The sequence below is a fragment of the Hordeum vulgare genome, chromosome 6H (genome assembly GCF_904849725.1).
Source record: "Hordeum vulgare subsp. vulgare chromosome 6H, MorexV3_pseudomolecules_assembly, whole genome shotgun sequence".
Taxonomy (NCBI): Eukaryota; Viridiplantae; Streptophyta; class Magnoliopsida; order Poales; family Poaceae; genus Hordeum; species Hordeum vulgare.
The window spans coordinates 480,492,782-480,564,870 of NC_058523.1; the positions used below are offsets into that span (position 1 = coordinate 480,492,782).

At 44.1% G+C, this 72,089-nt stretch overlaps 3 protein-coding genes across 3 annotated transcripts; all 3 read right to left on the reverse strand.

The window, feature by feature from the left end:
* Positions 1-2,504: 2,504 nt before the first annotated feature.
* Positions 2,505-4,804, reverse strand: LOC123403408 (aspartyl protease family protein At5g10770-like). Its single transcript, XM_045097343.1, has 2 exons — positions 4,621-4,804; positions 2,505-3,885 (listed from the first exon to the last, which is right to left on the reverse strand). Exons 1-2 carry the CDS (start codon positions 4,781-4,783, stop codon positions 2,678-2,680), a joined length of 1,371 nt encoding a protein of 456 aa, XP_044953278.1. The 5' UTR covers positions 4,784-4,804; the 3' UTR covers positions 2,505-2,677.
* Positions 4,805-22,603: 17,799 nt separating this feature from the next.
* Positions 22,604-24,516, reverse strand: LOC123404165 (aspartyl protease family protein At5g10770-like). Its single transcript, XM_045098082.1, has 2 exons — positions 24,227-24,516; positions 22,604-24,136 (listed from the first exon to the last, which is right to left on the reverse strand). The coding sequence occupies exons 1-2, from the start codon at positions 24,369-24,371 to the stop codon at positions 22,917-22,919; spliced, it is 1,365 nt and encodes a 454-aa protein (XP_044954017.1). The 5' UTR covers positions 24,372-24,516; the 3' UTR covers positions 22,604-22,916.
* A 6,767-nt stretch (positions 24,517-31,283) lies between these two features.
* On the reverse strand, positions 31,284-36,660 carry LOC123402245 (chloride channel protein CLC-f-like). Its single transcript, XM_045096137.1, has 9 exons — positions 36,038-36,660; positions 34,889-35,291; positions 34,358-34,552; positions 33,511-33,965; positions 33,331-33,435; positions 32,944-33,177; positions 32,610-32,825; positions 32,113-32,345; positions 31,284-31,612 (listed from the first exon to the last, which is right to left on the reverse strand). The coding sequence occupies exons 1-9, from the start codon at positions 36,458-36,460 to the stop codon at positions 31,531-31,533; spliced, it is 2,346 nt and encodes a 781-aa protein (XP_044952072.1). The 5' UTR covers positions 36,461-36,660; the 3' UTR covers positions 31,284-31,530.
* Positions 36,661-72,089: the final 35,429 nt, after the last annotated feature.

The window sequence follows — 72,089 nt, forward strand, 5'->3', positions numbered from 1 at the left end:
AAACCCGGGTCCATCTTTTACATAAGGATCGTCTTATTCACCATTGTATCTTTTAATTACATTGTTCAACTAGAAAGACTAGCAAGGTTGACATCCTTGTTAGTATTGACGGGGACTTAAGGGAAGTTTTATTTGTGTTACATAGTATTCAAGTGTTGTAGAGTACTAACGGTTTCACGGATTAATAGATTGGTTTATCACTGAGAAGAACTTCCTACATGCTACAAACTCCTACACTCACTAGTCCAGCAAGCTACGTAAGGTTGGTTCGAAGCAATATGCAACTATTGTTATGATAGAATGGGCAAATCGAGGCATCGTTTGGGTTTGGAAGGTTACTCGTGGCGGATGGATTTGACCACCACTGCTACTTGACTACCCGTGGCGGATGCAATACGATGACCATCATTACTAACTTATGACCAACGACGAGCTTTGTGCCACGTATGCAGTGGTAGGCACCCATCACCGCCTAGACTTCTACGTCATTACTACTAATCTAGCGTGGAGTAGTGATAAAGTGAGTTGTGGTGTCTTGTGTGTGATCGCCAAAACGATTTTGATGAAATGGAAACTCAAACTGCTAGAGCATGTTTCTTTTGCCCAATTCACCCTATACAAAGAATATATCTGTTTGGTAAAATAAAGGGGACATGGCTAGCCAGCGCCCATGCGGTCGTTGGGGCGCGCGAGCATATGCACATATATGAAAAGTCAGCTTGCCACTCTCCCAAAAAAGCAAACCAGTGTCCCCACCACTCCCCCTTGCCCGTGTGATTCAAAAACCAATAGAACCGAGAAGGAAAAGTACTCGACATCTTCACGCTACAAGGAAATAGACTACGATATTTTTACACAAGCATTTATTCAGGTTTGAAAATATTTAAAAAACTATAACTTTTGTTTCGCATGTTAGAATTCAGATCAGTTTTCACCGTTGGGTTTATCACTACAAGTTATTCAAAACTAGATCCCATACGAGTAGGTTTCAACAAAAAAATGCAAGCAGCTTTTGATGGTATTTAGGCAACTTTTGTGTTGTAGGAAAGCAACTTCATTTTTTCCTAGTATGGTTTCCTAACTACAAAAAATCCTATGAATGCAACTTTGGATGTTATGGAGGCAACTTTAATGCTATAGAAAAACAATTTCTTCTTAGTTTGCCTAGCATTATCTACAATAGGAAGTCCTTATATTGTTAGTTACCATGACTATCAAGACCAATAGATTCACCATAACTAGCAATAGTAGTTAACATAGCATCAACTGTAGACGACTTCATAGTATTATAGCCAACTTAGAAATAGTAGTGGTGAGCAAGTTAGGAGAATGTTACACAAAATTAACTAGGACACGAAATGTTGGGAAGTTGCCTATTTTAGGCAATAAAAATGCCTTTAGTAGAAGGAAAGTTACATATGAAGGTGATGTGATATTACATACATATGTTCTAAGGTTGTTCACTGTTACTAGCTAGTTGCTTATACTTAATATTTAGTTGCTTTTAATAGAGTGAAGTTGCTTCTCTTAAGCACTACAGTTGCCTCATCTAACATCAAAGTTTCTTCTGAATGTTCTTTAAACATATAGGTTCAAGTTTTTAAGAGCCCATCATGACTTGACTAGCCATCCCTGCATGCTCAGTACCGTTGACGTGCAAACAATCCTCCCCTACCTCAAAATGGAAAGCACAAGGCTCTCATATAATCTGTCTCCGCGTAGTTTCCAAATTTGGAATCATGGTAGGCAACTAGACGCCATATGTTTTTTATGTCGTAGCCAACTTAGGTCCCTTGATGGACAACTTTCATAGTATTGTAGAAAATTGAGGATCACCGGTACGGTACTACGTAGTGATTTAGGCAATTTGGTTTTTACGGTCGACAACTTAGGAGCCATCTTAGACAACTTTCCACTCTATGGTAAGCAACTTTCATAGTGTGGTAGGCAACCAAACTATCTACAACTTACCTTTGCTATATGCAACTTAGCAACCATGGAAACCATTTATAACACTACTGCACGCAGCTAATTAGAAGTCTACTAGACGAAATCACTAATATATGCGGTGCAATGTAGTTGCTTCTTTGTAGCGCCAAAGTTGCGTGATGTAGCATTAAAGTTGTTTTAAAAAAATCGTCGAAACATACTCATGTGGGATCTAGTTTTGAAGAATTCATCGCGAGAAACGGTGAAAACAAATCTGAATTGCAATGCTCAAATCAAAAGTTATAGCTTTTAAAATTTTACAAAATCGAAATAAATGCATGTATTTTTTCTTTCTTCATTGATTTGTGTAAAATAGGGAGCATTCGAAGGGATGAGGCGTGGATACTTTTTTTTAGTGTGATGATGAAACGAAATGTCATTTATAGCATCGTGTGAGTTTTTTGTCGCGTACCACGTGCAAAGCCTAATTAGTACAGTTACACTAATAAGTATTTGGAAAATAAAGGGGGTCTTCCCAAGATGCTCTTAGAGCTTGTTTGGATCCACTACAGTGTGACTCAATTTCGTAGGATTGGACATATTTTTGTTCATTGCAATCTGTAAGATCTTTGCCAACCCGAAAGCATCAAGCCAGTTATTCTGTATCCGAAATCTGAACGAGCCCTTCATCTTAGTGTCCCATACATGGCAAGCACAAACAAGTAGGCGTGGCTGTGGCCGAAAACGATCAGCACGCGCCTGACCGGAAGCCGAAGACGCCCTGACCAACGTCGTGCAGCACCTCGAACGTCCGTTGCTGGACGTTGCCGATGATGCTATCGCCGCTGGTGGCAGCGAACGCGAGGCAGTCTTGGATCATTATCCCATTACCGTCGAGGTCGACGACCGCCCCGCCGTCCAACACCAGCGAGACGGCCGGTATAGAGACGTTGACCAGGCCAGTGAAGTCGTAGCAGGTGTCCAGGATGCCAAGGGGCGCCGCCCGCTGGTGCCGTAGCCGCGTCATGCTGGACCTGAACGCCGACGAGAGCGCCGAGTAGGCCCTCCTTGGTAGCCACGTGATGACAGTGCCGGAGTCCATCACCGAGCCGTTGGAGAGGACGGAGGGCTGTATTCCGAGCGGAGTTCCGCCCACGGATATGTCCTGGAGAAGCACGCCATACAGCGTCGGCGCCTTTGGCCATCTGAGCATCGGCGTCGTCACGAAGCCGCCGGACGTCCCGTTCGGCGCGCCGAACGTGAGAAACCCCGATGTGCGATTGGTCGGCGGCAGGCAGTACGAGAAGGAATTGCCGTACGTCGCCGCCGTCTGCGACACGAGCGACTGCGCGTCGCCGCCGAGCCCCATGAGCCCGTCGAATTTCTCGCCGTCGAAGTCCTCCTCGTGATGGCTGCAACCGAAGTGGAAGTCCGTGACCGTGTCGGAGGCGCTTAGCGCCAGCGTGTCGGAGCCGTAGGTGCCGGTGGTGTTGGAGCCGTCGCCGTACTGGACCCTGTACTGGCACCCTGAGTTTGAGCAGCCGTCGCCATTGTTTCCGAGCTGTGCGCACGCCGCGGAGCTGCAGGAGAAGGGGGCGTACGTGGTCGACTTGCTGGGGTCGAAGAGCGTCAGCCCGTCCGTGGAGTTGCAGCGCACCCACGACACGTCGCTACCGGTGTCGATCATCATGGTCTGGGTCACTGCAGGGGAGCCGATGCCGACGGTGATCACATACTCCATCGTGTCAAGGGCAGACCCCAGGGTGGTCGGCACGGTAAGGTCCAACGGCTGCAGCCCGTCGGTTCCAGACAATTTCCGTTGGATATACTTGGCTCGGAGTTGGTCGTGCTGGAGCAGCTCCAAGATGGTTGGCACCTTTGCGGATGGCGCCGGCGAGCACGGGCCATACCGGTGGTTTAGCGGCACCGTAGTTCCACTGGACGACGCTGGAGTTACTGCAAAATGACCAAACGGTATATAAATAAACGATAAAACTGCACAGGATCCATAGCCAATTGTACTGCCGGGACCGCATCTGAGTGTGCATGCATAGAACATACTCCTTCCGTTTCAAAGTACTTCAAGGTTTTAGATTTGTCCACAGAAAAACATACGGCCACCTAGGCATCAGCTGTCTGATTTTATTTTATTTCAAAATCAGTCAAATTTTTCAGCCGTTGAACCTCAATCCAACGGCCAACACAGGCTTGTGTCTTCCACTTTCAACCCTTCTTCCTTTTTGTTTGTTCCTACTCGCGACCGACGGCCGAACCGCGTGCTCCCTCCCTGTCTACAATGCCGTGCCCGGCCTCCTTCTAAACCCCGTCATGGTTTCATCTCCGGCGACCTCCCCGCATCATCCCCGGGCTCCGGCCCAACACCTGAACCTTCAATGTCAGACTCCCCTCCAATGACGATGGCGATGCTACCACGTCGACCGCGGCTCCGAATCGTTCCTAACTGCCACCTCAGGGCCTCGCGCAAAATTGATCGACTTGAATTGGATTTCAAGCAACTGATGAATAGAAAATGCGAAAAATATGCTCACATCCACAACATCAAATTAGTTTAATTAGACTCGGTATAGACATTATCTTTCTTTTTTCTGGAGGCAGGATAAAAAAATGAAGAAATTTGACTAGGACAAACCTAAAACTTCAAATAATTCAAAATGAAGGAAGTGTACGTACCTGAGCAGACGACTTCAGCCTTCAGTGAGCCGACGGCGAGAACCTTATAGGTACGTGCATCATCGGCTGCAAAAGCAACGCCGGAATAGTAGCCGCACAGCAGGACAAGCAGCAGCTTCCTACCAGATCGGTCCTTGCTCCCCTCTCTATGAGAGCCGGCCATTGTTGGAGCTGGTTAGTTTTCATCTCTGCAATCCTTGCAAACCTTACTTATAGAGTCCCGGGACACAGCCACGCAACTTGTAACGAGCCTCCTAGACGACTTCACACACCGGCATATATATACTGATATATGTATGTCATGTTGACAACTTGGAAAGCGTGCGTACCTGCACAGAGTGCACGAAAATGCTAGACCTACTAAATCCTATTTATGTTCATTAAACCTTTTAATTAATCTAAACATGCTCCCTTCCTAATTTTTAAGGATGGGCTCATCCTCTTCTTAATTTAATCATTTATTGTTAAATTAAACTATCACGTAAACGTATGTAAATATTTACGTAGATATAGCATTGCTGCAGAATACATGGTACATACATGGGACGAAAAAATGGCGTGCATGCGTAGGGCGAGTAACCAGTTCGTCACACTGCTTCCTCTCTGCGTAGGTAACACTGTGGCACGTACGTAGGTGCTGGCCAATCATCGATGGGTTTTCTCCAACGCTGATCTTTGGTGGTACCGACGGGTTAGTTGACATGATATTTTTAGATCTTAGTGGCACAATCTGACGCTGTAAATTAGTAGCTCAACGAAAGACCAAGTCCTCACACGTTGTCCATGGAGACACGGTTCATGAATCTTGTCTTTTAACCAAACAATAGCACAAAACAAAGGTATTATATAGAGTGTCAAAATGGATCGCTGTCTTGCTATATTATGTCCTCAAGATGGAGAGCCGCGTTTCGGCTCTCGGGTGCATCTGCACCCGCACCGATGAAAAAAATCAAAACAAATATTAAAAAAATTAAAAAATTCCAAAAAAATATTTATGTGGTAGATATTCTGATGTGTGAGATCTATTTTAAATTTTATCTTATTTAAACATCTTAGCAGATCTCGGCCAAAAATACAAAATCTGGAGTTGTGAAAAAGGTTGACTCTCCATGAATTTTCTGACCCGGTTTATCTTTTTTGCTGAGAGCTATTCAGATGTTCAAAGAAGATGAAATTTGGATCAAACCTCATGCATCAAATTATCTATCACATAAAAAAATTGGATTTTTTGAATTTTTTAGCATTTGTCTTGATTTTTTTCGTGAGCGGGAGCTTTTGAGCCCGTGCTCAGAAGAGGATTTCCGCTCAAGATGTTCTATATCTTAGTTTATAGGAATATCTTAGTTTATAGGAGTGTATGCCTGGCTTTGATATAACTATATCGGTCTTATAGTCTAGTAAATGTATATGTTATTAATTCATGTTAGGAAATCTCCAACGGCGATCCACAAATCGTTCGCATATGTTCGGATCACATAATCTGGACATATTGCGCCATCCAACACGTGCATGTATCTGTCCGTCCGGATACACTTTCTCCCGTGTACCGGAGACACACATGGTGGGGGTGGGGGAGCTTTGCACGCCACACATCACCCAAGCCCACGTATGACTGCCCTGGCCCATCAAAACCCCTCCACCCTCACCCGCGTGCGTTCCTGCCCGGTGACAACTACACGCATTCATGCTGTTGTAGAGTATGTCGCATGGTGCCGCTCCACGTTGAAGTCGGTCCAGAACGGACATGACCACTCAACCGGTTGAGGGCGCCGCCAGCTAAACGTCCCCGGTGTCCATGTCTGCTCACTTCGGGCGACGCGTTACACGAAGGGATGAGATGGATATCTACGACGCCCGTTCAATTTCCCATTTGTCTATATGTCGCCATTAAATAGGCTCGCTGGTCGAGAAGCCCACTCCGGCGCCGCGCATTGACGCTCTCGGACGCATAGCCTCATCAGAATCCGCTATTTAAAGACAGCCACACCTGGCCAACCCCACGCCAAAACACAAATCGCACCCCATCCTCGTCCATTGCACCGCATCCGCCATGACTGGAGGCGGCGAAGCTATTTGGGAGAGCCTTTTCCACAGAGATGAAGCACGAGGTGGCCGCCCTTTCCGCCACTCGGCAGTGTTGGGGAACGTCGCATGGTAAACAAAAAAATTCCTACGCGCACGAAGACCTATCATGGTGATGTCCATCTATGAGAGGGGATTTCAGATCTACGTACCCTTGTAGATCGCACAGCAGAAGCGTTAAGAAACGCGGTTGATGTACTGGAATCTCCTCACGTCCCTCGATCCGCCCCGCGAACCGTCCCACGAACCGTCCCGCGATCCGTCCCATGATCCGCTCCGATCTAGTGCCGAACGGACGGCACCTCCGCGTTCAGCACACGTACAGCTCGACGATGATCTCGGCCTTCTTGATCCAGCAAGAGAGACGGAGAGATAGATGAGTTCTCCGGCAGCGTGACGGCGCTCCGGAGGTTGGTGGTGATCTAATCTCAGCAGGGCTCCGCCCGAGCTCCGCGGAAACGCGATCTAGAGGTAAAACCGTGGAGGTATGTGGTCGGGCTGCCGTGGCAAAAGTTGTCTCAAATCAGCCCTAAAACCCCACTATATATAGGAGGGAGGGAGGGGATGAGGCAGCCTCAAACCGTCAAGGTTTGGCCGAAATTTGAGGTGGAGGAGTCCTACTCCAATCCTACTTGGAGTAGGATTCCACCTTCCCACTTGGAAACTCTTTCCACCTTGTGTTTTTCCCTTCTCAAACCTTATGGGCCTTAGTGGGAACTTATTCCAGCCCACTAGGGGCTGGTTTATCTCTTCCCGTAGCCCATGAGACCCCTTGGGGCGTGACACCCCTCTCGATGGTCCCCGTTACCCCTCCCGGCACTCCCGGTACACTACCGATGAGCCCGAAACTTTTCCGGTAATGCCCGAAAACTTTCCGGTAACCAAATGAGGTCATCCTATATATCAATATTCGTCTCCGGACCATTCCGGAAACCCTCGTGATGTCCGTGATCCCATCCGGGACTCCGAACAACATTCGGTAACCAATCATATAACTCAAATACGCATAAAACATCGTCGAACCTTAAGTGTGCAGACCCTGCGGGTTCGAGAACTATGTAGACATGACCCGAGGGACTCCTCGGTCAATATCCAATAGCAGGACCTAGATGCCCATATTGGATCCTACATATTCCGAAGATCTTTATCGGTTGAACCTCAGTGCCAAGGATTCATATAATCCCGTATGTCATTCCCTTTGTCCTTCGGTATGTTACTTGCCCGAGATTCGATCGTTGGTATCCGCATACCTATTTCAATCTCGTTTACCAGCAAGTATCTTTACTCGTTTTGTAATACAAGATCCCATGACTTACACTAAGTCACATTGCTTGCAAGGCTTGTGTGTGATGTTGTATTACCGAGTGGGCCCCGAGATACCTCTCCGTCACACGGAGTGACAAAACCCAGTCTCGATCCATACTAACTCAACGAACACCTTCGGAGATACCTGTAGAGCATCTTTATAGTCACCCAGTTACGTTGCGACGTTTGATACACACAAAGCATTCCTCCGGTGTCAGTGAGTTATATGATCTCATGGTCATAGGAACAAATACTTGACACGCAGAAAATAGTAGCAACAAAATGACACGATCAAGATGCTACGTCTATTAGTTTGGGTCTAGTCCATCACATGATTCTCCTAATGATGTGATCCCGTTATCAAGTGACAACACTTGCCTATGGTCAGGAAACCTTGACCATCTTTGATCAACGAGCTAGTCAACTAGAGGCTTACTAGGGACAGTGTTTTGTCTATGTATCCACACATGCACTGTGTTTTCAATCAATACAATTATAGAATGGATAATAAACGATTATCATGAACAAAGAAATATAATAATAACTAATTTATTATTGCCTCTAGGGCATATTTGCAACAGTCTCCCACTTGCACTAGAGTCAATAATCTAGTTCACATCACCATGTGATTCCAACGAATCCAACACCCATATAGTTATGGGGTCTGATCACGTCTTGCTCGTGAGAGAGGTTTTAGTCAACGGTTCTGAAACTTTCAGATCCGTGTGTTCTTTACAAATCTTTATGTCATCTTATAGATGCTGCTACTATGTGCTATTCAGAAATACTCCAAACATCTACTCTACTATACGAATCCGTTTCACTACTCATAGTTATTCGGATTAGTGTCAAAGCTTGCATCGACGTAACCCTTTACGACGAACTCTTTAACCACCTCCATAATCGAGAAAAATTCCTTAGTCCATCAGTTACTAAGGATAAATTTTGACCGCTGCTAGTGATTCAATCATGGATCACTCTCTGTACCTCTCAACAGACTTTGAGTCAAGGCACACATCAGGTGCGGTACCCAGCATGGCATACTTTAGAGTCTACGGCTAAGGCATAGAAGACGACCTTCGTCTATTCTCTTTATTCTGCCGTGGTCTGGTTTTGAGTCTTACTCAAATTCACACCTTACAACACAGTCAAGAACTCCTTCTTTGCTGATCTATTTCGAATTCCTTCAAAAACTTGTCAAGGCATGCATCTTGTTGAAACTTCTATTAAGTGTTTTGATCTATCTCCATAGATCTTGATGCTCAATGTTCAAGTAGCTCAATCGAGGTATTCCTTTGAAAAACTCCTTTCAAACAACCTTTTATGCTTCACAAAAATTCTACATTATTTCTGATCAACAATATGTCAACCACATATACTTATCAGAAATTCTATAGTGCTCCCACTCACTTCTTTGGAAATACAAGTTTCTCATAAACCTTGTACAAACCCAAAATCTTTGATCATCTCATCAAAGTGTATATTCCAACTCCGAGATGCTTGCACCAGTCCATTGAAGGATCGCTGGAGCTTGCGTACTTGTTAGTATCTTTAGGATCGACAAAACCTTCTGGTTGTATCACATACAATGTTTGCTCAAGGAAACCGTCGAGGAAACAATGTTTTGACATCCTATGTGCAATATTTCAAAAATAATGCAACAACTACTAACATAATTCTAACAGACTTTTAGCATCGCTACGAGTGAGAAAGTCTCACCATAGTCAACTGTTTGATCATGTCAGAAACATCTTTGCGACAAGTCGAGCTTTTCTTAATGGTGACTTATCACCATCGTCGTCTGTCTTCCTTTTAAAGATCCATCTTTACTCAACAGTCCTATGACCATCAAGTAGTTCTTCCAAAGTCTACACTTTGTTTTCATACATGGATCCTCTCTAGGATTTCATGGCTTCCAGCCATTTGTCGGAAACCGGGCCCACCATTGCTTCCTCCATAACTCGTAGGTTCACTGTTGCTCAACAACATGACCTCCAAGACAGGGTTACCGTACCACTCTGCAGTAGTACGCGACCTTGTCAACCTACAAGGCTTGTAGTAACTTGATCTGATGCTCGATGATCACCATCATCAGCTTTCACTTCAATTGGTGTAGGCGCCACAGGAACAACTTCCTGCGCCCTGCTACACACTGGTCGAAGTGATGGTTCAATAACCTCATCAAGTTCTACCACCCTCCCACTCAATTATTTCGAGAGAAACCTTTCCTCGAGGAAGGATCCGTTTCTAGAAACAAACACTTTGCTTTCGGATCTGAGATAGGAGATGTACCCAACTGTTTTGGATATCCTATGAAGATGCATTTTATCCGCTTTGGGTTCGAGCTTATCAGACTAAAACTTTTTCACATAAGTGTCGAAGCCCCAAACTTTCAAGAAACGACAGTTTAGATTTCTCTAAACCTCAGTCTATACTGTGTCATCTCAACGGAAATACGCGGTGCCCTATTTAAAGTGAATGTGGTTGTCTCTAATGCATAACCCATAAACGATAGTGGCAATTCGATAAGAGACATCATAGCATGCACCATACCAAATAGTGCGTGGCTATGACATTCAGACACATCATCACACTATGATGTTCCAGGTGGCATGAACTGCGAAACAATTTCCACATTGTCTTAACTGCGTACCAAAACTCGTAACTCAGATATTCATTTCTATGATCATATCGTAGACAGTTTATCCTCTTGTTACAACGAACTTCACTCCTTAAACAGAATTGAACTTTTCAATATTTCAGACTTGTGATTCATTAAGTAAATACTCTTGTATCTACTCAAATCGTCATTGAAGTAAGAACATAATGATATCCACTGCGTGCCTCAGCACGCATTGGACTGCATACATCAAAATGTATCACTTCCAACAAGTTACTATCTTGTTTCATCTCAATGAAAACAAGGCCTTGCTCATGTGGTATGATTTGCATGTCACTAGTGATTCAAAATCAAGTGAGTATAAAGATCCATCAGCATGGAGCCTCTTCATGCAATTTATACCAACATGACTCAAGCGGCAGTGCCACAAGTAAGTGGTACTATCATCATTACCTCATATCTTTTGGCACCAATATCATGAACATGTGTAACACTACGACCGAGATTCAATAAACCATTGAAGGTGATTATTCAAGCAAATAGAGTAACCATTATTCTCTTTAAATGAATAATCGTATTGCAATAAACATGATCCAATCATGTTCATGCTTAATGCAAGCACCAAATAACAATTATTTAGGTTTAACACCAATCCCGATGGTAGAGGGAGTGTGCGACGTTGATCATATCAACCTTGGAAACACTTCCAACACGTATCGTCACCCCGCCTTTAGCTAGTCTCCGTTTATGTCGTAGCTTTCATTTCGTGTTACTAATCACTTAGCAACTGAACCGGTATCCAATACCCTCATGCTACTAGGAGTACTAGTAAAGTACACATCAACATCATGTATATCAAATATACTTCTTTCGACTTTTGCCAGCCTTCTTATCTACCAAGTATCTAGAGTTGCTCCGCCTCAGTGACCGTTCCTCTCACAACAGAAGCACTTAGTCCCGGGCTTGGGTTTAATCTGGGGTCTCTTCATTAGTGCAGCAACTGCTTTGACGTTTCACGAAGTATCCCTTCTAGCCCTTGCCTTTATCGAAACTTAGTGGTTTTACTAACCATCAACTATTGATGCTCCTTCTTGATTTCTACTTTCGCAGTGTCAAACATCGTGAATCGCTCAAGGATCATTGTATCTATCCTTGATATGTCATAGTTCATCACGAAGCTCTCACAGCTTGGTGGCAGTGACTTTGGAGAATCATCACTATCTTATCTGAAAGATCAACTCCCACTTGATTCAAGCGATTGTCGTACTCAGATAATCTGAGCACATGCTCAATGATTGAGCTTTTATCCTCTACTTCGTGGACAAAGAATCTTGTCGGAGGTCTCATACCTCTTAACAAGAGCACAAGCATGAAATCACAATTTCATCTCTTTAGAACATCTCTTATGTTCCGTGACGTTTCAAAACGTCTTCGGCGCCTTGCTTCTAAGTCATTAAGTATTTTGTACTGAACTATCGTGTAGTCATCAGAAACGTGCATGTCGGATGTTCACAACATCTACAGACGACGCTCGAGGTGCAGCACACCGAGTGGTGCATTAAGGACATAAGCCTTCTACGCAGCAACGAAGACAATCCTCGGCTTTACAAACTCAGTCTGCAAAGTTTGCTACTATCAACTTTCAACTAAATTTTCTCTAGGAACATATAAAAACAGTAGAGCTATAGCGCAAGCTACATCGTAATTCGCAAAGACCATTAGACTATATTCATATTCAATTAATCATATTACTTAAGAACTCCCACTCAAAAAGTACATCTCTCTAGTCATTTGAGTGGTACATGATCCAAATCCACTATCTCAAGTCCGATCATCACGTGAGTCGAGAATAGTTTCAGTGGTAAGCATCTCTATGCTAATCATATCAACTATACGATTCATGCTCGACCTTTCGGTCTCATGTGTTCCGAGGCCATGTCTGCACATGCTAGGCTCGTCAAGCTTAACCCAAGTGTTCCGCGTGTGCAACTGTTTTGCCCCCGTTGTATGTGAATGTTGAGTCTATCACACCCGATCATCACGTGGTGTCTCGAAACGAAGAACTGTCGCAACGGTGCACAGTCGGGGAGAACACAATTTCGTCTTGAAATTTTAGTGAGAGATCACCTCATAATGCTACCGTCGTTCTAAGCAAGATAAGGTGCATAAAGGATTAACATCACATGCAATTCATAAGTGACATGATATGGCCATCATCATGTGCTTCTTGATCTCCATCACCAAAGCACCGGCACGATCTTCTTGTCACCGGCGTCACACCATGATCTCCATCATCATGATCTCCATCAACGTTTCGCCATCGGGGTTGTCGTGCTACTCATGCTATTACTACTAAAGCTACGTCCTAGCAATATAGTAAACGCATCTGCAAGCACAAACGTTAGTTTAAAGACAACCCTATGGCTCCTGCCGGTTGCCGTACCGTCGACGTGCAAGTCAATATTAACTATTACAACATGATCATCTCATACATCCAATATATCACATCACATCGTTGGCCATATCACATCACAAGCATACCCTGCAAAAACAAGTTAGATGTCCTCTAATTGTTGTTGCATGTTTTACGTGGTGACCATGGGTATCTAGTAGGATCGCATCTTACTTACGCAAACACCACAACGGAAATATATGAATTGCTATTTAACCTCATCCAAGGACCTCCTCAGTCAAATCCGATTCAACTAAAGTTGGAGAAACCGACACTCGCCGGTCATCTTTGAGCAACGGAGTTACTCGTAGCGATGAAACCAGTCTCTCGTAAGCGTACGAGTAATGTCGGACCGAGCCGCTTCGATCCAACAATACCTCGCAATCAAGAAAAGACTAAGGAGGGCAGCAAAACGCACATCACCACCCACAAAAACTTTTGTGTTCTACTCGAGAAGACATCTACGCATGAACCTAGCTCATGATGCCACTGTTGGGGAACGTCGCATGGGAAACAAAAATTTTCCTACGCGCACGAAGACCTATCATGGTGATGTCCATCTATGAGAGGGGATTTCAGATCTACGTACCCTTGTAGATCGCACAGCAGAAGCGTTAAGAAACGCGGTTGATGTAGTGGAACGTCCTCACGTCCCTCGATCCGCCCCGTGAACCGTCCCACGAACCGTCCCACGAATCGTCCCGCGATCCGTCCCACGATCCGCTCCGATCTAGTGCCGAACGGACGGCACCTCCGCGTTCAGCACACGTACAGCTCGACGATGATCTAGGCCTTCTTGATCCAGCAAGAGAGACGGAGAGGTAGATGAGTTCTCCGGCAGCGTGACAGCGCTCCGGAGGTTGGTGGTGATCTAATCTCAGCAGGGCTCCACCCGAGCTCCGCAGAAACGCGATCTAGAGGTAAAACCGTGGAGGTATGTGGTCGGGCTGCCGTGGCAAAAGTTGTCTCATATCAGCCCTAAAACCCCACTATATATAGGAGGGAGGGAGGGGAGGAGGCAGGCTCAAACCGTCAAGTTTTGGCCGAAATTTGAGGTGGAGGAGTCCTACTCCAATCCTACTTGGAGTAGGGTTCCACCTTCCCACTTGGAAACTCTTTCCACCTTGTGTTTTTCCCTTCTCAAACCTTATGGGCCTTAGTGGGAACTTATTACAGCCCACTAGGGGCTGGTTTATCTCTTCCCATAGCCCATGAGACCCCTTGGGGCATGACACCCCTCTCGATGGTCCCCGTTACCCCTCCCGGCACTCCCGGTACACTACCGATGAGCCCGAAACTTTTCCGGTAATGCCCGAAAACTTTCCGGTAACCAAATGAGGTCATCCTAGATATCAATCTTCGTCTCCGGACCATTCCGAAAACCCTCGTGACGTCCGTGATCCCATCCGGGACTCCGAACAACATTCGGTAACCAACCATATAACTCAAATACGCATAAAACATCGTCGAACCTTAAGTGTGCAGACCCTGCGGGTTCGAGAACTATGTAGACATGACCCGAGGGACTCCTCGGTCAATATCCAATAGCGGGACCTGGATGCCCTTATTGGATCCTACATATTCCGAAGATCTTTATCGGTTGAACCTCAGTGCCAAGGATTCATATAATCCCGTATGTCATTCCCTTTGTCCTTCGGTATGTTACTTGCCCGAGATTCGATCGTCGGTATCCGCATACCTATTTCAATCTCGTTTACCGGCAAGTCTCTTTACTCGTTCCGTAATACAAGATCCCGTGACTTACACTAAGTCACATTGCTTGCAAGGCTTGTGTGTGATGTTGTATTACCGAGTGGGCCCCGAGATACCTCTCCGTCACACGGAGTAACAAAACCCAGTCTCGATCCATACTAACTCAACGAACACCTTCGGAGATACCTGTAGAGCATCTTTATAGTCACCCAGTTACGTTGCGACGTTTGATACACACAAAGCATTCCTCCGGTGTCAGTGAGTTATATGATCTCATGGTCATAGGAACAAATACTTGACACGCAGAAATCAGTAGCAACAAAATGACACGATCAACATGCTACGTCTATTAGTTTGGGTCTAGTCCATCACATGATTCTCCTAATGATGTGATCCCGTTATCAAGTGACAACACTTGCCTATGGTCAGGAAACCTTGACCATCTTTGATCAACGAGCTAGTCAACTAGAGGCTTACTAGGGACAGTGTTTTGTCTATGTATCCACACATGCACTGTGTTTCCAATCAATACAATTATAGCATGGATAATAAACGATTATCATGAACAAAGAAATATAATAATAACTAATTTATTATTGCCTCTAGGGCATATTTCCAACAGGCAGAGCCTCCGTGCAAGGCAAATCAAGGTCGACTTGTCGGCCAGCTCACTCGAGGTCTCGATGCCAAGGACAAACCCCATGATGGAGACAGGCTCAGTCGACACTACCCCGGCGCTCGCGCCTATGCACACCGACTTCACCATGGAGCAGGAGCAGGCGCACTACAACAACGCCACGGTGGAGGTGCAGCTAGCACCTATGTTGGTGTTCCAGCAGGTGCAGGAGGATGAGTGGTATAATATGTTCCTCCTTGAGTGGCATCAGTTGGCGGAGGGCAGATCGATGGCGAGCATGTGAGCGAGGAGGCTGTGGCGGCCATGGATGCGGTGAACCAAACTTCATCATGGAGTAGCGTGCGCTCTATGACACCCTCCGTGCTCAAGCCGTCGCTTGCGAGGAAGCGACTTATAAGTGCATCTAGTGTCCCCTTAGTGAATTTGGAGTATTGAAGACAAATGGGTTAAGGGACTAATCTGTTCGTGAGTGTACACAGGTATTTTAGTCTCTGAAGAGTTTGGTTTAAGCAACGAAAGACAACCCTTAAAAATGTATTATGTCAAGTGGAGACTTTGACGTTCTTCTTGAAGAAATTGAAGTGAAGAATTTGGTGTGAACTTTGAAGAAATTGACGCGAGGACTTTTGAAGCTTAAAGACTTTGTTTTAATAGTTTTTTTTTCTTATTGAGTCATAGGAAACACCGTACCGTTAAAGGGGTCGAGGTAAAACATAGGCGTGTTTCCATGTGATGCTCTTCTCAAAACCTACACCTACCTATTTCTTCGAGTGAAGACTTTAGAATTCTCTTACAGTGCTGTCGAGTTCTTGAATGACATAAACGAAGTTCTTCTAGTCTTTGAGAAAATTGGTCTGACTGAAGAGTTAGAATTTCGGTACTATGAATTGTCTACCGTGAGGAATTGATAGCCCCGTAGAATTTGTGGGTTCAAATTACGACCGTTGCTGAGCTATGTGCTAGCTCTTAAGTGGATCCTTATCCTGACAACGACCATGTCTATAGGGGCATTTATGTCATATTATGTCGGGTTGCCCCTGGCTATAAATAGCCACCCCCAACAACCATTATTTGGTTGGCTGCTCCGAGAGAGGGATTGACAAGTGTCATCTAGAGCAACCCTTCCTTTGAAGATTTTGAGAGAATCCTGAGGAAAAAACCCATACACCTAGAGCCTCAAAGTGATTGAGCATCACTGAAAAAATTATCATGTGTGGAACGAAAGCATGTTAACTTTGAAGACTATGTATCTTCCACACGGTTAGGCGTCATGGTCTAGAGCATCCAAAAGTAATTGTGGACTGCCGGGTGACGAAGTCTGTGAAGGTTTGCAAGTATACTTTGAAAACTTACCATGGGTGATTGGGCGCAGTCTATAGGACTTTAGCTCAAGGAGAATACGGTGAGCATTGTGTGTCCTCTGGTTTGAATTCCACGCCGCTCCATTGAGACGTACAAGTGTGACAGTAGTTGGAACTGGTACAGCAGATCTTTGTCTTCACCAAGCAATTCGATCTATTTCCTCAACCCTTCCATTTCCTCATTTACATGTTGATGAATGTGATTGATACATCCCAAACGTATCTATAATTTTTAATTATTCCATTCTATTATATTATCGATCTTGTATACTTTATATGCAATAATATGCTATTTTATATTATTTTTTTGGACTAACCTATAAACCCAGTGCCTAGTGCAAGTTTCTGTTTTTTACGTGTTTTTGACTTTTGAGAAAATCAATACCAAACGGAGTCCAAACACAATCAAACTTTTTGGTGATTTTTTATGGATGATTTTGGACATACGAAGCATTGGGAGGAGACCAGACGCTGCATGATTGTGGTGTCGTTTTTGTGCAGAAAATAAAAGTTCTCGGGATTGTGCAAAACTTTATGATGACTTTTTATGGAACAGATAAGAAATATTGGAGCAAAGAACTACCGGAGGAGGGACACTTGTTGGTGCCAAGCCAACAGGGCGCGGCCACCCCTGTGGGTAGGCCTCGATGGCTTGGGACCACCTCATGGCTCTGTTTGACATGATTCCAACGCTGAAAATTCTATAAATCCCAAAAATAGAGAAGTTAACCTAGAACATCTGCTCCATCGGCGCAAGCCTCTATACCAAAGAAAACTCATCTGGAGCCCTTTTTCGGCACCCTGCCGGACGGAGCAATCATCACCGGAGGCCATCTTCATCATCTCGGCGGTCTCCATGACGAAGAGGGACTAGTTCACCCTCGAGGTTGAGGGTATGTACAAGTAACTATGTGTTTGATCTCTCTCTCTCTCTATCTCTCTCTCATGTTCTTAAGATGTCAAGACCTTGATGTATCATGGGCTTTGTTAATATAGTTGGAGCATATGGTGTTTGTCCCTTTCTATCTTGATATGATGAATTGAATCTTTCCCTTTGAGATTTTGTTATGTGTGGTTGAATATTGGATTTGAGATCACTTGATGTATGTCTTGCATGTGGATACTCGTGGTGACAATCACTACAAGAATCTTGTTAATACATGACGGACTCAACCTGTCATGGATCATTACAAAACCGTCGTGAAGGTATGTCCGTGACAGATTTAGAATCCTTCATGTATATCTCATCATAATTTGACAACTGTGGGTGCGTTTGGTTATGTTGCATAGCTAGGTAATAGCTCGGCTAGCCCATCTAGCCAGCTTACATTTTGCCAGCCTTGCCTCGTCAACCAGTTTGGTTGATTTGCTTTACCAGCCTTTGCCAAATAAAAAACCGTTCGCATGATTGAGTCACCGGTTTTCTCGCACAAGAAGTTTGCCGTCGGAAGCGAGCCGATTTGGCTCTCCAGAGCTAGCAAGGATTTCCTAGCCCACCCAAGGTAGCTCGCCCACGAAAACTAGAATATTTTAACAGTTCCAAACACCTAGCCTTGCCCAGCAGGGCTATAACTAATTTTGCCAAGGATCCAAACGCTTCCTATATCACCATGATGGATCATGGCCATCACCGATCTGTCCCAGGCCATATCACCATGATGGATCATGGCCATCACCGATCTGTCCCAGGCCCGCCCAGGCCCGGTCCTTTGTGGCACACTAGTCCGTCATGGATTGACATGACATTGTACCAGTATGGACCTCACATGGCGCCAACATGGATCTTACGTGGCATATCCCAAGTAGCCTTCGGCCCAACTGTTTGTGGCAGTTTAGCCCATTAATTTTAATCCAGCGCATGGTATTCATCAAAATAGCTATGGAATGGCCCATTACACATAAGCAAACTAGCCTTCACAACACAATTAATTTCCATTGAATAGACCATATTCTGGCCACTTCACAAATTTCTATTCAATTTTTTCACTGAGTAAAGGCCTTTTAAAATGTGCCCAAGAAAACATACAACATCAGTTCACATATGACATCAATATGAACTACACGAGATTACGTCAAGAAATATACAATGTTGTACAGACCCTCTTAATCATCAACTTCACCTCTAGAGCTCAAACTTCCTTTGCGTCTCTCACCACCAACAAAACATGTAACAAACAATATGCTTCTGCTACAAAACAACAATAGTAGTTATTAGCATTTGAACCATTATGTTATTTCATATGATTTGAATGTTACTCATGAGATATAGGTAAACCTGTATACTACAGTATCAAGAACAACCAGGTGGACAGTATATTACAAAAATATATTTTATGATGAATCTAATGAAACTAATTCTATGGCATAGATGTTCCTATAAACTGGTAAAATTTAGTTCATTTATAATTGAGGGAGCAGATTATAAATGGTAGAGAAAACAATAACTAAATGAAATTGTTATGCAAAGACTTGGGAAACAAAATTTGAGGTCAATATAGCAACCTATCACCCAGAAATGTTACATTCGCCAAAAAAAGTTCCCATCCATCTGTTACAAAAATGAAACTTGAGAAATGACAGAGTGTAAAAATTGTTTTCCAAGTCTTCGTAAAAATTGAGAACTGAACTTGAGAAATGACAGAGTGCAAGGGCAGTGCAGATATCATCACTATGTAAAAATTGTTTTTGACTGTACAAAGACCATTGGATGCACTGACCCGTGTGGGATCCGTCACCATTAACGGGGTGTTCTATTGATTCATTTGATATATGTTTTGATACTCAACTTGTGGATTCCCATGGTGACAATGGAGTAATCTATGCATATGGGTTGATACACGTTTTTGTCCAACTTTCTCCGATAGAAATCTTGGGGGTACTCTTTGAAGTTCCTTTTGTTGGATTGAAGATGATAAATCTGAAATTGTTTGATGCATGTTAAACAATCAACTATCGGATACTTGTTGTGACATTGGAGTATCTAAGTGACATTAGAGTTGATTCATGTGTATCATAAGTGTTATTCTAGTACAAACTCTAGGGTTGTTTGTGACACTTATAGGAATATCTCAATAGTTTGATCAGAAAGAATAACTTTTAGATGGTTCTACTACCTACAACAATTTCATCTTATGTTCTCCGCTATATATGAACTTTGGAGTGATTCTTTTTCGCATGTTGAGGGATAATCATATGATTCTATTATGTTAGCATTATTGAGAGATTTCACTAGTGGAAGTATGAACCCTAGGCCTTATCTATGCTCACCTTTACTACTTGTTACCTTGCTGTTTTTATATTTTCATATTATAAAAACCTATATCTACTATCCATACTACACTTGTATCACCATTCTTTGTTGAACTAGTGCACGTATACAATTTTCCATTGTATTAGGTGTTTGGGGGACACAGGTTATTTCTTCTATTTGGTTGCAGGGTTGTTTGAGAGAGACCATCTTCATCCTACGCCTCTCATAGATTGATAAATCTTAGGTCGTCCATTTGAGGGAAATTTGATGATGTCCTAAAAAACTCTGCACTTGGAGTTCCAAGAACGTCTACAAGAATAAAGTTGCATAGTAGACATCACGATGCTCCATATCCCAGTGACACAAGGGGACAAGACACATATTTAGATTGTTGCCAATAAGGATAATACGACGGGGTCTATTCATATTGATTGAGTTCAATTTATCTACATCATGTCATCTTGCTCCAAGCATTACTCTGTTTGTCATGAACTTAATACCTAGAGAGGCAAGCATTGAAGCGCTCTTGAAGTGAAGTAATAATAGTAGATGCGGGATCATTTCAATCTACTTGTTTATTGATGTGATGCCTATATGCATGATCATTGACATGAATAACATGTCATAACTATGCGTTATTCTGTCAATTGCTCAATAGTAATTTGTTACCCACTGTATGTTCTATTCGATGGAGCTAGCACTTAAGCGATGTTCTATTCGGTGCTTCACGGCTCGCAAACGACCAGGGAGGTACTCCCTCTGTCCGGAATTACTTGTCGCAAAAATGAATAAAAATGGTGTATCTAGACCTAAAATACATGTAGATACATCCATTTTTCTGACAAGTATTTTCGGACGGGGGAGTATATCTCACTGATAGTGAGATCATAATTCCACTCGCATGAAGCACGCCGCCATCACGCCGAAACATCATTGTACTAGTCCATTCATTCTCTCTCTCTTTCTGTTTGTGTGTGTGTGTTTTGATCGGTTTATTCACAGTTTGAGCTGGTTTTTTGTGTTTTTTATTTATCAGGTTCCACTCTTTCGTGGTCGGGTATTCTATTTTTTCTTTCCTTCTATCTTATCATTTTCCTATTTTTATTTTTATTCTTTATTATACATTCTTTTTTTTCATCGGTTTCCTTTGGTTTTCTCTTTTCTTCTTCATATGTTGGTTTTCTTCGTTTCAGCCTCAGTTTCTTTGCTTTCTTCCATTTTCTTGTTTCTTTAAGTTTTTCACTTTCTTTTATTATTTTTATTCAATTTTCCAAAAAATCTTTGTTTCTTTCTCGGGTTTAACAATAATTCAAAAAAAATGTTCATTTTTTCTTCAATACAAGTTTTGAAAGGTTTTTAAAATACATGGTCAATATTTTTGAATACATAGTGAGTATTTTTTAAATGGGGATAAATATTTCTTTCACAGATAATGTACATTTTAAGTATACATAAGAAACATAACTACGTACATGATTATCATTTTTTTAATAAAGATTATTTACTTTTTGAAGTCTAGTTTTATTAAATGTATGTTATATATTTTCCATATACATATACAAAATGGAATTCATAATCAACACTTTCTCATACACATTTTTATTTTTTTCATACATCTTCCGTATATGAGCAACATTGTTTTCTAAACCTATTTAACATTCAGCAAACGCTTAAATATCATTTTTTTTAAAGACATGATCAACATATTTTCATACAAATTGTATATTTTCTGTACACAATTTTCATATACGTAAGGAACATTATTTCCGTGCAGATTTAACATTTTTTAAACACCTGATTAATAGTTTTAGAATGCATGTTTTGTATTTTCAAGTAATTGATTAACATTTGTCTAAATACATGAAAACATTTCTTTTCTTCTATATGCATTTAGCAGTTTTCAAATGCTTAATTAACGTGCGAACGTGCCTTGCTCTCATCAGTCTCTCCCCCCCTGATTTTTAGGGTGGGCCTCCCTCCTCTCTAACCATAATTTGTCAACTAATCATGTACGTAAATATTCGTAACTATTCTTTGTAGGTGTAGCAAAGCTCAGGCTGCCATACGTCTCGCAGCAGGCCGAACATAGATGCGCTTCGTTAACGAGTTATTTCTACGTAAAGCGGCCATGCATCCTATGCTAGTCCTATACGGGCCGGCCCAAGAATCTTTTTTGTTTTACTTAGTTCGGTTTAGAGAAACTACCGAGAACATTTTTGGTTTGTTCGCCTTTACGTTTTTTTTCGTTTTTTATATTATTTTCCAATTTGGAAATGAAAGAACCTTTTTAAAATAAGAAAAGGTTTAGAATTTATGAACCTTCCTGAATAAAATGATATTATTTAAATTCGTGATTTTTCTGTCAACTTTGTGCTTTTTAATTAATTTTTTTCTAAATTTATTAAAAAAACATTTTCCTTAACTTTTTAAAATAGTCCTGACCTTTTTTAAAGGGATCAAGTTTGGCTTGACTTTTCCTAAATAGGGTGAAATGGATGAAAATCTCTTAAACGGCTGTAATTCCATTAAAACGGCAAAATACGGGTCAAAATGGAATTTACTCTTCAATTAATCCATCATTACCTCTTTATTTGTTTATGAATGGAAAATCAGGAGAAGATTATCCTAATCGTTAGATTTGATAGATTACACATGCATCTCATCATGTTGCTGCTATCAGAGAGAAATTAAATGCTCCCTTTATCCGTGAACACTTCTATATTTTGGAATCGAGGAAACACGATGATTTTGGCCCACTTGGTGTCCCTTACCTCGCAACTAGAAACAAGAAGACAACCACATGAGAGCAGCCTAGCTAGCCACCCTTCATTCCCGTGTCCCGCGCGCGAGCGCTGAGCTCTCGCGGTGATGAGCAGCTAGCACGCGTTGGACTTGAACCCGAAGACGCTCTGGCCTACGTCGTAGAGCACCTCGAGGGTCCTCTGCTGCACGTTGCCGATGATGCCGGTGCTTCCGTCGTCGCCGGTGTCCGTGAACGCGAGGCAGCTGCCGAATATGATCCCGTTCGCGTCGAGGTCGACGACCTTGCCGCCGTCGAACACCAGAGCGACGGTGGGTATGGTGACGTTGTCCTGGCCGCTGAAGTCGAAGCATGTGTCCAGGATGCTCCTGGCCGGCGCCGTCGAGTACTGCTTCATGCCCTCCTTGAACGCCGTCTTGAGCGCCGTGTACGCCGTGGGCGGCAGCCGCGTGATGATGGTCCCGGAGTCCATCACGGACCCGGCGGAGAAGACGGAGGGCGCCACGCTGAGCTGCTCCCCGCCGACTTTGATGCCCTGGAGGAGCACGCCATAGAACGTCGGGGACTGTTGGCTTCTGAGCATCTCCGTCATCACGAAGCCCGTCGTGCTGGTCTCCGCGCCGAGCGTCAGGAACCCCTTGGAGTCGGAGGAAGCCGGGAGGCAGTAGGAGAAGGCCTTGCCGTACGTCGCCGCGGTCTGCGAGACGAGCGACGGCGCGTCGCCGCCGAGCCCCATGAGCCCGTCGGTCTTGTCGCCGAACCCCTCCTCGACGCGGCTGCAGCCGAACTGGAAACCCTTGACGGTGTCCGAGCCCAGCGCCAGCGTGTCGGAGCCGTACGTGCCGGTGGTGTTGGAGCCGTCGCCGTACCGGACCATGTACTGGCACTGCGAGTTGGAGCAGGCGTTGGACTCGGCGCCGAGCTGTGCGCACGCCGGGGCGCCGCACGGGAACGCGGCGTACGTGTTCGACTTGGTGGGGTCGAAGGGCGTCGTCCCGGCCGTGGAGTTGGAGTTGCAGTGCAACCACGACACGTCACTCCCGGTGTCGATGGTCATGATCTGCTGCACCGCCGGCGAGCCGACGCCGACGGTTATGACGTACTCCAGCGTGTCCTGGGGAGAACCCAGCTCGGTCGGCACCTTGACCGCCTCCGACTGCAGGACCCCGCCGCCGCGGTGGTTCGTGGAGAACTTCCGCTGGACGTAGCCGGCTCGGAGCGTGTCACGGCGGAGCCGCTCCTCGAAGGTAGGCTCCTTCTTGGTGGGCGCCGGCGAGCACGGGCCATGCCTGTGGTTCAACGGCACCGTGGCTCCACTGGACGACGACGGGATCCCTGCAAAACCAACGCACGACTGGAATAACTAACCCAAGTTGCAGAAAGCTACGCCCATTCGTCCACACTACTGATCAGTGATCTACGTACCTTTGGGCTCGGAGCAGACGGCTTGAGGCTTGAGCGAGCTCGTTGAGAGAATCTTATAGCTCTGCTCACCCGCTGCACTGGCGATGAGAGCATGGCAGATAATGCACGACAGGAGGAGGAGCGGCGGCCGCGAGACGAACGCCATGGCTGCTCCTCCTTGCTCACTCTCCCAGGGAAGATGTTGGGGGAGGCTAACATCTAGAAGCTGAACATATATAAGATAAGAATCTCCGAACACAACCACAGAAAATTGGAACTTGGAAGACTCGTAGTTGACTCGGTAAACATGGCAACCGTGTCCGTGTGATGATGGCCAAATGGAAGGCTTGCATGCAGTCTCTTCCAAACGAAATACTGCCGCCTTGATCACGACGGGAAGTCCTTTTCAGTGAGAAAAAAGAAGGGAAATCACGGTGCAAAGTGCCAGTTTTAGAGTTCGGTCATCCCTGTAGCAAGAGGCACCATTAGGCTGTTCGCCTTTCTTTATAGTGGTGGTCCCTTCGAACAATGGATTTTCATGCGGGAAAATATATGATTTCTTGAGGTTATAAAAATGCTTGTGATTTTTTTGAAAACTGTTTGTCTGGTTGGAAAGATGAGTTGATATTTTAGACCACATTTGGAAGCAAGGAGAAGTACAAAAAAGTTTGGCGGATCAGATCACCAATTTCATGGAGGGTCCTTTCAATGAATATATACGCAAGCATTCATATGAAAGATTGGGGTCATGAAGATGAAGCCTCAATTCAAGGCTTTCACTCAAAAGAGATCATCCGTCACCATGAGATGTGCATGGCGTCAAACATGAGGTTTGATCCATGGTGGATTGGGAGTAAAACCATCTCCACTAGTCATCATGTAGCCAATAGTTGGTTCTATCAACATATATATGTTTCCTACCATATTGAGATGTGTACACCCAGCTGAATTCTAACTCTACATTGCTCGGTTAAATAGAGAAAAAACTTGATTAAATCCAAAACCGTGGTAGACTCTCTACCTAGTGAGATTAGGCCTAGAGCACCGAGGCAACAATCTGATCAACACCAAAATACACAGACATGAAGACCCGCCCACTAGCAAAGTCCTTCAATATCATAGTCTGTCACCATAGCATCCATGAATTGCGTCGAAGCCACTAGAGACTATCGAGCTATCTCTAGAATCTGCTAGTTGAATGGTTTGGTCACCAAATATCATTGAGACTTGCAGCTCCAACAAAACAACCACCTACAGTGTTGGAAGATATGAGTGAATGACACCGCTAATATGAATCCCACAACATGGAGTTACGATGTTACACCACCATCAAATGGTAGCTCTGACTTTACTAGAATATCTCAGTTGCGAGTTGCGACCACCACTGGCCGATCTAGTGAGGGTGTCGTGGCACCCCTACACAAACGCAAAATAATATATGTATAGTATAGTTAGTATTAATGATGTGACAATTAGTGCTGTTTTAGACTATTTAGGCTAAATTATACTATTTTAAGTGTAAGTTTTCTAAATTTTGTACCGATGTATTGAAGTTTGTCAATCCAATACTTAGATTTTAGATCTGCGAATAGCGCCACACCACCCCAATTGAAACCCTTGGCCACAAACGACAATGAGGAAGGTCTTGGTTTCCAAGATGGCGCTTCCTAGAAGGGGCAATGCCAAAGGCATCGCATTGCTCGATCCAACAAAGTCGGGCCTAGGAATTTCACCTCAGAGAACACAAGACCTTCACGATATAGTAGAAACAAACTCAAACTCTTGAACAACACCTCCAAAGGTGGAAAACCACGCCAAAAGGCACCATCGTCAACACAACACGCAACCCTCCCCCCCCCCCCAACAAATCCTTCCACCAGTCTACAAGATACAAACTAAGGATGCACACCACGTCGATGGACCCAAACAAAGAACTTGTGAAGCCCCTAGATCTAGAACACGCAAGAGTAGCTGGACTTGCCCTGTGGCGTGCCCACGGGGGACATCATCTACGATGTTGAAGATTCCAACGAGTAGGTGTTGAACAAAGTCGAGCAGGCAAACTCCGCGTCCTCGTCACATACAACGCCACAATGACCAAGGCTAGATCTATCACACTCACCTGAAGCCGCCATGCCGAGAATGTTATATGCACGGTCACCCATGCCCCTCACGGCCAACTAATGGTTAAAAGTAGGTTTTAAAATGGCCACCGAGCTCACTGTTGCACATTCTAACACTAAAGTTGCACTTGCTTTTAAAATATGACACTACTCATTTTATGTTGGCAAAGAACAAACGCACCATCGTTTTTCTCCATATGCATGTACAATTTTTGCTAACTCCATAAAGCCATTGCACATAAACATAGTAACTCTTACGGAATGGCCTATTTCTTAGAACTTTGGAGAGGAGCAAACATAAAATCTTACATTAATTTTGTCCTTGTATGTTCAGGATCCTTGCTAGCTAAAAGTTCCACGTGTAGCTTTCTACTCATCGGCATGTGTGATGGTGTGGGTAGCCACGGCGGCCGGTGTTGCTCTACGATGGTTTTAGTATGGTTTTTTGTATATTAATTTTTTGGGTTGTACTTCTTCTTTTTTCAGGGAAATTATACGTGTAATTAACTCATACATCTCAAATGTATCTATAATTTTTTATGTTTTCACGCTGTTATCTTGCCTTCTTTGTATGTTTTATGTACCTTTTTATATTTTTTTGGGACTAACTTATTAATTTAGTGTCAAGCGCCAGTTACTGTTTTTTCCGTGTTTTTGACTTTTTTCAGATCTGATTTTGAAACGGAGTCCAAACGAAAGAAAACCCCCGAAATGGTTTTTTTCCGAACGGAAGAAGTCCAGGGGCTTTTGGGCCAAGCGAGGTGGGCTTCAGGGAGCCCACAAGCCCCTACTCCGCCACCAGGGGGAGGCGGCGGTGGGCAGGCTTGTGGCCTCCCTGGCCGCCCCCTGACCTAGATCTTTGGCCTATAAATTCCCAAATATTCCGCAAAAAATCAGGGGAGCCTCGAAAATACTTTTCCGCCGCCGCAAGCTTCCGTTTCCGCGAGATCTCATCTGGAGACCTTTCCCGACGCCCTGTCGGAGGGGGCTTTGGAGTTGGAGGGCTTCTTCATCATCATCATCGCCCCTCCAATGACTCGTGAGTAGTTCACTTCAGACCTATGGGTCCGTAGTTAGTAGCTAGATGGCTTTTTCTCTCTCTTAGATCTTCAACACAAAGTTCTCCATGAGCTTCATGGAGATCTATCCGATGTAATCTTCTTTGACGGTGTGTTTGTCGAGATCCGATGAATTGTGGACTTGTGATCATATTATCTATGATATATATTTGAGTCTTTGTTGATTTCTTATATGCATGATTTGATATCCTTGTAAGTCTCCCCGAGTCTTGGGTTTTGTTTGGCCAACTAGATATATGATTCTTGCAATGGGAGAAGTGCTTGGTTTTGGGTTCTGCCATGTGGTGACCTTTCCCAGTGACAGTAGAGGCAGCAAGGCACACATCAAACAGTTGCCATCAAGGCTAAAAAGATGGGGGTTTTATCATTGGTTTGAGATTATCTCTCTACATCATGTCATCTTGCTTAAGTCATTACTCTGTTCTTATGGACTTAATACACTAGATGCATGATGGATAGCGGTCGACGTGCGGAGTAATAATAGTATATGCAGAAAGTATCGGTCAACTTGTTTCGGACGTGATGCCTATAGAAATAATCATTGCCTAGATATCGTCACGACTCTGCACAGTTCTATCAATTGTTCGAAAGTAATTTGTTCACCCACCGTCTACTTGCTTTCATGAGAGAAGCCACTAGTAAACACTACGGCCCCCGAGTCTATTCACATCCATCGTTTACAACTCCGCTTTTACTTTGCTTTGTTACTTTGTTGCTTTCAGTTCTCACTTGGTAAACAATCTATAAGGGATTGACAACCCCTTCATAGCGTTGGGTGCAAGTTTTTGTGTTTGTGCAGGATCTTGAGATACTCCTCCGTCGGATTGATACCTTGGTTCTCAAATTGAGGGAAATACTTACCTCCGCTGTGCTACATCATCCTCTCCGCTTCGAGGGAATACCAACGCAGAAGGATTCCTGGTGCCGTCAACGTGCCCATTCCTGACGCCACCGGAAGGTCTTTTGTGCAGTAGCATAACGGACATCAGAAGCATTTCTGGCACCGTTGCCGGGGACGCACAACAAACATCACTAACCGGGAGAAAAATCATGGAGAACGCGCCAGGTGGACTCGATAAGCACCCACAGAACCGCCTGTAAGAGCAACTCTAGCAGACCCCGCATCCGCCCGGCCCGCAAAACGTGTTTGCAGTTCATGGAAAAACGCCTTTGCGGGCCGGCGGGCACGGCCGCGGATGCAGACCCCGCATAACGGGCCCGTAATATGCTTTTTTACGGGTCGGCTTTGCGGGGTCTGATCTGACACAACTCCTCCCGGTCCGGAAAACCTAAATTTGCACCACATCTTTGCTAGAATAATGCATTTCTTTGCTTTTCCAACAACATTTGAATACATAAGACATCACCACATCTTTGCTAGAATAGCAAGACCAAAGAAAACAAGAACCACAAGTATGCATTTTAGAAGATTTCCAACTTCCATAACTGCTCCAACTAGTTGAAGCAATATATGTTCCATTTACTCATTGTTGATCTGCGGATTCTTCATCTTGCATTCTTCATTCTTCATCTTTGATTCGGAAGAAGTAGATGTTGCACATGCAGCCGCATCATTGTTTTTTATTCTACTAAGGAGTGCATCGACATCTATTAACTTTTTTTTATCAATAAATCAATGTATTCGTCTTTCCAAAACCAAAATGAGCATCCATATTCCTACACAAAAGAATAACCATGTTCGGAATGAGGATCCGCAGTTGAACCAAAGAATGAGATATCGCAAGTGCACATATCCCGTCGTTTTCGCATTTGAAGAACACCCATCCGGGGTGGTTCGGCGTGCCCGAAGTAAGCCGCAGCACTGTCCGTGTGCAGTCGTCGCACTGTATGAGGGGCAACGGCGAGCCACAGAGCCGTTGCACGAGCGCCGAGCCCGGTGAACGGTCGGACGAATCCATGTCCGCAAATCGTCGGTGACGCCGGGAGGACGAACCCGTCCCTGCATGCGCTGATGCGCCCTTGCCCGGGCTGCGGGAGATGCTCCCCGACTACTCCATCGCTTGACGCAGCCACCGACGGCCGGCAAAAGCCAAATCCGACGGCCGGAATCTTGGGCGAAGGGGGGAGAGGGGAGGTGGTTGGTGGGGGAAAACGCGGGTTGAAATGTCCCCCCACCAACCGCTTCCCGCTTATATGCAGGGCACCGCAGCGGCAAGGGGGAAACCCACGAATACGCGGGTTGGGGCCAAGATTTTGCCGCGCCCCACAAAAATATTTGCGGTCCGGGGCGAGATGCGGTGTCTGATCGGACAGGTTTTCCCGTCCCGACCCGCACTTTGACAGTTATTTTACGGGCCGGGCCGGGATTCGGGTCTGCTAGAGTTGCTCTAAATCTTTTTTTTTTTAGCAAGAGTTGCTCTAAATCTTAGGAGAAGACGAGCGGCCCTTGGAGCCGGGGTGTGAACAAGGCCATCCCGAGCCTTGACCACTATTTTCTTCTCTTCCTCTCCTCCAGCCCAGCCAGTCGGACCAACCAACGCACACAGCCGCGGGAGAGCGCGTCCGGTCGCCCTCGCCTTTGCTGTCTCGTCTGCGCCACTAGGCCCCGTCCGTTCCGCCCTCGACAACGCCTCCGCGCGGTGCAGTGCCAACGGAGGCAGCCGAACTCCCCTCCCGGTCCCGGGTAAAAAGTACTCGTACGTACAAAGGCCGGCATACATAACTACCTGATGTTCCCCCCGCCTTGGGCTTCTTCGCCCGGCCTCGTCGGCTTGCTGCGCCGAGCTTTCGTCCGAGCTGGCCCTTTGTCTTGGCCCAGCTCGCCGGAGCCGTTCGGCGGCTCTGCGTCCGGACCTGTCGCCTCCGTGCTGTGGCGCGCGCGTCGCTGCTGCAGAAGCGACGCCCGCCCGGTGCGTTGCGTGCGTCGTCGGGAACGTGTTGCTTCCACGCGGCTTCCTGCTTCGTCGTTTCGGTTCGTGGCCTGTGATGTGAGTCCGCACCTGCATGCATGATTGACTTGGATGGATGGATGGATGGATAATTAGCGGTCGGAAGCTGCGGCTTGCGGGGTCGCAGGGTGGAATGTAGGTATGGAACTGTAGTACCGGTATCGCCAGGAATTCCACGGGACATGCGCTGTGCGTCCGGCCGAACCAACTCGTGCCTTGTCCAAGCGTCCGGCCGGTGCGCGGACCGCGGACCAGTCAACCGGATTGACCCGGCGGCGACTGACAAGAAAAAGAGAGGAGGCGACTGGGATGGAACGAAGGATTTATTTTTTTCCAGTTCCGACTAGGTAGTAGGGAGGGATGTGCGTCAGTTTCGACCCCGAGCGCTCGTGAAGCTGCCGCGCGCCACGCAGGCTGCCATCGGCATCGCAGCGATGGTGCAACGACGTGGATACATGTAAAGATTTAAGGGACAGCCTTCAATGCCAGATACGGAAATCAGATAAAGTTATCAGACCAAACCACACCATGCCGTGCGGGCTATGTTTCCATGAAGAGGAGACAGTGAAGGTGCTAACAACGGGTGTTAGGGACCATGTGATGTTACAAATTACAACATCTATCGCCTTCCCGAAATTTCTGCTGCACGCTTTACACAATTCTCTCTCGCGTGTGTGTGTGATCAACCCACCCCATGCTGCTATGACATAAGGGCAACTCCAACGGGGCCGTCAAACGGACGACAGAAAAATGTCCTCAGACAAGTCCGGATGTGTTCGTTCGGGGACAGCAGTCGAAGCCCCGACCTTCCAACCAACAACAACAAACCCCTTGTAGTCCCAAACAAGCCGGGGTAGGCTAGAGTTGAAACCATAAGATCTCAAAACCGACCCATGGTTCTCCCACATGGACAGCTAACTTCCACGCACCCCAATCCATGGCTAGTGCTTTGGTGATATTTCAGTCCTTTAAGATCTCAAACATGCATGCTCCATTCCCCTTTCCCGTGTGAAGTAGAGTCACAAACAACAAAAGATGACTGGTTCAGTCATATATGGTTCCGATAGTACATCATCCAGGGAATGCAAGGTTGTTGACAAACCGCCATTGCAAATTTGGTCAGGCTTTGCCCGCGTACACCTCCTCTAAAGACAGCTCGAGTCCAATTAATGGAGGATATCCTCCAAGCTATACAGGTTCGGGTATATCACAGGTCACTGTAATGTGTGACCAGTTGCTAAAATGTGGAAATCTTCTTTTCTTTGATATATAGCTTTCCAGTTCTCAATCTCCTCCCTGGAGAAGCAAATGACCACCATGTTAGCATACACTCAAACCAAATTAACTACCAAATGACCACCATGTTAGCATACACTCAAACCAAATTAACTACTCACTCCGTTCCAGGTTCTAGGTTTGTCCTAAGTCAAACATTTAAATATGCCAACACCTACAACATCATTTTGGTTTCATTATAAAATAAACTTGCATACTCCCTCCGTTCCTAAATATAAGTCTTTTTAGAGATTCCACTACGGACTACATATGGATGTATATACACATACTTTAGAGTGTAGATTCACTCATTTTGCTCCGTATGTAGTCCATAGTGAAATATCTAAGAAGGCTTATATTTAGGAACAAAGGGAGTACAAATATATAGTTGATATTGTAGGAACATCAAATATTTTGGAAGGAAGTGCTTAGACAAAGTAAATGACCAAGAAAAGTACAACTCTTGAGACAAAATATATAATCTTGGGCAAAAGAGGAAACAATGGAAGCTTATGACTAACCGTAAGCAGTGACTAATAGAATCATAATAGAGAAGGGCGACAAGCTTGCGCCTTCTTTCGGTTCTATGCCCGACGCCACGCTTAACGACAGGCAGCTGCTTTATTCCTCTGGCCTCCATAAGGTTTTTTGCGGTGGTCAAATCGGTATCTGGAAAGCATGTTAGCAATCCACGCTCACTCCCCTGGTACTGGAATCCTCGAGTGAGACATGACGAGATGGTTGAACAGGCTTCCTGCAAATCTCCTTTGAATAAGTACATGTTTCCCAGCAGATGAAAACTTTTTCTCTATATTTACATTATAGAAATCAAGTGCATGCACATAAAAACTGTTGTGTTAGATGTACAATTTTGAGCCTCTTTTCAGTTAGTGCCCTAAATAGGAATGGTTTTGAAAATCATTGTCCAACCTACTCAATGTCAAAATGGCATGCATTAACTACTTTTCAACATATATGCATGCTATTCAAAGATAGGTTCTTCACCGTGTACACGTACATCAGAGTTGAGCCGGTCTCCACTTAAGTAACTTTCCCCGTTCAGTTCAAAGCCCATACGGCTAAAATCCCCTAATGTAATAAGCCCCTCAAGAAAATCTTCATGATCCACAACAAGGGCACACATTTGCTGCTTATCACTCAATAAAGTGAGAGTTTCTGTCACTGTGGCAGATGGTGGAACTTTAACATATCTCTTTGACATGGCCTGGGAGACCTGGTAAAAAAGTTCAAGTGACAAACAAAGATAAGTAACAACAGTGCAATTGGAATATAGAGCTAATACAACTTTAACATGCTATTATATGGGCTAAACCAGAAAGAGGGTGTCAAACCTTCAAATCGTCTAGAAGCACTTCCTCTTGGTAGGTACCATAGTTACGAAGACCACTTTGTGAGATAGTAAGCTCAAGATCATCTACGTAATCACTTCGTGTCCAGACACTACCATTTTTATCTTGTAGTGAAACTAAAGAATAACCACGCATGGGTGCTCTAAACCCTGAAGATTCACCATCATTTGGTTGGTTTACCACAGAAGGAACCCATATTGCCAGTCCAACTGCTCCCTGTTAGAGAGAACCAAACAAATGAATGTGCATTAGGTTAGAAAATGCAGTAGCAAAATAGGAAACATAAGATGAACATCTCTGCATAAAATGCAGAAAGAAGACTAGATTCAAACAAATAGTTGGGAGGCAAGCACTAGCAATCATACTTACCATCAGAGGTAGCAAAATCCTGTAATCCTTTGTCAGCTCAAAGAGAAGCAATACGGAAGTCAACGGAACTGAACAAACTGAAGCCAATGTAGCAGCCATTCCAACCTGCAGTCCAGACAATTAGTTTCATAAAACACTATTGTTTTAAGCAATGAAGAACGTAACTGCAGAGCAACTTACTAGAGCATACGCTTGTGGCTGTGCAACAGCAGCACTACCAGGTATAGCTGCATTTATTAAGTATGCAGCTGACCCTCCAAAAGTAGCTCCAACAGCTGCCCCGATCATCAGGCTTGGAGCATATAGCCCACCCACAAGACCAGACCCCTTGCAAAGGGCGGTCGCAACTACCTTTGCAGCTGCAAGTTGAGTTAACAACCAGATGCCGGGAGCAGAAGCACTCTTTCCAGTATGCAATATTTCTTCAACATTTGTGAAACCCCAGTATAAAATCCCTGGATATTTGAGGGCTATGAGGCCAGCTCCAAGCCCACCCAAAGCAGGGTACACCACAATAGGAAAATCGAACCTTTCTTTCATGTATGCAAAAAATCTTGAAAACCATACTACCAACCGTCCAAATACCACACTGACTGCCCCACAAAGCATTCCTAAGATGAGGTATAGAGGTAGCTCTGCAAAAGAAAAATGGGAGGCAATGATAACCTTCAGAATTACCCCCTGTTCAGACATTGCAATACGAAAGGAGAAAATTATTACTGAGTGAAGAACCCATGTCAACCTATTAGAAAAACTAGGCTTCTGCGAGGAACTCGAAGTCTATACAGAATAGGCCAAGCATCAAACTTTGTGATAAAGTTGGAATTCGACCTTGTAACCAGTGTCTCAACAAAAACGTAAAATTGTCTACTTGGGTTTGATGAATTACAATAGATGCCAGACTAAATTATGCAAGATGTGTCCCACAACATGATGAAAAAGATGGTTATTGTAATATATCCAAACTGTAATGAACAGATGAATCTCCACTCTTACAGTTAAAGATTAAAAGAATCAGGGCATGTACCAGCAGCAGATTTCAGCTCATATGCTGGCACTGTAAAAGCTGGTCTTTCTCCAAGCAAAACGTTTGATACGGTAGATGATATAACTGATGCCAGTATTATCATAGCAGTCGTAAAAGGAGGTGCATTTTCTGCTTTAAGGGGCCGCAATACAGTCTCAATGGCAAAGAAACACCCAGCAACTGCTGCATTAAAGCCTGAAACCCCACACATAAGAAACACTTTATTAGCAAAAGCCATAGCAAAAGGGTAACAACACAACTTAGGAGTTAGAAGTTAGGGGCACAGAGGCAGCAAGTTGGTTATCATTAATTATGAATTTCAGGTTATTTTTGAAAGGTATGCAGATTAATTCTTCAAATACCAAACAGTACTACATCCAGTGATAGATAGTAGCGATGTAGACATGTCAACAAAATCTGACCCCTAATATCAGATCCAACTAACATGGTGTTGTCATTTTGTGATTTGTTACTGAATAAATTTATTCACTGCTAACTAAACAGAAGGGTATCTAATTATAAATATTATACCTGAAGCAATTCCAGCAGCAGCCCCGGCAGCCACAAGAGCGATCCGTCTTTCGCGATTGTTCTCCATCATTTCTGAGCACCCGAGTGCACATGATTTACCAATATCCACACTAGGACCTTCAGGCCCCAATGAGCAACCGGTCCCCAGAGTCACAGCAGCCTGGACAGCCTTTACAGTCGGGAAGATGGCTGCAAGTAGACTGATTCCTTGGTTATGCGGTTGTTTCGCAAGTTTGAGTTGGTCAAATATCTCGAGCACCCCGTGCATCATTCCTACGATTACACCTCCTGTCACAGGGATCAGCAGTATCCTGTGCCAAGTATCAGATAGCCTCTGCAGACGGAGCCAAGCTGCACCTTCATTGGGGGTACCTGCCCACGCCCAATCATGGATGACATGAACCTAGCAAATCAATAACAGGAGCTGTATATAGAATCAGTCATGCAGGATGTAAGCACAGAACTTCAGCATTTATTTCAAATGCTAGTGTCTGGATTACAGGTAACATTGTACCAACAGATACTCTACATTGTGTCCATTAAAAAGCCGCATTGACATAATGTGGCACGCTTTAATGAAATTTGTTGTGTTTGGGCATCCAGCACTTCAGTCTCACATGATATGCGCACTTAGTTTTATACTCAGCCACCTGTAATTTTCATAAATCTTAGTCACCTCGTCAAATTGCAACAGTACTAACCCTAAAACTTCAGATAAAAGAAGTGTGCAGTTTTGGTAAAATAATCGTTGCTACAATTCTAAGTCTAGTTTATATCTATATGGACTGGATTGTGGATGCGGATGGTTCGGTGATTGACTTGGAAATGTGACTGGGGTTTAAGAAAATCACAGGCAATTTAGGAATACATGGACATGCAAAAACAAGAAACCCAATGTAGCGAATCAGTAGTGCTATCATGTACAGAAGACTGAACCAAATTTGCAACATGGCATGGATTTCATTTTCAACCACTGGTTTTGTTTCTTCTAAAGCATCTGTGTAGGCAAAGCAGTAACACGTTCCAAAATGCTTACAACCTATAGAGCATCAATGCCAGCCAGATACGGAGTACAACACAATGCAGCAAGCGTGGCTTAAACTGGAGGCGCATATGCATATTAGAAGATCAAGCAGCTGAAGCATTCACCCCGCGGTTGAACGCGGCAACGCAGATGCCGGTGGCGAGCCCAAGGAGGCAGCCAATGAGCAGCAGCGCCCACTCGGGGGGCGCCCCGTCCCCGAGCTCCTCCCCCGCCCTCTCCCTCTGCAGCTGCGACGGCGCGGCAGAAGGCTGCTCGGGGAACGCGGCGAAGCGATCGAGCTGCCGGCGCGCAGATCCGCGGGCGTAGATGCGGCGGTCGAGGTGGCGCAGGAGGCCGCGCACGCCCCCGGCGCGCCTCGGGGAGGCGGCCTCGCCGGCAGCCTCGACGTCGACATGGCGATGTCCCGCCGCCGCGCGCGGCGAGGGGCACGACAGCGACGGCGACGAGGAGGAGGCGCCCGCCCCTCCGGCGACGGCGGCGGGGTGGGATCTGAGGAGCGAGGCGTGGTCATCGTCGCAGGCGGACATGGTGGCGGCGTCAGGGAGGCGGCCGCATCGAGATCCGGGGGCCGGAATGCGGGCGAGGGCGGCAAAGCGGCGAGGTTGACGAGCGGGGACGGCGGTGCTGCGTCTTATTGGAGGCGACGCGGGAAGAAGGGGAGACCCGCCAGGGGAAGGGCGCACGAGGCCGCGGCAGTGGGTGGGATCCGTGCGAGTCGACCGACAGGTTGCGCACTCGCGGCTCGCGGGGCAGTGCGCGGGTGTGTGACGAATCTGCTTGGTCTTGGTGGTGGCGAGGTGGCCGGATCTCCGCGGGCTCCGGACGACGAACATAACATTAAGCATAATAAATGATAAATGATGTTCTAGGTTCGTCATTGTTGAGTGGTGGCAAGTTGGTGATAATAAATGGTGAGTGAGTGAGCGGGTTGGCATATCCAAGTGCTTGGACGTGCTTTGATTTCCTTGTCGTGTTCGGTGAAATGATTTAACAAATCTACACTAAAAGTTAAGCACTGACCTTTTAAGCAGGAAAAGGTCCATTTTAAACCTTGAATTGGTAGTGCTTCGGCGAATCGAACCCTTAACTTGAAATCCCTGTCGTTTGTGCCCTAAATTTTTAGATTTCGGTCTAAATCAAACCTTGACAGCGTTTTAGAGGTAAACATGCTGACGTGGCCAGGATTCTTTATGTCTGGTGGGACAGTTTGCTTTATAACCGCAACCCGCGGGGAGAGACGAGGCCAGAGCAAGATAATTGAGGCCAGAGCAAAGCAGGGTTAGGGGCGGCGGCGGCGGATCCTGAGCGGCGCGGCGGCGGATCCTGAGCGGCGGTGGCGGAGCAGATTGCGCAGGGCAGCGGCTGATCTATCCAGGGGGATGTCGTGGTCATCGGGTCATTCTGCTGTTGCTGCTCCTGGTTTCCGTCGAGCCACGGGAAGGAGAGGGGAGGAGTCGAGGTCGCCGGTGCCTTACACGGAGAGCCCGATGGCTTACGAGCCGGCGAAGTTTTGCTGGTGCAATCCTCGTCGGAAGGCACCAAGGTGGATCTCCTGGAGCATTCATAACCCAGGCAGGAGGTACTACGCATGCGCGATGCCATGGTGAGTTTCATTTTGATTTTGTTTCTCTTTTTTTTTCATCCCCACTGATTCATTTCTGTTACTACAAATGAACAGCATGGTGGTTGTGGATTTGTTGAATGGCATGATGATCCATTGCCGAAGTTTTTGAGGGATCTGATTGGAGATCTGCGAGATGAAGTGCGTAGGCTGAGAGGTGGAGGGAATGGTTCTCAGTTTGTTCCTCGGTTTGAAGATTCCACTCCGTTTGTGGTTGTGCCTAAAGCTCAAATTGGAAGAGAGGTGTTGGCTATGTCTATGCAAGATCAACTGAAAGAGAAGAATGCAGAGATAGATGCACTGAAGAGGAAATATCACAATGTTGTCTTTGTTTTTGATGTCTTTGTGGTAGGTTTAGTGGCTGGGAAAATGCTACTGCAGTAAGATTGTTTACTGACAGTTGAATGCAATGTATTAGTGGTCTTTTGGCAAGTTAAGTCTATCCCAAACCCTAGCTGCAAATGATGCAAATGGTCTGTTGTATGTACTGACAGTTGTATGTACAACCATCCACATTTTGCTCTTACTCTGTCACACTCAGATTTCATAAATAGGATGCTCCTCTTTATGACTAGTCCATATCTTCTCAGAGCTTTGCACAACTGGTTCTTGCTTCTAAAGACCATTGTCAAATCAAAATGTGGTACTTCACTTTTGGGGTTGTATCTTGGGAATGTAGTCTTCCTCCTCCTTATATGACCATCTGAATCTTCATCATAGTTGTAGTCTTCATCAGATGAATCATAATTCCAGTCCATTTCTTCTTTTTCAATTTGTTCCTCCAAGTTGGCTATCAGATCAGTTGGCATTGGACCTGTTGCATCTCTTCCAATCCAGCTTCTAGTGTCCCTGATCCTTTTCTTAAACTTCCTAGCATGTCTCCTCAGTTCCACAACTTCTGAATCCTCCCCACTGTCATCAGTGTGACCAATGTGTTCACTGTCACTGTCAGAATCAGAGTCTGAATTATCTTTATCAGCATGTTCAGTTACTGGCATTTCATCATGATCAACTTGAGTAGGATTCAAAACCTCAGAAAAAGGACCTTCAATTACTCGCATTTCATCATGATCAACACCTACTTGTCCTATACTGCTTCTTCTCTGCTTCATAGGACTACAAAGCCTCTGTGTGATCACACCAGTTTCATCTGGAATCAGAACATCAGTGTCAGATTCAGCAGGTTCAACAGCAGTTATCACTTCATCAGGTTCATCACCACTGCAGTTATCACTCTCCTCTATAATTTCATCCTCATAATCACTCCCACTGCTGTTGTCATTATCTTCCTCTCCATGATACTCCACATACACATTTGCAACTCCTCCAACACAAATATAATCAGCCATCTTAACACAGCCACTATCATCATATAGGAACACCAATCCATTGATAAGCTCTTTCCCAGGAAGCAAAAAATATAACTTCATCGATTCCTTAAATTGAATATGATCTTGCAAAAAACCTTTCACTTCCTGCAGAGACAATTTATCTCTCTCAATCTCTGACATTGCTTCTTCTCCCCCAACATAGTCCATATTTGGACCAATGCGCGTGAACTCCCCTCCAATATGAAATCGAACGTTCAAAATCTTTGCCGGGTCCATGATTAAACTGAAATAAACACACATGCGGTCAAAATCAAGCATATCAACCTATTCCTCTCAACAAAAATCGCAACTTTTCTGCCACCAATGTCGTCCCCAAACTCGAACCTAAAAACCCTAACCCTAATGCAGGAACAACCAGGAACTACTACTACCAGGGGAGGAGGTCATCGAGAGGAGTACTTGCTTGTTCGACACGTCCTCAAGTCGTCAAAACCGTCGCTGCGTTGCCGATCAACCGCCTGTCGCCATTGCCGTCGCAAGAGGAGGAGGAAGAGCAGGGGACAGGGAGAGAACGAAGCAGGGGACGGGCTGAACTGGGCCTGCCCACTATTATCAACCCAGGCGCGCGCAGAAACGACCCATCCCGGCAATCCCTGCCACGTCGGCAATACCCGTTTGGGAATCGTTGTGAAGGTTTGATTTAGACCGGGATCTAAGAGTTTAGGGCACAAACGACAGGGATTTTGAGTTTAGGATTCGATTCGTCGAAGCACTACCAGTTCAAGGTTTAAAATGGACTTTTTCCTTTTAAGCATCGCCGAAACTATTCTTTCAAAATGAAGCATCTCTGAGACTAGAGATGGTCAGAACTTTTACGGTTCGCCCCGTGGTAGTGAACATGACTATTACTAGTCTTTGTGTAGGAATTCTAAACTTGATCGATGAGCTAAAGCTTTTCCATGGACATTTTTAGATCTACTCACAAATCCTTTTCTTAGAATAGAGCAAGAAGCAGGGACGGAGCCATGATTTAGCCATAGAGGAGAAACATTTTGTGTCTCACAAATTACTAAAAAAAGAACCACATATGTTGTCACAGATGAAATTGATAATCAAACCATTCCAAAATACTGAGTATGTCATAAACCATAACATTGTCATACGTATGTTCAAGATATACGAAATTACAAACATAATCAATCACTGTATAACTAATACCTTGATTCAGATTGCACTCACACAGTTTTAATAAAACAATCACTGCATGGGATGGCACTCAATTTTATTTGATAGCCAGAAAAGGTGTAGGCGTACTTGCACATGTACAATCTAATTCCTTCGTTCTTAAATAATTATAGTTAGAGAGAACTAGATTAGTTTTTTTCGACTATAATTATTTAGGTACAGAGGAAGTATTAAACATATTGTACACTTGATGACACATCTCATATGTGTGTGGATTGGTCATTAAGTTAGACTAAGGTTGGGCAATTGACGGTCAAGAATATTCTGAAGTACCTAAAAAGGACTAACGAATTGTTTCTCGTTTATGGAGGTGACGAAGAGCTCGTCGTAAAGGGTTACGTTGATGCAAGCTTCGACACTGATCCGGATGACTCCAATTCACAACCCGGATATGTATTTACTCTTCATGGGGAGCGGTAAGCTGATGCAGTTCCAAGCAAAGCGTCGTAGTTGATTCTACATGTGAAGCGGAGTACACAGCTGCCTCGGAGACGGCAAAGGAGGGTGTCTGGATGAAGCAGTTCATGTCAGATCTTGGAGTCGAGTGCACTGGATCCAATAAATTTGTTCTGTGACAACACTGATGCCATTGCTCTAGCCAAGGAAACAAGGTTTCACAATAGGACCAGACGCATAAAGCGACGCTTCAATGCCATCCGCGATTACATCAAGGAGGAGGACATAAATATTTGCAAAGTGCACACGGATCTGAATGTTGTAGATCCGCTGACTAAACCTCTTCCACGAGCAAAACATGATCAACACGAGAATTGTATGGGTGTTAGATTCATTACATTGTAATTCACATAGAGATGTGAAGCTGGATTATTGACTCTAGTGCAAGTGGAAGAATATTAGAAATATGCCCTAGAGGCAATAATAAAATAGTTATTATTATATTCCTGTTTTAAGATAATCGTTTATTATCCATGGTATAATTGTATTGAATGGAAACACAAATGCATGTGTGGATACATAGACAAAACAATGTCCCTAGTGAGCCTCTAGTTGACTAGCTCGTTGATCAAAGATGGTTAAGATTTCCAAGCCATAGACAAGTGTTGTGAGTTGATAACGGGATCACATCATTAGGGGAATGATGTGATGGACAAGACCCAAACTATGAACGTAGCATGTGATCGTGTCATTTTGTTGGTATTGTTTTATGCATGTCAAGTATACGTTCCTATGACCATGAGATCATGTAACTCACTGACACCGGAGGAATGCCTTGTATGTATCAAACGTTGCAACGTTGGTGACTATAAAAGTGCTCTACGGGTATCTCCGAAGGTGTCCGTTGAGTTAGCATGGATTAAGACTGTGATTTGTCACTCCGTATGACGGAGCGGTATCTCGAGGCCCACTCGGTAATACAACATCACAAACAAGCCTTGCAAGCAATGTGTCTAAAGAGTTAGCCACGTGATCTTGTATTACAGAATGAGTAAAGATACTTGTCGGTAACGAGATTGAAATAGGTATAGAGATACCGACAATCGAATCTCGGGCAAGTAACATATAGAACGACAAAGGGAACATTATACGGGATTAACTAATCCTTGACATAGAGGTTCAACAGATAAGATCTTCATAGAATATGTAGGATCAAATATGGGCATCCACGTCCCGCTATTGGATATTGACCGGAGAGTGTCTCGGTCATGTCTACATAGTTCTCGAACCCGCACGGTCTGCACACTTAAGGTTCAGTGACGTTTCGGTATAGTTGAATTATTGATGTTGGTGACCGAATGTTGCTCAGAGTCCCGGATGATATCCCAGACGTCACGAGGGTTTCTGGAATGGTCCGGAAACGAAGATTGATATATAGGAATGTTGCGTTTGGCTTCCAGAAAGATTTCAGGCATTACCGATAAAGTACCGGGAGTGACGAATGGGTTTCAGAGTTTTACCGGGAGGGGCCACTCACCCGGGAGAGGACCTAATAGGCCTATGGATGGTGCACCAGCCCTTAGTGGGCTAGTTAGGCCATCCCAATAACCTATTTCGGCCAAAGCCAGAAAAAAAGGAAAAAAAGGAAGGAGGTGGACAAGTGGGGGAGGAGTCCTCCACCAAACCGAATTGGAGGAGGACTCCTCCCTCTTGGTTCGGCCGAACCCTCCTACTTTGAGTAGGAGGAAAGGCAACCCTCCCTCTTGTTCCACCTATATATAGTGGAGGTTTGAGAGGCTTTTTGCACCCCAAGCCATTGTGCAGCCCTCTCTCCCTCCACCACTCGTGGCACCCCGTAGCTAGTTCGGTACGGCACGACGAAGCCCTGTCGGAGTAGCTCCACCACGAAACCTCATGGATACAGAAATGAAATCGTTATAAAAATTACCACGTGTATGCAAATGTTTCTTCTCGTGACAAGACAAACCTCATGCAACTACATTCTTCACAAGTAATGATATTCATGAAACTACATCCTTGATGAATGATTCAAACTGCTTGCTTGCTGAGTTTCTACAAGTTGCATACGGCAAGGATTATTAGGAAGTTCCATAGCCCACAGGAAGCATGCACCATCAACAATTCAACAACACACCTAATTAGGCCAACATATGCTCGATGAAATCCTAACTGGAATTTACAATTCACGAGTAACTTGCTACACAAAAAAGTTGTTTCGCCACATGACATGATGTATTGCACGACCATCTCCCAGTACTTCATTTCTCATTCCTTGTCGCGCTCCAGCTTGTCATACATTGCACTACATACTACAATGAGTAGTCACATGACTCAAAAGACAACATAGATAGCCACAAATTTATAATCCAATGCCTAGCTTTGTAAGCTTTCTTTTTTGGATAATAACGCACCAAGAACGCCTTGTATGATTTTTCCTAAGTGTCCAAGGTACCCGCTAGGTGAAAAAGTAGCCATGCTTTCACCTTGGCGGCTACTGTTTTTTTTCCAAACAGTCTAAGTCTCACTTTTTCACAAGTAAAAATAAATAATTTGAATGTCCAACATATTTCATCTAATAATTGCAAATCATGGTAAGGGTTCACATCGACATTACCTTAAAATTGCTTGTCATGCAATAATTCTAATGTCCTTGAATTAATCTCATAGGATACACCATCGGGTCTTGGGCCTGGCGATGTAAATATGTTTTCGATAGGTGGCCCCGAGAGCTTGATTGCGGTGAGCTGGTAGAAGTGCCCAAACTCAATCATGGTTGTTCAGGACTTGCAAACAACTTAGTACACAAAAATAAATCAAACTCAAAACAAATAAAAAAACACTTGACTCTTTGGCAACGACGCCATAAAAAAATTTGGATGGTGTACAAGTTCATAAGGTTTAGTTGTAGCCTTTTTGCAATAAGAGTGTCGATCCTACATAAAGCAAAGAAATTTGTCTTTGTCTTTTGTAGCGATTTGAATTATAGTTCGTGCATGTTTGTTGCAATCCAAAGCAGAGCGGAAACAAAAGTTACAGAATATTGAGTGATTGGTGCAAATTATAAAATAAACTATGAAGTAAAACAAAGTAGCGTGAGATGTTAGTAACGGTTGTTGGAATAGACATGACTAACACATTCAGAGGGAGTGTGAATTCCCCACTCGTACGCATCTAGCGCATCTGATGCCTAAGCATATTAGTAAGTCAGATTCCTGAGTCATCTTATATGTTTCTCTTTGTGGGGGAGTCAAGTACTTATACATACATACGTGTAGTAGTCCACACAGAACCACCACCCAGATGCATTCTAAGTTGTCGCACTAACCTCCACCTTCACAGATTCAAGAAGAAGACCCACTGTTTGGGGTTGTCCATAGGTATCCACCACTCCAAACAACAAGGCCACCATCATCGCCTCCCGCGGCTACACGAGGCAACAACCCCGTCGTAGGCCGAGGTCACGCCACCCACCCACGGTTCTTATCACTCACTGTTATTTTTCGCGAATACACAAAAGACTTGTGTATCATTGCATTGATAGGAGGAAAAAGAGTATGATGGTTACAGGGGTGGTCTAGCAAGCACATACGAGAACACGCGGTGTGAGCTAGACGTACAAAGGCTCCCAAGAATGGGTAGACACAACCCTAGTACAGAGGTCTAAATTTCGTTGATCAGTTGGCCTAGCCCCTTGGCCCCAGCGCGAGCCCTAGCTCTAGCGTCCTCCTTGATAACTTTAGTGAGAGTGCGGATCGAAGGCCTATCCCCATTGAAAACGCAACCGTTGTGGTGTTTCCATATCCTCCAAGCAGTAAGGATGAGCATGGAAGCAAGACCGCCACATGGCGGGTAGGGGAGTCGTGGATGAAGGAAGAGAACCATTCACGGAACTCACTGTCTGGACCAGGGATAGGGGATGTGGTGTGGCACCACAAACGAATCTCGTGCCAAACCTGGCGGTAGAAGGAGCATCCAACGAGGACGTGCTCCATCGTCTCGAGCTTATGGTCACAGAACAAGCAAAGGGGTGCGTGAGGAAACCCACGACGAACCAACCTGTCAGCGGTCTAGCAACACCCCTCGTAGGCTAGCCAAAGGAACATCTTGACACGGAGGGGCGCCCAAGACTTTCAAGTCAACCTCCAGGAGGGCTCAATGGTGGAGCCACAGAAAAGGGCCTAGTAACCGAACTTGGCGGAGTACATGCCAAAGGTCGTCCAACGCGAGGAGATGCAGTCCGGAGTGTCGGAGAGAGTGACGTCGCGCAGCTAGTTCCATAGCGAGATGTACTAGAGGAGCGCCTCAGGACCCAAACTGCCATGGATTTTGTTGATCCAGGAGCGGTCGCTCAAGCCATCATGGATAGAGCACACTCTACACCGACGCTTGGGGACCAAGGCATGAAGGAGCGGGGCAACCTCGACGATGGAGGATCGCTGCAACCAGTGGTCGTCCCAGAACCTGTAGGTGCTGCCGTCGCCGATGATCCATATGATGGAGGCCCGGAAGATAGAATGGACCTCGGGCGCACATGGGACATGAAGATGTTGCCAAGGACGCGAGGCATCGGTCTTGTGAAGCCACAACCATCGCGCTTGAAGAGCGAGTCCAAATTGCTGCAAATCAGGTATACCGAGGCCCCATACGCGAGCGGGCGACACACACGACCGCAACTCACGAGGCAGTGCCCACCATTGGTTGTCTTGCGCCCATGCGAGAGGAAGGTGCGGACCAACCGGTTGATCTTCTTGAGAAGGGGGGTGAGAGCCATGGCGATGAGGATGTGAGTTTGCATGACAAAGAAGACGTGACGCACGAGCGCGAGGCGCTCACCGCGGGAGAGCATGGAAGCCCATCAAGGAGAAAGCTTCTTCTCTAGCTTGTCGACATATGGCTGCAACGCATTGGAAGAAACCTTCTCTAGCTTGTCGACGTATTGCTCATTGTGAGTGATACATATCACCCACCGGGGTTATATCTCGCTCATGCCAAGAGAAACCACTCGTCTCTCGAGGGAAGCTATGAGGCCAGCTCCAAAATAATGCAGTTTCACCCCAAAAAATGATATGAAACATTTAAAAAAATATTGCATACATTTTCGTACATTGTTTAAAAATTTCTAGAAATCTCACAAACGTGTTTTTGCAATACATAAATATTTTTATAAAGTACAAAAAATATTTTTTGAATGGTATGAAATATTTTTTAAGTTACGCAAAGATTTACATTGTATAATATTTTTTAAAATATTTTCACAAACATTGTTTTGGAAGACATGGTTTTTCTAAATGTCACAAACATTTTTGAATGCTACCAACATTTTTCAAGGTGGTGTGAACATTTTTTTACATTGCATGAACATTTTTAAATGTACGGCAAACGTTCCTGAGAGTTTATGTAAATTAATACTTTGCATATACGTATTTAAAATGCTTCAAGATATAAACAAAAGTAAAAAAAGAAAACTAGAAGTGTTCGAATATGCAGATTGTGTGTTTTGGCATGTCTCGTGTTGTTGAGCCGGCCCAATACCTAGTGAGCTACCGGTGATGCGTCGTTGTGACTTGCTAGAGTCAATCTAGGACTGGACTACGCAGCGACCCCGCACTAAAGTCTTGCCGTGCGGCGGCTCGTACAGACTGAGCAGGACCTGCCACATGCAAGATTCCTTTTGATGTTTAAAATTTAAAAAAATTTATCTACAAAACCGTTAATTCAACCGATGATCCGTTTTCATCATTGATTTTCTCGCGACGAGTTCTTCGAAACTAGATCCTATGTCGATATGTTCCGTCAACTAATTTTTTTCGTTCATATTGTCACATTTTTTGACCCACTTGCTATATTATTAACCACTTACTTGCCTAAAAAATAACTTGATTGGCATTTTTTAATATTGTTTCGTACAAAGACTTGTAGTAGTTTTCATCATACATGATATAAAAAGCATGTAGTAGGTTATGTTTGTCAAATTAAATATGTCAACTTGTCATATTTACATACAACTTTGCCAAAAAATTATTTTGTGTGCTTTTTAATTTAACTGTGTCAAGTTGTCATATTTACAAACGCTGATAAAAAAGATTTCTTATGATCATCGGTTTTAAATATGTTGAGTTGTCATATTTTTGCGCAAGATCGCCTAAAAAAAGTTGTTTGTGCTTTTCAGTTTAATTATGTCGAGATGTCATATTTATACGGAATTTCCAAAAATATGATGATTAAGTTATTTTTATCACACAAGTAAGTACTTAATAATATGACAAGTAAGTGCAATAAATGTGATAAGTACGAGAAAAAAAAAGTTGTCGAAACATGTTGATATGGGATCTAGTTTTAAAGATCTCGTCGCGATAAAATCAATGGTGAAAACGAATCATCGATTGAGATAACGGTTTAAAAGATAAATCTTTTTTTAAATGCAACGCTGCTAAGCAAGCTATTCCGACTTACACGCATCAGCCGCTGCATGGAAAAGTAACTGTGCGCGGTTTAGATTTTTCCATCAATCTATTAGAATTGGGGCTCACTGATCCTAAAGAAAAAGAGGCTCACTAGAGGTCTCCCGAAACGAAGAACCACGTCTCACTGAAAAAAGAAAGAAAGAAAGGAAAGAATCGCTTCTTGGTAAAGTTAAATAGCTGACGAAACGCACGGAGACATATGTTCCCGGCCGCCACATTTATCTATCATTCCAAACATTTTCTTTCCGTTACCGGTCTGGTCACTCTAGAGACCTATATACTGCTCGCTGCATTATACAGCAGCAAAAAGGCCAGACCCTGCCGATCACTGGGCACCACCAGCGACCCATTAGCACTCAAGGTTTTTTTCTTCTTCTCATTTTTCATTCCTCTTTTATTTTTTACAAACTCTTACTTGTTCATTTTATGTATTTTTTGAGCATTACATAAAGGAATGTTCACAATCTTTATTTTTAATATAGTTTTGAAAAGTCCCATGTATTTGAAATATGTTCAATGCGTATCCAATAAATGGTCATATGTGTTTGAAAACGGCCCGAGGACGTAAAATAGAATTTCCCATTTATTTATGTTTTGTTTTGTTTATTGGTTTGTACGGTTCCTTGAGTCTATTCCATTTTCTTGAGTTTTTTATAGTGTTCTTCAGTTTTACCTTTTATTTATTTTTTATTTTTTATTTATATAATTTATTTTATTTTCCTTTTCGGCTTTATTGGGGTTTTAACTTATTGTTTTTTATTTCTTTTTTTTTGGCTTCCTTTGGTTTTTGGTTTACCAACTAGTTTTCTCTACTATCTTTTATTCTCCTTTTCTTGTCTTATATTTTTTATAGGAAACATTTTCTAAATATACAATGAATAATTTTTTAATACACATAGAATATTTTTGTAATAATATCTTAACATTTGTTTTATTATACAAATAATGCTTTTAAAGTACGAATGAACAATATTTTAACTCACGATGAACATTTTACACACATGGATTGCACATTTTTTGAATATATATAGTGTGAGCATTTATCTATTTTTTGTAATACTTTCTAGCAGTATTTACAGTTATAACATTATTTTTGTTTTATAAAACATTTCCCATTTTCATATAGATTCCTAGAAACTAAATATAAAAAGTAAATGACTCCCTCCACTTTCAGCCCATATTGTTTTTGCGGGAACACTTTTAGTACATATAGGATGGCGAGGTTTCCCACAGAAAGTTTTAACTCCTTACAGATTCAGTTTGACGGGTTAAACTCCACCTAGCCGTTCTCTGAAATACTTTAAGTACTTAAAAAACGACAGTTACTCAAAAGATCCCCTTCCTCCTCACATTTGAGGAGCACCAAATTTCAATGTATCCATTGGGGTCCTCCGACAATGGATCCCCACATCTGCTCCCCATCCCACCCTGCCACCCATTCCGTGGCCGAATCCGTTATCACATGTAGTGATGGTACAACCTCCACTGATGGAGTTGCGCCGCAAGACAAGAACCAAGTTCTTGGTTACGATGGCTAATATAGTGCCGAGGTTGACGAGGATGCCGACATGGGGTCCTCAACCATATTGAGCTGCGCATCGGGACCTCGGGAGCACTACCTACCATCACGCTTGGCCAGCACGCGCGTCATCTCGGCGACAATCCTTGATATATGATTGTTGTGATGTGTGTGACATTACTGATCGTGACCTCCTCGACGGTGGCACACGAGCCATAGCCACTTAGGGTTCGCGGAATTGGCCATGTGCCTCAAAGGGTTCAAGGGGTACTAGGACGCTCATGCAGGGAGATGAAATAAATATATAGATGGTGGGAACCCCACATGTCATGGGGTGTAGGAAGATCTAGGGGAGCTAAATTATATGAGAATGGTTAGACGTGCAAAATTTCAACTCCTCAAAAATTAAGAAGTTAAGCTTTAAAGGATTATCCGAGGAATTATATCACCGGAAAGGATAGTGTGTTAGAATAAAACGCTAATGCAAGATCATAGACGACACACCGAGGCACGATATTTGTTAACGAGGTTCACCGATATGGCTACATCCCCGGGACATGACTACGGGCGCTCCTCCCCAAGATACCGCAACACCGGCCGCCCGGGCGCCGGCACAACTCGCCGGCTCCCCCGCGTACCTATTGCTATCCGATCGTCATGGGTTACAACGTGTGGTTCCCCTCGATATATAAGAGGCCAAGGATACAACATGTCCGACTCCTACACGACTCGTACCTATCCACAACAATTACAACTCCAAGTCCACGTAACCCCTTGCGTACACAATATTCGACACAAATATAACAAACTCCACCTTGGCGAATATTCTTCACAACCTAGAAGTCGTCCATGCGTCGAGCCTCCATGTACTCCGGACTTGGGTTGTCTTCTCTGTAGCTTACTTAGAGCTACCCGACGGGTCTAACCCGCCGCCACCCTTAGGCTCCACTCTACTCCTGCAGCTCCACTCTTCATGACTTCACCTGCAATAGTGCTCCCTCGCAACTTGTAAAGATGCGAAGTCGTCCTCTCTCCTATCATCACGGTCATCCCATCTTCTATGATTTCCATGGTCTTCTTATCCCGATCACAACGGAATTCCATACCACCATCATGAAGAACACCAAGCGAAATTAAATTCCTCCTTAGCCCTGGCACATACCTGACTCTCTGAAGCATCCGCTCAACTCCGTCAAACATCTTGATTTTGATGTCACCTATTCCAGCAACACGATAACCAGTATTATCGCTCACATAGGAGAAACCAAACTCACCAGACTAGTACGAAGAGAACCACTCCCTGTTGGGCGTCGCATGAAAAGAGCAAGCTGAATCCAACATCCACGCTTCAGTTTTAGTTGACCGTCTGTCTGATACTACGAGAGCATCACTACTGCTGTCTGAGTCACCACCATTAGTAGACAGGTTAGCACTAGCCTCACCCTTCAGTTCTGGGCATTCCCTCTTTATATGTCCCCATTCCTTGCACTTGTAGCACTGCACCTTTTTCTTCTTTTTCTTCTCCGCCTCTTGTTCATTCCTCAGCTGATAACCTTTAACTGCCAACCCCAAACCTTGAGTACTATCCCTTTCAGCAGCATTCTTTTGCTTCCTCAACTCATGTCCAAGAAATGCTGCCGTGATTTCCTCATTATTGACGGTTGTCTTTCCATGTGTCAACGTAATGACCAAATGCTCATAGGACGGTGACAACGAAACAAGAAGTAGTGCCTTGTCCTCGTCCTCAATCTTTACATCCAGCCGTGCTAGATCCGTGACCAACTGATTAAAGGCGTTCACATGCTCCACAAGATCCGACCCCTCCTGCATCTTCAGCCCATAGGATTTTTGCTTCAAATACAGTTTATTGGTCGCTGACTTGGACATATAACGACTTGCCAAGTTGTCCCAAATTCCCTTACGAGAATCTTCATCCATGACATGATACATGACTTGGTCCGCAAGACACAACCGTATGTTGGCGGCTGCCCGCATTTGCATATCCTCCCACGTATCGTTGTCAACCTTGGCCGGCTTCGTCTCCTGCAAACCCTTCAAGATTCCGTATTGCGCCAGAAGATCCTTGACCCTTGTCTGCCATAGACCGAAGTTTTCCGTGCCATTGAATTTCTCCACCTCAAATTTGGTGAACCCCGACGCCATGCCGAGTCGCAATCTAACCGACCAGTTGCCGCCGGTCTGACCACCCTTGCTTGTCTGTGCGACTTCCTCACGAAAAAGATCTCCAATTCCAAATTCTTCGTCTGAAGCCACACTACAATACGCGGTCTACCAAGAACCTTGACTCGCACCGTCCCTGTCCAAAAAATTGCCGTGAAGCCTCTTGCCGCAAAGCGCAGAATACAACGCTAAGTCTGCTCACAGCAACTTGTTCACTCCACCTTTTTTTTTCAAATCTGCAGACTTTTTTCTCGTGTCTTCGTTGCCTCCGTCGCCAGGCTTTTATTACCGTATGGATCTATAGCCTTTTCCTTCCCGTACACGGAAACACAATTAAAGTCAATCCCGTTTTGTCTGGTCCCTAGCAAACCAAGTCTTCCACGTACATACCTGCACACGCATCTTCTTATTTTTTCTAATCACAACCAGCTGTAGGTTTGTCCCTTGAATCAAATATCCACATGCAAACACGCATCAACTCGGTTCACGTGTGTACGTTGATTCCTTAGACTCCTGCCACAATACGTTTTTCTGCCCGTGTACGCTGCACCGGCTTCCGAGGAAACTTACTGCATGTAGCACCGCTGCCAAGATCGATTTCCTCGCCTCCTCCGAGACTCCGAGCATATGTCTCGCGCAACTTAAACCTGACCTTCCTTTTCTCTGTCCGTGTCAACCTGGAAAATATCCGCCGCCAAACCGAGGACAGCTTTCACTTTTGATCTTGGTTCTTCGCCAGCGATCTGTAACATGCCCTGCCATGCATACTGTTGGAATTATGCCCTAAAGGCAATGATAAATAAGTTATTATTATAATTCCTGTATCAAGATAATCATTTATTATCCATGCTATAATTGTATTGAATGAAGACTTAGATATATGTATGGATACATAGACAAAACATTGTCCCTAGCAAGCCTCTAGTTGGCTACCCAGTTGATCAAGGATAGTCAGGGTCTTCTGACTATGTACAAGGTGTTGTTGCTTGATAACTGGGTCACATCATTGGGAGAATAATGTGATGGACTAGACCAAAACTAATAGACGTAGCATGTTGATCGTGTCATTTTGTTGCTACTGTTTTCTGCGTGTCAAGTATTTATTCCTATGACCATGAGATCATATAACTCACTGACACCGGAGGAATACTTTGTGTGTATCAAACGTCACAACATAACTGGGTGTCTATAAAGATGCTCTACATGTATCTCCGAAGGTGTTCATTGAGTTAGTATGGATCAAAACTGGGATTTGTCACTCCGTGTGACGGAGAGGTATCTCGGGGCCCACTCGGTAATACAACATCACACACAAGCCTTGCAAGCAATGTGACTTAGTGTAAGTTGCGGGATCTTGTATTACAGAACGAGTAAAGAGACTTGCCGGTAAACGAGATTGAAATATGTATGCGGATACTGACGATCGAATCTCGGGCAAGTAACATACCGAAGGACAAAGGGAATGACATACGGGATTATATGAATCCTTGGCACTGAGGTTCAAACGATAAGATCTTCATAGAATATGAAGGATCCAATATGGGCATCCAGGTCCTGCTATTGGATATGGATCGAGGAGTCCCTCGGGTCATGTCTGCATAGTTCTCGAACCCGCAGGGTCTGCACACTTAAGGTTCGACGTTGTTTTATGCGTATTTGAGTTATATGGTTGGTTACGGAATGTTATTCGGAGTCCCGAATGAGATCACGGACGTCACAAGGGTTTCCAGAATGGTCCGGAGACGAAGATTGATATATAGGATCACCTCATTTGATTACCGGAAGGTTTTCGGAATTACCGAGAATGTACTGGTAATGACGAATGGGTTCCAGATGTTCACCGGGGGTGGGGAGGGGGGCAGCCCACCCCGGGGAAGCCCATAGGACTTAGGGGTGCCACACCAGCCCTTAGTGGGCTGGTGGGCAAGCCCAATAAGGCCCCTGCACAAGGAGATAAGAAAATCAAAGAGAAAAAAAAGGGGAAGTGGGAAGGAAGGGAAGGACTCCACCTTCCAATCCTAGTTGGACTAGGATTGGAGGAGGAATCCTCCTCCCCCCCTTCGGCCGACCCCCTTGGGGCTCCTTGAGCCTCAAGGCAAGGCCCCTCCCCTCCCACCTATATATACAGAGGTTTTAGGGCTGATTTGAGACAACTTTTCCACGGCAGCCCAACCACATACCTCCACGGTTTTTCCTCTAGATCGCGTTTCTGCAGAGCTCGGGCGGAGCCCTGCTGAGATTAGATCACCACCAACCTCCGGAGCGTCGTCACGCTGCTGAAGAACTCATCTACCTCTCCGTCTCTCTTGCTGGATCAAGAAGGTCGAGATCATCGTTGAGCTGTACGTGTGCTGAACGCGGAGGTGCCGTCTGTTCGGCGCTAGATCGGAGCGGATCACGGGATGGATCATGGGACGGTTCGCGGGGCGGATCGAGGGACGTGAGGACGTTCCACTACATCAACCATGTTTATTAATGCTTCTGTTGTGCGATCTACAAGGGTACGTAGATCTGAAATCCCCCTCGTAGATGGACATCACCATGATAGGTCTTCATGCGCGTAGGAATTTTTTTGTTTCCATGCGACGTTCCCCAACAGTGGCATCATGAGCTAGGTTCATGCGTAGATGTCATCTCGAGTAGAACACAAAAGTTTTTGTGGGCGGTGATGTGCGATTTGCTGCCCTCCTTAGTCTTTTCTTGATTTCGCGGTATTGTTGGATTGAAGCGGCTCGGACCGACATTACTCGTACGCTTACGAGAGACTGGTTTCATCGCCATGAGCAACTCCGTTGCTCAAAGATGACTGGCGAGTGTCGGTTTCTCCAACTTTAGTTGAATCGGATTTGACCGAGGAGGTCCTTGGATGAGGTTAAATAGCAATTCATATATCTCCGTTGTGGTGTTTGCGTAAGTAAGATGCGATCCTACTAGATGTCCATGGTCACCACGTAAAACATGCAACAACAATTAGAGGACGTATAACTTGTTTTTGCAGGGTATGCTTGTGATGTGATATGGCCAACGATGTGATGTGATATTTTGGATGTATGAGATGAACATGCTATAATAGTTAATATCGACTTGCACATCGATGGTACGGCAACCGGCAGGAGCCATAGGGTTGTCTTTAAACTAACGTTTGTGCCTGCAGATGCGTTTACTATATTGCTAGGATGTAGCTTTAGTAGTAATAGCATGAGTAGCACGACAACCCCGATGGCGACACGTTGATGGAGATCATGGTGTGGCGCCGGTGACAGAAGATCGTGCCGGTGCTTTGATGATGGAGATCAAGAAGCACGTGATGATGGCCATATAATGTCACTTATGAATTGCATGTGATGTAAATCCTTTTATGCACCTTATTTTGCTTAGAACGACGGTAGCATTATGAGGTGATCTCTCACTAAAATTTCAAGACTAAATTGTGTTCTCCCCGACTGTGCACCGTTGCTACAGTTCGTCGTTTCGAGACACCACGTGATGATCGAGTGTGATAGACTCAACGTTCACATACAACGGGTGCAAAACAGTTGCACACGTGGAACACTCGGGTTAAGCTTGACGAGCCTAGAATGTGCAGACATGGCCTCGGAACACATGAGACCGAAAGGTCGAGAAAAGAGTCTTGATGACCCACAAGTATATGGGATCAATCATAGTCCTTTCGATAAGTAAGAGTGTCGAACCCAACGAGGAGCAGAAGGCTCTGATAAACAATTTTCAGCAAGGTAATAACTGCAAGCACTGAAAGTAGCGGTAACAAGTGATGGTGTAGTGAGGTGAAACGTAGCAAGTGAAAAGTAACAAGTAACAAGTAGTAGCAACGGTGTAGCAAGTGGCCCAATCCTTTTGTAGCAAGGGACAAGCCTGAACAAAGTCTTATAGGAGGAAAAACGCTCCCGAGGACACACGGGAATTTCTGTCATGCTAATTTCATCATGTTCACGTGATTCGCATTCGTTACTTTGATATTTTGATATGTGGGTGGACCGGCGCTTGGGTAGTGCCCTTACTTGGACAAGCATCCCACTTATGATTAACCCCTCTCGCAAGCATCCGCAACTATGAAAGAAGAATTAAGACAACGTCTAACCATAGCATTAAACTAGTGGATCCAAATGAGCCCCTTACAAAGCAATGCATATAATCGGGTTTAAGCTTCTGTCACTCTAGCAACCCATCATCTACTTACTACTCCCGATGCCTTCCTCTAGGCCCAGATATGGTGAAGTGTTATGTAGTCGACGTTCACATAACACCACTAGAGGAAAAGACAACATACATCATATCAAAATACCGAACGAATACCAAATTCACATGACTATTATTAGCATGACTTATCCCATGTCCTCAGGAACAAAAGTAACTACTCACAAAGCATAATCACAATCACGATCAGATGTGTAATGAATAGCATCAAGGATCTGAACATAAACTCTTCCACCAAGTAATCCAACTAGCATCAACTACAAAGAGTAATCAACACTACCAGCAACCTTACAAGTACCAATCGGAGTCGCGAGACGGAGATTGGTTACAAGAGATGAACTAGGGATTGGAGAGGAGATGGTGCTGATGAAGATGTTGATGGAGATGACTCCCCTCCGACGAGAGGAGTGTTGGTGATGACGATGGCGACGATTTCCCCCTCCGGAAGGGAAGTTTCCCCGGCACGATCGTCCTGCCGGAGCTCTAGATTGGATCTGCTCAAGTTCCGCCTCGTGGCGGCGGCGAAACCACGAAAAAGCTCCTCCTTGATTTTTTCTGGAACGAAACCCTTCATATAACAAAAGAGGGGGGCGAGTGGGCCGTCAGGGAGCCCACAAGCCCTGTAGCCGCCACCAGGGCGTGGCGGCTACCAGGCTTGTGGGGCCCTGGTAGCTCCCCTATGGTACTTCTTTCGCCCAGTATTTTTTATAAATTCCCAAAAAATTCCACGTTGATTTTCAGGGCATTTGGAGTTGTGCAGAATAGAGGACTCAGACTTGCTCCTTTTCTAGTACAGAATTCCAGTTGTCGGTATTCTCCCTCTTCAAATAAACCTTGTAAAATAAGAGAGAAAAGGCATAAGTATGGTACCACAAGGTAATATAACAGCCCATAAAGCGATAAATATCAATATGAAAGCATGATGCAAAATGGACGTATCAACTCCCCCAAGCTTAGACCTCGCTTGTCCTCAAGCAAAAACCAAGTTCCATAAACATGTCCACATGTTTAGGGACGAAGGTGTCGATAAAACATAATACGGACATGAGGGCATCATGATCACACATAGAACAACAATACATCATAAAGATTCTTATGAGAAAGTAACAATTCCTTCACAGAGCAAAGTATGAAGCAAAAACCTTACCGAGAAGTAGCCAACAACAGTCCATAGTCATTGAAGCAATTGCAATTTATCATAACATCAGAAAGAGTCAAATAAGAGCTTGTAAAGCAAACCCACATACTCAATCATCTCTTTTGTTTTCTACAATTGTTACAACTCACGTGGTACTCATGGTATCAAAGTTTCAGCCGGACACAGAGGAAGATTGGGGCTTATAGTTTTGCCTCCCAACCATTTACCTCAAGGGTAAAGTCAACAATAATAAAGCATAAGTACTCATCTCCAAGTTGATATATGAATATAGATCTTTCCCAAGCATGTGACAGTAGCCAAGACAAAGGCAAAATAGGGAATTGGTGAAGATCACCATGACTCTTACAAGGGCAAAAAGTAAAGGTACAAGATAGGCCCTTCACAGAGGGAAGCAGAGGTTGTCATGCGCTTTTGAGGTTTGGATGCGTGTCCTCTTAGTGCGGAGGTACGTCACTTTATATTGCCTCCTGTGATAAAGAACTTTATTATGCAGTCTATCGCTTTTATGTCTTCCACATCACAGGTTCGTATAAAGCTTATTTTCCACACACTAATAGATCATACATATTAGAGAGCAATTTTTATTGCTTGCACCGATGACAACTTACTTGAGGGATCTTATTCAATCCATAGGCAGGTATGGTGGACTCTCATGGCAAAACTGGGTTGGAGGTTTATGGATGCACAAGTAGTATCTCTACTTGGTGCGGGAGTTTTGGCTAATATGAGGTGGAAGCAATCGTCACATGCTAAGGGATCTCTAATCATATAACATTGTTTGGAACCAAGTAAACACAATTCATTATGTTGTCTTCCTTGTCCAACATCTACTTCTAAGCATGTAATAGTTTGGTGAGTGCTCACAATTATAGAAAGTGTCTAAGATGATATATTTATATGTGGACCTCTCTTTCCTTATTACTTCTTATTAATTGCAACAATGTCTGAGGTCTATGTTGGTTTATTCTCAACAAGTTTCAATCATCATACTTGTTATATGTGAAGCTATCACTTTCCATAAGATCATCTCATGATCTTTCATGCTATCTTTCTTTTCATACTTTTGATCACGACACAAAGCAAAGCCCTTGACTAAGATACTCTTTATTATATAGCTCGCAAGCTCGAATACATCAGGGTAGAGACAAAGAAAAAGACTCAAACTAAACACTAAAGACTTAATCCACTAAGAGAAGAAATAAAGACTGAAAAGGAAAGAACTAAAACAAAGGTAAAAGCAAAAGATATAAAGGTGATACGATACCAGGGGATTGCCCATACCAATGCTTAGTTGTCTTCCTTTGGTGGTGATGGTGGTGGAGTTGTTGCCTTTGATTCCAAGAGAGCTATCAATCTTTGATTTATACCTTTGAGATCTGCGACATGGTTTTCCAGCAAAACAACTTCACGAGAAAGGGAAATATTGCGAGCATGAGTTGTTTCAAAAAACCTCAAGAGTTCAATCAAGGATGGAGACAACACGTGGAGGAAGGGTTGGAGAAAATCTACTCCTTCAACGTCTTTAATGTTGAACATAGGTTGAACTTCCTCCCTAGCTTGGGTTTTCTCCTTAGCTTTGTCCCTGGCTTCCGTGACTTCTACTCTTTTCAGATAAGCATCTACTTCTTCATGAACTTGGGGGAGATCATTCTCCCCAACAGATTCCTGAGGCATCTTTGCTCTAAATCTGCGGTAGACAATAGGCTCGAAACAAAAACAGAGGAAAACTACGTGATATGGAGATCAAAACCCTCGGGCGTATATATAATGATTTTTTCTGGACCATAAGGAGTGCTCCGCAAGAAAACGGAGTCCGGGAGGCACACGAGGTGCCCACAAGCCCTGTAGCCGCCGCCAGGGGGTAGGTGGCGGCTACCAAGCTTGTGTCTGCCTCGTGCGCTCTCCGGGCTTCTTTTTATTTTTCTAATTTTCCAAAAATTCCGAAACGGAGGAAATTTCCTATTTGAAAAGCTTCGGAGTCCAATTACTTACCGAAACAGATACCTCTTCGTTTTTAGGGTCTGAAACAGGCTGATAAACATCCCTAATGTACTCCTCTGGAGTTATGATATTGATGATATTGGTCTCAACATTTATGGGAGTACCAGAGATATAATGCTTGATTCTTTGCCCATTTACCACTCTAGGAAAATTTCCTTCCATGTTATTGATTTTGATGGCACCAGAACGATATACTTCCTCGACAATGTAAGGACCTTCCCATTTAGAGAGAAGCTTGCGTGCGAAGAATCTTAAGCGAGAATTGTATAGCAGGACATAATCACCTACATTGAACTCTCGTTTCTGTATTCTTTTATCGTGCCATCTCTTAACCTTTTCCTTGAACAACTTGGCATTCTCATATGCCTGGGCCCTCCATTCATCTAATGAGCTGATATCAAACAACCGCTTCTCACCGGCAAGTTTGAAATCGAAATTGAGCTCTTTGATTGCCCAATAAGCTTTGTGTTCCAGCTCAAGAGGTAAATGACAGGCCTTACCGTAAACCATTTTATACGGAGACATGCCCATGGGATTCTTATAAGCAGTCCTATAAGCCCATAGTGCATCGTCAAGTTTACTAGACCAATTCTTCCGAGATCTATTGACAGTCTTTTGTAAGATCAATTTGATCTCCCTATTACTCAACTCCACTTGACCACTAGACTGAGGATGATAAGGAGATGCAACTCTATGGTTGACATCATACTTAGCAAGCATCCTGCGGAAAACACCATGAATGAAGTGTGAACCGCCATCCGTCATCAGATATCTAGGGACTCCAAATCTTGGGAAAATGACTTCTTTAAGCATCTTAATAGAGGTGTGGTGATCAGCATTTCTAGTGGGGATAGCTTCTACCCACTTAGTGACGTAATCCACAGCAACTAAGATGTGAGTGTACCCATTGTAACTCGGGAAGGGTCCCATATAATCAAAGCCCCAAACATCAAATGGTTCAATGACAAGTGAATAGTTCATAGGCATTTCCTGACGCTTACTGATGTTCCCTATTCTTTGGCATTTTTCACAAGACAAGACAAACTTACGGGCATCCTTGAAGAGAGTGGGCCAATAGAAACCTGATTGCAATACCTTATGAGCAGTTCTATCTCCAACATGGTGTCCTCCGTAGGCTTCGGAATGACACTTCTGCAGGATCTGTCCCTATTCATGTTCAGGCACACAATGTCTAATAACACCATCTACTCCTTCCTTATAAAGGTGAGGATCATCCCAAAAGTAGTGTCTCAAATCAAAGAATAATTTTTTCTTTTGCTGGTAGGTGAAACTGGGTGGTATGTATTTGGCTACGATATAATTTGCGTAATCAGCATACCACGATGCACTATGTGAAGTGCGGATGACATTTAATTGCTCATCAGGAAAGCTGTCATCAATAGGTCGTGGGTCATCAAGGACATTCTCTAGCCTGGACAAGTTATCTGCTACAGGGTTATCAGCACCCTTTCGGTCAACAACGTGCAAATCAAATTCTTGTAGCAGGAGAACCCATCTGATTAGCCTAGGCTTAGCGTCCTTCTTCTCCATAAGGTACTTAATAGCAGCATGATCAGAGTGAATAGTGACTTTGGAGTCAACTATATAAGATCTGAACTTTTCACATGCAAACACGACTGCTAAAAACTCCTTTTCCGTAGTGGCATAGTTTCTTTGGGCACTGTCTAGAGTTTTACTAGCTTAGTGAATAACATTCAATTTCTTGTCAACTCTTTGTCCTAGAACAGCACCGACATCATAATCACTAGCATCGCACATGATTTCAAAGGGCAAGTTCCAGTCAGGTGGTTGAACAATAGGTGCAGTTATCAAGGCCTTCTTAAGTATTTCGAAAGCTTCCTCACAATCCTCGTCAAAAACAAAAGGAACATCCTTCTGCAAGAGGTTGGTAAGAGGCCTAGAAATCTTAGAGAAGTCTTTAATGAACCTTCTATAGAAAGCAGCATGACCTAGGAAACTTCGTATACCTCTGATATCTGTGGGGCAAGGCATTTTATCAATTGCATCAACCTTAGCCTTATCAACTTCAATGCCTCTTTCAGAAATTTTGTGTCCTAAGACGATGCCTTCATTAACCATAAAGTGGCACTTCCCCAATTCAAGACGAGGTTGGTATCTTTACATCTCTGTAAGACTCGATCAAGGTTGCTGTGGTAATCATCAAAGGAAGACCCGTAAACGGAGAAGTCATCCATGAAAACCTCGACAATCTTTTCAAAAAAGTCAGAGAATATAGCCATCATACATCTTTGAAAGGTGGCAGGTGCATTGCATAAGCCAAAAGGCATACGTCTATAAGCAAAGGTACCGAAGGGGCAGGTGAAAGTGGTTTTCTCCTGATCAGATTGTGCAACAAGTATTTGATAGAAACCTGAATAACCGTTTAGAAAGCAGAAGTGTGTGTGTTTGGATAGCCTTTCTAGCATTTGGTCGATAAATGACAAAGGATAATGGTCTTTCCTGGTTGCCTTGTTCAGTTTCTGGAAGTCTATCACCATCCTATAGCCAGTAATAATCCTTTGTGGGATTAATTCATTCTTATCATTAGGAACGATGGTGATACCTCCCTTCTTAGGTACGCAATGTACTGGACTTACCCAATCACTATGAGCAACACAATAAATGATTCCTACTTCCAGAAGCTTTAATATTTCTTTTCTCACAACCTCTTTCATCTTAGGGTTTAATCTCCTTTGATGATCAGCAACTGGTTTGGAGTCAGGATCAGTTTTAATCTTGTGCTGACATAGAGTGGGACTAATACCCTTAAGATCATCAAGAATATATCCAATAGCCGCACAGTGCTTCCTCAAAGTTTTTAGTAACTTCTTCTCTTCGTGATTCGAGAGGAGAGCACTAATAATAACAGGATGTATCTCCTTCTCATCAAGATAGGCATACTTGAGAGTATCAGGCAACTGTTTAAGATCGAACACAGGATCACCCTTCGGTGGGGGAGGATCCCCAAGCAGTTTAACAGGTAGATTATTCTTGAGAATAGGATATTGCTCTAAGACAATTTTATCTATCTCATCTCTTTCATCCATATGCATATCTTTTTCATGCTCAAGAAGATATTGCTCTAAAGGATCCGTAGGAGGTACGGCAATAGAGGCAAGAGCAATGATTTCATCCCTACCAGACGACTCTTTTTCACGGGGTTGTCTTCCAAACTTGGAGAAGTTAAATTCATGAGACACACCCTCGAGACTAACAGTGACAGTCTGCTTAATGCAATCAATGTGAGCATTGACAGTGTTGAGAAAGGGTCTACCAAATATGATGGGACAAAAGCTATCTTGTGCAGTAGCAAGGACAAGGAAATCAGTAGGATACTTCGTCTTACCACACAAGACTTCTACGTCTCCCACAATTCCCACAGGGCAGATAGTGTCTCTATTAGCTAGCGTAATAGTGACATCAATGGGTTCTAACTCAGAAGGTGCAATCTCATCTTTGATTTCATCATATAGGGAACGGGGTATTGCACTAACACTAGCACCCATATCACATAAACCATGGTAACAGTGATCTCCTATCTTGACAGAAACAACGGGCATGCCAACTACACGTCCGTATTTGTCTTTCACGTGAGGTTTAGCAATTCTAGCAGAGTCCTCACAGAATTTGATAACATGCCCGTCTATGTCTTCGACTAAGAGATCTTTTATAATAGCAACACTAGGTTCAACTCTAATTTCCTCAGGGGGTGCAAGTGGTCTAACGTAACCCCTACGTATCACAGTTGGAGCTTTAGAATAATCCTTTTTCCTAGCAGGGTATGGTGGTTTCTCAACGTAGGCACAAGGAACAACAGGATCACTAAAGGCAATGACTTTCTCCTCAACTAGATTGGGTTTATCTATGTTGACTTCTACAGGGGGATGATATTTAAACCACTTCTCTTTGGGGAGATCAACATGAGCAGCAAAAGATTCACATAGAGAATCTACTATCTCAGAGTCAAGTCCATACTTAGCGCTAAAATCTCTAGAAGTGTTTGTTTCAACAAAAGATTTAACGCAATAAAACTGGAAATTCATACCTGACTCCTTACCTTCTTCAAGCTCCCAATCTTTAGAGTTACGTTTGATTCTTTCGAATAAATTCCATTTGTGGTCAATATCCTTCTTCATAAAAGAGCCAGTACAAGAAGTGTCAAGCATGGTACGATCTTCATGAGAAAGCCGAGCATACAAGTTTTGAGTGATAATTTCTCACAAGAGCTCATGATTGGGCATGAATATAACATTGATTTAAGACTCCCCCAATCTTGAGCTATGCTTTCCCTGTCACGAGGCCAAAAGTTATAAATATAATTCCGATCACGATGTATGATGTTTGCTGTGTATCCCTTGCAACGGCGCCAGGAAATAGTTGTGTCGACGGCACCAGGAATCCTTCAGCTACGGCTACTCCTTAAGGGACTTCCTAGGCAAGTATGCAAAGGATTCCCCCCGTGGCCTTGGAGCCTTGCATTGGTGTTCCCTCGAAGCGGAAAGGGTGATGTAGCACAGCGACGGTAAGTATTTCCCTCAGTTTGAGAACCAAGGTATCAATCAGGCGGAAGAGTATCTCAAGATCCTGCACAAACACAAAAGCTTGCACCCAACGCTATGAAGGGGTTGTCAATCCCTTATAGATTGTTTGCCAAGTGAGAACTGAAAGCAACAAAGTAACAAAGCAAAGTAAAAGCGGAGGTGTAAACGATGGATGTGAATAGACCCGGGGGCCGTAGTGTTTACTAGTGGCTTCTCTCATGAAAGCAAGTAGACGGTGGGTGAACAAATTACTGTCGAGCAATTGATAGAACCGCGCAAAGTCGTGACGATATCTATGCAATGATTATTTCTATTGGCATCACGTCCGAAACAAGTAGACCGATACTTTCTGCATCTACTACTATTACTCCACACGTCGACCGCTATCCAGCATGCATCTAGTGTATTAAGTCCATAAGAACAGAGTAACGCCTTAAGCAAGATGACATGATGTAGAGGGATAATCTCAAACCAATGATAAAACCCCATCTTTTTACCCTTGGTGGGAACTACTTGATGTGTGCCTTGCTGCCCCTACTGTCACTGGGAAAGGTCACCACATGGTAGAACCCAAAACCAAGCACTTCTCCCATTGCAAGAATCACAGATCTAGTTGGTCAAACAAAACCCAAGACCCGGAGAGGCTTACAAGGATATCAAATCATGCATATAAGAAATCAGCAAAGACTCAAATATATATCGTAGATAATCTGATCACAAATCCACAATTCATCGGATCTTGACAAACAAACCGCAAAAGAAGATTACATCGGATAGATGTCCATGAAGATCATGGAGAACTTTGTATTGAAGATCCAAGAGAGAGAAGAAGCCATCTAGTTACTAACTACGGACCCGTAGGTGTGAAGTGAACTACTCACGAGTCATTGGAGGGGCGATGATGATGATGAAGAAGCCCTCCAACTCCAAAGTCCCCTCCGGCAGGGTGCCGGAAAGGGTCTCCAGATGAGATCTCGCGGAAACGGAAGCTTGCTGCGGCGGAAAAGTATTTTCGAGGCTCCCCTGATTTTCTGCGGAATATTTGTGAATTTATAGGCCAAAGACCTAGGCCAGGGGGCGGCCAGGGAGGCCACAAGCCTGCCCACCACCGCCTCCCCCCTGGTGGCGGAGTGGGGGCTTGTGGGCTCCCTGGAGCCTACCTGGCCCGGCCCAAAGCCCCCCTGATATTCTTCCGTTCGGGAAAAAACATTTCGGGGTTTTTCTTCCGTTTGGACTCCGTTCCAAAATCAGATCTGAAAAGAGTCAAAAACACGGAAAAAACAGGAACTGTCACTTGGCAGTGAATTAATAAGTTAGTCCCAAAAAAGATATAAAAGGTACATAAAACAACCAAAGAAGACAAGATAACATCTTGAAACCATCAAAAATTATAGATACGTTTGAGACGTATCAAGCATCCCCAAGCTTAACTCCTGCTCATCCTCGAGTAGGGAAGTGATAAGAATGAATTTTTGATGCTTTCATGCTACCTAGCATAGGTGTCCTTTGTAATTCCTCTTATGTGATGTGAATGTTCAGATCCATTAGATTCAAAATAATAGTTTGCTATTGACGTGGAAACAATAATAATTCAAGCAAACTAGCAAAGTAATCATGAACTTTCAAAGTAACAAGGCCAAAAGAAAGTTATCCCTACAAAAGCATATAGTCTGGCTATGCTCTATCATCATTGCACAATGAATTTAAATCATGCACAACCCCAGTATTGGCCAAGTAATTGTTTCACACCATTACTTTCTCAAACCTTTTCAACTCTCACGCAATACATGAGCGTGAGCCATGGTTATAGCACTATAGATGGTGTGGAATGTAGTGGAGGTTGCGAGACAAAAAGGAGAAGATAGTCACATTAACTAGGCATATCAATGAGCTGTGGAGATGCTCATCAATAGATATCAATGTGAATGTGTAGGGATTGCCATACAAATGATGCACTAGAGCTACGAGTATGTGAAAGCTCTTAAAGAGAACTAGTGGGTGTGCATCCAACTTGCTTGCTCACGAAGACCTAAGGAAATTTTGAGGAAGCCTATCATTGGAATATACAAGCGAAGTTATATAATGAAAATTTCCCACTAGCTATATGGTGGTGACAAAACGAGAGACTCTCAATCATGAAGATCATGGTGCTTAATATGCACAAGTGTGGAAAAAGTGGTAGCATTGTCCCTTCTCTTTTTTTTAATTTGGTGGGCTCTTTGGCCTCTCTTTTTTTGTGGGATTATTTGGCCTATTTTATTTCCTCACATGGGACAATGCTCCTTTAATGATGATCATCACACTTTCAACTCAAAACTTAGAGCAACTATGACTCTATATGGAATGCCTTCGGTAGTGTACCGTGGCAATGATCTAGCATGGCATAGACATCAATGGAAACATCATGCTAGCTATCTTACGATCATGCAATGGCAATGTAGACGTGGTGGCACATGTCATGGTGGTAGTTGCATGGCAATATATCTCGGAATGAATTTGAAAAAGCCATAGTAGGTAGGTATGGTGGCTGTTTTGAGGGAGGCTAATGGTGGGTTTTGTGCACCAGCGAAAGTTGCACGACACTAAGAAGATAGTGATGGTGGAAGGTGAAAGTGCATCTAAACCATGGACTCAACATTAGTCATGAAGAACTCATTTACTTGTTGCAAAAGTTTTATTAGTAATTGAAACAAAGCATTCAACGCATACTCCTAGGGGAAGGGTTGGTAGGTATAAACCATCGAGCGATCCCGACCGCCACGCAAAGGATGACAATCAATATACTAATCATGCTCAGATTTCATCACATAGCGGTTCACCATACGTGCATGCTACGGGAATCACTAACTTCAACACAAGTATTTCTAGATCCACAACACCTTACTAGCATGACTTCAATATTACCATAACCACAACTCAAAACTAATTGAGATGAATCAAACTTCTCTAACTATTCAATGCACATGAAGGTGGAAGTTTCTGTATCCCTTTGGATAACTACCCCTTTTGAGACTACTTTCAAAGCATAAATCAACTACCAAGCCACGCACCGCTGTGCTCTAAAAGATATAAGTGAAGCACATAGAGTAAAAGTATCTAGCTCAAAAGATATAAGTGAAGCACATGTGAGCTGAATTGTCTACCAAAAGATATAAGTGAAGCTCGACAAAATCACTGTGTGTGCATGTCTCTCTATCTAGGTGTGTAGCAAGGATGATTGTGACACAACAAAAAATAAAAATAAAATACTCCTACGATACAATACGCTCCAAGCAAAAACACATAACATGTGGTGAATAAAAATATAGCCCCAAGTAACGTTACCGATGGATTGAAGACGAGAGAGGGGATGCCTTCCCGGGGCATCCCCAAGCTTAGGATTTTACGGCATCCTTGAATCTCTTGGGGTGCCTTGGGAATCCCCAAGCTTGATCTCTTGCCACTCTTTATCTCTTTGTCCATAAGAACTTCACCCAAAACTTGAAAACTTCACAACACGAAACTTAAACAGAAACTCGTGATAACATTAGTACAAGAAAGCAAACCACCACTTCCTTATGTACTGTAGCAAACTTAAATTCTACTTGTGCTGATGTTGGGTTACTGTACTTTCAATCTTCCATGGCTAAAACCCCCCGATACTATCCATAGTTTCATCAAAATAAGTAACCAACACAACAAAAATAGAATCTGTTAACAGCAGACCAGTCTGTAGCAATATGTATGTTTCATATACCTCTGGTACTTCAAAAATTCTGAAAAATTACTAATGTCTGCAGAATTTGCGTAGAAATCAGAAGCAAAAAGAATCAACGCAAAATCTCTTACAGAAAAAAATTAAAATTCATTTGTGAGCAGAAAGTTTCTGTCTTTTCCAGCATGACCAAACGATCATCCCCAAGACTAATCATAACGGTTTTGCTTGGCACAAACGCAAAAAGAAACACAAAAACACAATCATAACAGAATTATGAAAGTGTGGAAAATACAAAACAGAAAGAAAAAGGATAGATTCGTTGGGTTGCCTCCCAACAAGCGCTTTTGTTTAACGCCCTTAGCTAGGCATTAAATGATGCTCTCACAAAAGACAAGAATTGAAGCACAACGAGAGCGTCCTAAAGCATGTGAAAACCACATCTAAGTCTAACATACTTCCTATGCATAGGCATTTTATAGGAAAACAGATTGTCAAGACAACCAATAGTTGCCATATGCAAGGAAGAAGAAAGAGACAATAGCAATCTCAACATCACGAGAGGTGATTTGGTAACATGAAAGTTTCTACCAAAATATTTTCCTCTCTCATAGCAATTACATGTGGGATCATATTCAAATTCAACAATATAGCTATCCCATAGGATATTCTTTTCATGATCCACATGCATGCAAAGTTGACGCTCTTCAAAAATAGTGGGATTATCATCAAATAAAGTCATGACTTCTCCAATCCCACTTTCAGTATTGTTGCAAATATCATATTCATCATGAGGTTTGAACAAATTTTCAAGATCATAAGAAAGATCATCACCCCAATCATGATTATTGTAACAAGTAGTGGACAAAGCAAAACTAGCATCCCCAAGCTTAGGGTTTTGCATAATTTTAGCATGATTATCACTAATAGAATTTATAGTGAAACCATTGCAATCATGCTTTTCATCCAAGGAGCCCTCGTGAATCACTTCATGAATTTCTTCCTCACAATTTTCAGATTCGCGCATCTTACGCAAAACTGCAAAGAAATAGTCAATTGCCCTCAACTCACTAGCAATTTGTTCCACATGAGTGGGTCTCTTAAAGAGACTAGCAAGTGGATGAGGATCCATATCACTAGATTTTCAGCAAGCGAAGATGCAAGCATACTGAGGGCACATGGCACACAAGCGAACAGAAAGCAAGCGAGAGAAAACGGCGAACGAAAAAAGCAAAAGAAAACGGCGAAGGAGGAAGGCAAATGAAAACGACAAATGTGAAGTGGGGGAGAGGAAAACGAGAGGCAACTGGCAACAAAAGTAAATGGAAGAGAAGAGTTTGTGAGACCTACTTGGATAGATCTTGATTTGTCCTCCCCGCAACGGCGCCAGAAATACTTCTCATGTTTGCTGTGTATCCCTTGCAACAGCGCCAGGAAATAGTTGTGTCGACGGCACCAGGAATCCTTCAGCTACGGCTACGCCTTAAGGGACTTCCTAGGCAAGTATGCAAAGGATTTCCCCCGTGGCCTTGGAGCCTTGCGTTGGTGTTCCCTCGAAGAGGAAAGGGTGATGTAGCACAGCGACGGTAAGTATTTCCCTCAGTTTGAGAACCAAGGTATCAATCAGGCGGAAGAGTATCTCAAGATCCTGCACAAACACAAAAGCTTGCACCCAACGCTATGAAGGGGTTGTCAATCCCTTATAGATTGTTTGCCAAGTGAGAACTGAAAGCAACAAAGTAACAAAGCAAAGTAAAAGCGGAGGTGTAAACGATGGATGTGAATAGACCCGGGGGCCGTAGTGTTTACTAGTGGCTTCTCTCATGAAAGCAAGTAGACGGTGGGTGAACAAATTACTGTCGAGCAATTGATAGAACCGCGCAAAGTCGTGACGATATCTATGCAATGATTATTTCTATTGGCATCACGTCCGAAACAAGTAGACCGATACTTTCTGCATCTACTACTATTACTCCACACGTCGACCGCTATCCAGCATGCATCTAGTGTATTAAGTCCATAAGAACAGAGTAACGCCTTAAGCAAGATGACATGATGTAGAGGGATAATCTCAAACCAATGATAAAACCCCATCTTTTTACCCTTGGTGGGAACTACTTGATGTGTGCCTTGCTGCCCCTACTGTCACTGGGAAAGGTCACCACATGGTAGAACCCAAAACCAAGCACTTCTCCCATTGCAAGAATCACAGATCTAGTTGGTCAAACAAAACCCAAGACCCGGAGAGGCTTACAAGGATATCAAATCATGCATATAAGAAATCAGCAAAGACTCAAATATATATCGTAGATAATCTGATCACAAATCCACAATTCATCGGATCTCGACAAACAAACCGCAAAAGAAGATTACATCGGATAGATGTCCATGAAGATCATGGAGAACTTTGTATTGAAGATCCAAGAGAGAGAAGAAGCCATATAGTTACTAACTACGGACCCGTAGGTGTGAAGTGAACTACTCACGAGTCATTGGAGGGGCGATGATGATGATGAAGAAGCCCTCCAACTCCAAAGTCCCCTCCGGCAGGGTGCCGGGAAGGGTCTCCAGATGAGATCTCGCGGAAACGGAAGCTTGCTGCGGCGGAAAAGTATTTTCGAGGCTCCCCTGATTTTCTGCGGAATATTTGTGAATTTATAGGCCAAAGACCTAGGCCAGGGGGCGGCCAGGGAGGCCACAAGCCTGCCCACCACCGCCTCCCCCCTGGTGGCGGAGTGGGGGCTTGTGGGCTCCCTGGAGCCTACCTGGCCCGGCCCAAAGCCCCCCTGATATTCTTCCGTTCGGGAAAAAACATTTCGGGGTTTTTCTTCCGTTTGGACTCCGTTCCAAAATCAGATCTGAAAAGAGTCAAAAACACGGAAAAAACAGGAACTGTCACTTGGCAGTGAATTAATAAGTTAGTCCCAAAAAAGATATAAAAGGTACATAAAACAACCAAAGAAGACAAGATAACATCTTGAAACCATCAAAAATTATAGATACGTTTGAGACGTATCAATGTACTAAATTATAGATACGTTTGAGATGGGAAGGGTCTCCAGATGAGATTTCATGGAAACGGAAGCTTGCGGCGGCGGAAAAGTATATTCGAGGCTCCCGTGATTTTTTGCGGAATATTTGGGAATTTATAAGCCAAAGACCTAGGTCAGGGGGCGGCCAGGGAGGCCACAAGCCTGCCCACCGCCGCCTCCCCTTGGTGGCAGAGTGGGGGCTTGTGGGCTCCCTGGAGCCCACCTGGCCTGGCCCAAAGGCCCCCTGATCTTCTTCCGTTCGGGAAAAAATCATTTCGGGGTTTTTCTTCCGTTTGGACTCCGTTCCAAAATCAGATCTGAAAAGAGTCAAAAACACGGAAAACAGGAACTGGCATTTGGCACTGAATTAATAAGTTAGTCCCAAAAAAGATATAAAAGGTACATAAAACAACCAAAGAAGACAAGATAACAACGTGAAACCATAAAAAATTATAGATACGTTTGAGACGTATCAATGTACTAAATGCATAGGATAGAACTTTTGATGAAATTCGAGTTTCAACAGATTGTAGTCCCATGATCCAGTATCATCACATAGCCTATACCATGTCAACGCCTTACGCTTCAAAGATAAAGGAAAGACTTTCTTCTTTACCTCATCCTCGGGCAAACCTGCAAGCTTAAATAAACTACAAACTTCATCTACATAGATCAGATGCAAGTCTGGATGTGAAGATCCATCTCCTGTAAAAGGATTAGCCAGCAGTTTGTCAAGCATACCCGAAGGAATTTCATACAAGATATTTTCAGTAGGTACCTCAGGTTGAGGAACAACTCCTCGTGCTTCCGTTCGGGGTGAAGATACCCCGAACAAATTCCTCAAAGGAACAGTTTCCATAGTGACAAGTGACAATAAATTTCAGCACAGTATATAAATGTTTCCTTACCAAATTCCACTTACCTAAGGCGCTTCACTCCCCGGCAACGACGCCAGAAAAGAGTCTTGATGACCCACAAGTATAGGGGATCAATCGTAGTACTTTAAATAAGTAATAGTGTCGAACCCAACGAGGAGCAGAAGGCTGTGATAAACAATTTTCAGCAAGGTAATAACTGCAAGCACTGAAAGAAGCGGTAACAAGTGATGGTGTAGTGAGGTGAAACGTAGCAAGCGAAAAGTAACAAGTAACAAGTAGTAGCAACGGTGCAGCAAGTGGCACAATCCTTTTTGTAGCAAGGGACAAGCCTGAACAAAGTCTTATAGGAGGAAAAATGCTCCCGAGGACACACGGGAATTTCTGTCATGCTAATTGTATTGAATGAAGACTTATTTACATGTGTGGATACATAGACAAAACACTGTCCCTCGCAAGCCTCTAGTTGGCTAGCCAGTTGATCAAAGATAGTCACGGTCTTCTGATTATGAACAAGGTGTTGTTGCTTGATAACTGGATCACGTCATTAGGAGAATCACGTGATGGACTTGACCCAAACTAATAGACGTAGCATGTTGATCGTGTCATTTTGTTGCTACTGTTTTCTGCGTGTCAAGTATTTGTTCCTATGACCATGAGATCATATAACTCACTGACACCGGAGGAATGCTTTGTGTGCATCAAACGTCGCAACGTAACTCGGTGACTATAAAGATGCTCTACAGGTATCTCCGAAGGTGTTCGTTGAGTTAGTATGGATCGAGACTGGAATTTGTCACTCCGTGTGACGGAGAGGTATCTCGGGTCCCACTCGGTAATACAAGATCACACACAAGCCTTGCAAGCAATGTGACTTAGTGTAAGTTGCGGGATCTTGTATTACAGAACGAGTAAAGAGACTTGCCGGTAAACGAGATTGAAATAGGTATGCGGATACTGACGATAGAATCTCGGGCAAGTAACATACCGAAGGACAAAGGGAATGACATACGGGATTATATGAATCCTTGGCACTGAGGTTCAAACGATAAGATCTTCATAGAATATGTGGGATCCAATATGGGCATCCAGGTCCTGCTATTGGATATGGACCGAGGAGTCACTCGGGTCATGTCTGCATAGTTCTCGAACCCGCAGGGTTTGCACACTTAAGGTTCGACGTTGTTTTATGCGTATTAGAGTTATATGGTTGGTTACCGAATGTTGTTTGGAGTCCCGAATGAGATCACGGAGGTCACGAGGGTTTCCGGAATGGTCCGGAAACGAAGATTGATATATAGGATGGCCTCATTTGATTACCGGAAAGTTTTCGGAGTTACCGGGAATGTACCGGGAATGACGAATGGGTTCCGGGTGTTTAACCGAGGGGGGGGGGGCAACCTACCCCGGGGAAGCCCATAGGCCTTGGGGGTGGCGCACCATCCCTTAGTGGGCTGGTGGGACATATCAAGAAGGCCCTATGCGCCATAGGAAGAAAATCAAAGAGAAAAGAAAAAAAAAGAGGAGGTGGGAAAGGAGAGAAGGACTCCACCTTCCAAACCTAGTTGGGTTCGGTTTGGAAGGGGAGGACTTCCCCCCCTTGGCTCAGCCGACCCCCTTGGGGCTCCTTGAGCCTCAAGGAAAGGCCCCCCCTCTCCCAGCTATATATACAGAGGTTTAGGGCTGATTTGAGACAACTTTGCCACGGCAGCCCGACCACATACCTCCACGGTTTTACCTCTAGATCGCGTTTCCGCGGAGCTCGGGCGGAGCCCTGCTGAGATTAGATCACCACCAACCTCCGGAGCGCCGTCACGCTGCCGGAGAACTCATCTACCTC

Bases quoted from the DNA above. Each gene is read 5' to 3' on its own strand.
- LOC123402245 (XM_045096137.1), bottom strand. From the start codon at position 36,460: ATGTCCGCCTGCGACGATGACCACGCCTCGCTCCTCAGATCCCACCCC. The intron at 33,178-33,330 runs GTAAGTATGATT...TCTCTCTAACAG, and splicing joins GGATTTTGCTACCTCTGATG to GGAGCAGTTGGACTGGCAAT. The intron at 32,826-32,943 runs GTTTGACACCCT...CTTTTTTACCAG, and splicing joins TGCTTCTAGACGATTTGAAG to GTCTCCCAGGCCATGTCAAA.
- LOC123403408 (XM_045097343.1), bottom strand. From the start codon at position 4,783: ATGGCCGGCTCTCATAGAGAGGGGAGCAAGGACCGATCTGGTAGGAAG. The intron at 3,886-4,620 runs GTACGTACACTT...GTCATTTTGCAG, and splicing joins GGCTGAAGTCGTCTGCTCAG to TAACTCCAGCGTCGTCCAGT.
- LOC123404165 (XM_045098082.1), bottom strand. From the start codon at position 24,371: ATGGCGTTCGTCTCGCGGCCGCCGCTCCTCCTCCTGTCGTGCATTATC. The intron at 24,137-24,226 runs GTACGTAGATCA...TTGGTTTTGCAG, and splicing joins CGTCTGCTCCGAGCCCAAAG to GGATCCCGTCGTCGTCCAGT.